The 60,948-nt window shown below is 44.7% G+C and overlaps 1 protein-coding gene across 1 annotated transcript; it reads left to right on the forward strand.

The window, feature by feature from the left end:
- Positions 1-11,111: 11,111 nt before the first annotated feature.
- LOC132897901 (legumain-like) lies at positions 11,112-57,388 on the forward strand. The gene is made up of 14 exons (XM_060939165.1): positions 11,112-11,165; positions 13,554-13,633; positions 20,048-20,145; positions 36,444-36,525; positions 39,294-39,379; positions 39,672-39,747; positions 40,014-40,076; positions 45,782-45,848; positions 50,750-50,868; positions 51,274-51,387; positions 51,595-51,804; positions 56,388-56,543; positions 57,077-57,144; positions 57,238-57,388. The coding sequence occupies exons 2-14, from the start codon at positions 13,559-13,561 to the stop codon at positions 57,281-57,283; spliced, it is 1,260 nt and encodes a 419-aa protein (XP_060795148.1). The 5' UTR covers positions 11,112-11,165; positions 13,554-13,558; the 3' UTR covers positions 57,284-57,388.
- The last annotated feature ends 3,560 nt before the right edge of the window (positions 57,389-60,948 follow it).

Consider the following 60,948-nt stretch of genomic DNA (forward strand, 5'->3'; position numbering starts at 1 on the left):
CTACGGGCCAAATAGCAGTATAGAGTATCCAGCCTTCTTGGAGTCCCTGGGAGAGGTACTGAGGGGTGCTCAGACTGGGGACTCCATTGTGCTACTGGGGGACTTCAATGCTCACGTGGGCGATGACAGTGACACCTGGAGGGGCGTGGTTGGGAGGAACGGCCTCCCCGATCTGAACCCGAGTGGTGTTTTGTTATTGGACTTCTGTGCTAGTCACAGTTTGTCCATAACGAACACCATGTTCGAGCATAGGGGTGTCCACAAGTGCACGTGGCACCAGGACACCTTAGGTCGGAGGTCGATGATCGACTTTGTAGTCGTGTCATCTGATCTCCGACCCTATGTCTTGGACACTCGGGTGAAGAGAGGGGCTGAGTTGTCAACTGATCACCACCTGGTGGTGAGTTGGATCTGCTGGCGGAGGAGGAAGCTGGACAGACCTGGCAGGCCCAAACGTATGGTGAGGGTCTACTGGGAACGTCTGGCCGAGCACTCTGTTGGGGAGGTCTTTAACTCCCACCTCCGGGAGAGCTTTTCCCAGCTTCCGAGGGAGGCGGGGGACATTGAGTCTGAGTGGACCATGTTCTCTACCTCCATTGTGGATGCAGCTGTTCGGAGCTGTGGCCGCAAGGTCTCCGGTGCCTGTCGTGGCGGCAATCCCCGAACCCGGTGGTGGACACCGGAAGTAAGGGATGCCGTCAAGCTGAAGAAGGAGTCCTATCGGGCCATGTTGACCTCCAGGACTCCTGAGGCAGCTGACGGGTATCGGCAGGCCAGGCGTGCTGCAGCTCGGGCAGTTGCGGAGGCAAAAACTCGGAACTGGGAGGAGTTCGGGGAGGCCATGGAGAAGGACTATCGGTCGGCCTCGAAGAAATTCTGGCAAACCGTCCGGCGCCTCAGGAGGGGGAAGCAGTACTCTGCCAACACTGTTTACAGTGCGGGTGGGGAGCTGTTGACCTCGACTGGGGACATTGTCGGGCGGTGGAAGGAATACTTTGAGGATCTCCTCAATCCCACCGTCATGTCTTCCACTGAGGAGACTGAGGCTGATGACTCAGAGGTGGACTCGTCCATTACCCAAGCCGAAGTCACTGAGGTGGTTTGCAAGCTCCTCGGTGGCAAGGCACCGGGGGTGGATGAGATCCGCCCTGAGTATCTCAAGTCTCTGGATGTTGTGGGGCTGTCTTGGTTGACACGCCTCTGCAACATCGCGTGGCGGTCGGGGACAGTGCCTCTGGAGTGGCAGACTGGGGTGGTGGTCCCTCTTTTTAAGAAAGGGGACCGGAGAGTGTGCTCCAATTATAGGGGAATCACACTTCTCAGCCTCCCAGGGAAAGTTTACTCCAGGGTACTGGAGAGGAGAATTCGACCAATAGTCGAACCTCGGATCCAGGAGGAACAATGCGGTTTTCGTCCTGGTCGCGGAACACTGGACCAGCTCTATACCCTTCATAGGGTGCTCGAGGGTTCATGGGAGTTTGCCCAACCAGTCCACATGTGCTTTGTGGATCTGGAGAAGGCATTCGACCGTGTCCCCCGTGGTATTCTGTGGGGGGTGCTTCGGGAGTATGGGGTTCGGGGCTCTTTGCTAAGGGCTGTCCGGTCCCTGTACGAACGGAGCAGGAGTCTGGTTCGCATTGCCGGCAGTAAGTCAGACCTGTTCCCAGTGCATGTTGGACTCCGTCAGGGCTGCCCTTTGTCACCGGTTCTGTTCATAATTTTTATGGACAGAATTTCTAGGCGCAGCCAGGGGCCAGAAGGAATCCTGTTTGGGAACCACAGGATTTCATCTCTGCTTTTTGCGGATGATGTTGTCCTGTTGGCTTCTTCAAACCAGGACCTTCAGCATGCACTGGGGCGGTTTGCAGTCGAGTGTGAAGCGGCTGGGATGAGAATCAGCACCTCCAAGTCCGAGGCCATGGTTCTCGACCGGAAAAGGGTGGCTTGCCCTCTCCAGGTTGGTGGAGAAGTCCTGCCTCAAGTGGAGGAGTTTAAGTATCTCGGGATCTTGTTCACGAGTGAGGGAAGGATGGAGCGTGAGATCGACAGGCGGATCGGTGCAGCCTCCGCAGTGATGCGGTCGCTTTACCGGTCCGTCGTGGTGAAGAAGGAGCTGAGCCAAAAGGCGAAGCTCTCAATTTACCGGTCGATCTACGTTCCGACTCTCACCTATGGTCATGAGCTTTGGGTAATGACAGAAAGAACAAGATCGCGGATACAAGCGGCTGAAATGAGTTTCCTTCGCAGGGTGGCTGGGCGCTCCCTTAGAGATAGGGTGAGAAGCACAGTCACTCGGGAGGAGCTCGGAGTAGAGCCGCTGCTCCTCCACATCGAGAGGAACCAGCTGAGGTGGCTCGGGCATCTTTTTCGGATGCCTCCTGGACGCCTCCCTGGGGAGGTGTTCCAGGCATGTCCCCCCGGGAGGAGGCCCCGGGGAAGACCCAGGACACGCTGGAGGGACTATGTCTCTCGGCTGGCCTGGGAATGCCTCGGTGTTCTTCCCGAGGAGCTGGCCGAGGTGTCTGGGGAAAGGGAAGTTTGGGCTTCCATGCTTAGACTGCTGCCTCCGCGACCCGGTCCTGGATAAGCGGAAGAAGACGAGACGAGACGAGACACTTCCAGCCTGCCAGTACAACCAACCACCATTAGTAGGAGAGGTACCACACCATTCCAAAATGTTTGCAGTTCAACAGTTTGGGTACCACACCATGCCAACATGTTTGCAGTTCAGTGGTTTGGCACTGGATCCATCCAGCCCACAAAATCAAACAAAACGGCTCAAGAAAGCAAAAAAACTCCAAACTGGTTTTCAGGTTCAAAGTCACTCACTGAAATATTTCCAGTCCTCAAAAAATCAAAACACAGGTTCCAAACAGGTTTTCATATTCCAAAAGGCCACTCATAGATCAGAATAACCTCCACAGGCAAAAGCCCAGGAACAGATATAAGCAGAAGCAAGGTCAGCTGCTCATAATACACCTATAATAGCAGACAGGGACATAAATGAGGGGCGGAGCAGACACCCAAAAGCACACGGTACTTAAAAACAAACACCAGCACTACAGCAGCCACCCGCGACAACCAAAATTACTAAGAGTTATACTTTTTATATTATTATGTCTGTAAACATGTGACTACCATCTTATTACAGCTCCAACATAGTTTTAAAAAGAGAAAGTGTTAATACTCACTGTAGAGCTCTTTGAAGTGTGGGTGGAGCACAGAGGACGGCAGGACAATGCTTCAGGTGCTAATAGGCTAATAGGCTTTTTATTGCCAGACTTTTCAGTATAACAGCCAGTTTTATTCTATTAGCGAAACACACACACACACACACACACACACACACACACACACACACACACACACTGTGTTCTTGTCCCAGGATGAGCTCTCCTCTGCTCTCCCTCTGCCTCCTTAAATAGGGCGCGGTTACTGGGAAGACACACAAAACACAGGTTAATTACCATCAGGTGTAGTGATTCTGCCACTCACCTTCCCTGGCTCCGCCCTCCTGTCACAGACCGGCGCTTGACCACGCCCCCGCTGCCACATACCCCCACCGCCCGACTCAGGCCGGGCGCCTGTCCAGCCCACAGCCGACTCCCCCCCCCCCCTTGACGGGAGAGGAAGTCCGCCACGACCATCTGCGCCCCCGGCCTGTGGACCACCTTGAAATTGAAAGGTTGGAGTGCCAGATACCAACGGGTGATCCGTGCGTTGGCATCTTTCATGCGGTGGAGCCACTGGAGGGGCGCGTGGTCCGAACAGAGGGTGAAAGGGCGCCCCAGCAGGTAGTAACGGAGGGCGAGGACCGCCCACTTGATCGCCAGGCATTCCTTCTCAATAGTGCTGTAGCGCCCCTCACGCACCGACAGCTTTCTACTAATGTACAGGATGGGGTGGTCCTCCACCTCCTGGGATAACACCGCCCCCAGCCCTCTGTCCGACGCGTCGGTCTGCAACACAAAAGGGAGAGAGAAGTCAGGGGAGTGTAAAAGTGGCCCCCCACACAGTGCAGCCTTTACCTCAGAGAAAGCCCGCTGACACTGCTCCATCCACTGGACCGGATCTGGCGCCCCCTTTTTAGTGAGATCAGTCAGCGGGCTGGTGACGTCCGAATAATTAGGTATAAACCTACGATAGTAGCCAGCCAGCCCCAGGAACTGTCTCACCCCCTTTTTGGTCTTGGGCCTCGGGCAGGCCGCAATCGCTGCTGTCTTATTAATTTGGGGACGCACCTGCCCATTGCCCAAGTGGAAGCCCAGATACCGTACTTCCACCCGCCCAATCGCACACTTCTTCGGGTTGGCAGTGAGACCCGCCCACCTCAGCGACCTAAGGACGGCCCTCAGGTGTTGCAGGTGCCGCTGCCAGTCGTTACTATAAATGATAATGTCGTCCAGATATGCGGCCGCATAGGTGGCGTGTGGCCGGAGGACCCTGTCCATCAGCCACTGAAATGTAGCAGGCGCCCCAAACAGCCCAAACGGAAGTGTGACGAATTGGTGTAAGCCGAACGGTGTGGAAAAGGCCGTTTTCTCCCGGGATAATGGAGTCAAGGGGATCTGCCAATATCCCTTCATCAAATCCAGTGTCGAGTAAAAGCGAGCCGTGCCTAGTCGATCGAGCAGCTCGTCAATACGAGGCATTGGGTACGCATCGAATTTAGACACCGCGTTGACTTTTCTATAGTCCACACAGAACCGGACCGACCCGTCGGCCTTGGGTACCAAGACCACCGGGCTGCTCCAGTCACTGTGGGACTCCTCGACGATGCCCATTTCGAGCATGGTCTGAAGTTCTTCCCGAACCACCTTTTTTTTTGTGTTCGGGTAGCCTGTAAGGGCGGCTACGCACTACCACCCCCGGGGCTGTCTCTATGTGGTGTTCTATGAGGTTAGTGCGACCGGGCAGGGGCGAGAACACATCCGAAAACTCGGCCTGCAACTGGGCGACCTCCGTGAGTTGGGTCGGGGAAAGGTGGTCTCCACAGGGGACCGGAGAGGTACGTGATGCCAATGTCCCTTTTTGAACCTCCGGCCCCAGCTCCGCCTTCTCCGGAACTACCGACACCAACGCCACGGGGACCTCCTCATTCCAGAGTTTAAACAGATTGAGGTGGTAGATCTGTAGCGCCCCCTCCCTGTCCGTTTGCCTTACCTCATAGTCAACATCCCCGACTCGCCATGCGACCTCAAAGGGTCCTTGCCACTTGGCGATTAATTTGGAGCTCGATGTGGGCAACAGTACGAGTACCTTATCTCCCGGTGTGAACTCTCTAAGGCGCGTGCCCTTGTTGTACAGGCGGGCTTGCCGTTCCTGGGCCTGCCACAAATTCTCCTGAGTTAGGTGGGTGAGCGTGTGGAGTTTTGCGCGCAGGTCCATAACGTACTGAATTTCGTTTTTACTCTGTGAAGGTCCCTCCTCCCAATTTTCCTGCAACACATCTAAAATGCCGCGTGGCTTAAGCCCGTATAACAATTCAAACAGGGAGAACCCCGTGGAGGCTTGGGGGACCTCTCACACTGCAAATAACAAGGGTTCGAGCCATTTATCCCAGTTATGTGCGTCCTCACTTACGAATTTTTAAATGATATTCTTGAGGGTGCGATTGAACCGTTCAACTAAACCGTCCATTTGTGGGTGATAAATGCTGGTGCGGATCGGCTTAATACCTAATAGCCCATACAGTTCGCTCAGTGTTCGTGACATAAACGAGGTGCCTTGGTCAGTCAGGATCTCTTTCAGGATTCCAACCCGGGAGATGACGTGGAAGAGGGCCTCCGCAATAATGCGTGCTGAGATATTGTGAAGAGGCACCGCTTCCGGGTATCGCGTTGCATAGTCCACCAGAACCAATATAAAGCGGTACCCTCGTGTTGACCGATCTAATGGCCCGACGAGATCCATCCCAATTCTTTCGAATGGGGTCTCGATTAATGGTAGGGGGCGCAAAGGCGCTTTTGGAATGGCCGCTGGATTTATTAACTGGCATTCGCGGCACGCCATACACCACTTACGGACGTCGCCGCGAATCCCCGGCCAATAGAATCGGGTCATTATCCGGGCTAGTGTCTTATCCTGCTCTAGGTGTCCAGCCATGGGATTAAAGTGAGCCGCCTGAAATACCAATTCCCGGCGGCTCTTTGGAATTAACAGCTGTGTGACTTGCTCTTTTGTCTGAGTGTCCTGCGTCACTCGGTATAATCTATCCTTCATAATAGAAAAATAGGGGAAGGACGGGGTGGCGTTCGGCTGGAGCGTTTGATCATCGATTACTCTCACTTGGTCAAACGCATGTCGCAGAGTCTCGTCTCGCGATTGTTCTAATGGGAAATCCGCGAGGGATTCCCCAACAGAAAGAGGAGGAGCCGACGGCTCCTCACTCTGTCGTGGAGATGACGTAGACGGCTCTGCGACAGCAGCTCCAGCCAAAGCGACACCGGGCCCTCCCCCTGTCAAATGGCAGGTCCCACTCTTTACTAGGCGAGTCATTAAACCCCGAAATCCCGGCCAATCAGTCCCCAAAATTAAAGAGTGGGTAAGGCGAGGATTAACCGCCGCCTTCACTATAGATTTTTCCCCTCTGAAATATATGTGGACCGACACCAAAGGGTAGCTGTGAACATCCCCATGCACACACAACACCTTCACCCCCTGTGCTCCCCCAATGCCTCGTCTTGCACCAGGCTTTGGCGGATCGAGGTCTGATTGCAACCAGAATCCACCAACGCCTGATATGTAGCCCCTTGTACACTCACCGGTATGCGATACGCTCCGGCCCGATCAAGGGCAGCTTCTGGTGCGTCGGGGATCCGTACCACCACGCCCACCTCCATTGCTGTGCACTGTTGTTGCAGGTGGCCCGGCTACCTGCAGCGCCAGCAAACCGGGCCGGGCTTTCCCTCTGCACCGGTGCTCTGGGGCTCACTCACCTGAGGGGGGGGAGAGACAGAAACAGAAGGGAGAAACGGGAGGGCACCACGGGTGCGGCGGGCCGGCTGGGGTGGAGCCAGCCCCCACCTCCGTGGTGGGGGAATGGGGCGAGGACGGGACACAGAAGGCAGGGGAGAAAGAGAGAGAGAGAAGAGGAGAGAAGAGAAGACGTCGTCGGTTGTCCTGCCGCCGGAACAGCCGCCAAATGATCCTCCGCCAGTCCTACTGCCTGATCCAGTGACCCCGGGCAGTGGCACTGGACCCACTCCGCGGTTCCGGCTGGTAAGCAGGCGATGAACTTCTCCAGCACCACCTGATCAATGATTCCCTCGGCGTCGCGATCGTCGGCCCTCAGCCACCGCCAGCAGGCGTCCCGGAGCTGCTGGCTGAACGCGAACGGCCGGCCGACTTCCTCCAACCGCAGTGCGCGGAAGCGCTGGCGCTGTTGTTCTGGCGTGCGCCCCACGCGCTGGAGGACGGCCCAGCGAAGGTCCACGTAGGCCAGCCGGCGGTCGGCGGGGAGCTGTAGCGCGGCCAGCTGCGCCTCTCCCGTCAGGAGGGGGAGGAGGCGCGCCGCGCACTGCTCCATCGGCCACCTCGAGGCTTCGGCGACCTGCTCGAACAATGTGAGAAACGCCTCGGGGTCATCCTGCGGGCCCATCTTGGTCACGGTGAGGGGTGAGGGGCCCGTGGCCGGGGCGCTGGTGGACCCCGCCAACGCGAGGAGATGCCGGAACGCCTCGCGATCTTCCTGCTGGGCCAGCACCAGGGCTTCGAAGCGCCGCTCTTGCTCCTTCCGGAGCGTGACGAGCGCCTGGTGCTGGCTTTGCTGAGCCGTGGTGAGGGCGTGGACCAGGTCCGCGAACGGAGAGGATTCCATGGGGCTGCGAGGTTGGTGCTCCACCTTGTCCCGGGTTTCGGCACCACTGTAGGGCTCTTTGAAGTGTGGGTGGAGCACAGAGGACGGCAGGACAACGCTTCAGGTGCTAATAGGCTTTTTATTGCCAGACTTTTCAGTATAACAGCCAGTTTTATTCTATTAGCGAAACGCACGCACACACACACACACACACACACTGTGTTCTTGTCCCGGGATGAGCTCTCCTCTGCTCTCCCTCTGCCTCCTTAAATAGGGCACGGTTACTGGGAAGACACACAAAACACAGGTTAATTACCATCAGGTGTAGTGATTCTGCCACTCACCTTCCCTGGCTCTGCCCTCCTGTCACAGACCGGCGCTTGACCACGCCCCCGCTGCCACACTCACATTCACTCAGCAACTGCTGAGCTGTATTCGTCCGTTCTTGCGCTGACTGGTTGTTAGCATAATTAGCATGCTTGGAGGAAAAGTGCCGTTTGATGTTATTCCTTTAAAACTGCAACGGTTTCTTTGCAAATAAGGCATACAGCCTTTGATCCGACTTCAGCAAAAAAATATTTAGTTGTCCATTCTTTATTGAACACCCTGCACTCACTGTCCACTTTCCTTTTTTTAGGACCACTCATTGTAAAGTTTTATCCTGTGTTCTCGAGATCATCAGTGGCACGGGCGCCAGAATGACTTCCATGGCACGCGCTGCACCACTCTGCAAATGTAATCTCGCGTGAATACGACTGACTGGAAAGACGGATCTTTAGAACACCTGTGTACGTGATAACACTGACGCTTATAGTAGGGGTGGGCGATATATCGAGATTTGCGATATATCGATATGTTTTATGAACACGAAAAAGATTTTGGCATATCGTATATATCGAGATAATGCTCTAAATTAATATGATTTCGCCACTGTGCTTAATTTCCTTCACTGTGCTATGGTGCTGCCCGCCCCGCCTCCTTCTTGTGTTTGTACCCCCTCCCATCGCGTGTAGGCGGTGTGTTAACTCATTCAACATGGCGGCGCCCACAGAAAGCCCGGAGGCGGCAGAACTCGTACCAAAAAAAAGGACAAATGGCTCCATTATATGGAGATATTTTGGTTTTAAACCGTCGGACGAACAACAGAAAGAGGTCTACTGCCGGGAATGCAAGAAATTGATGGCAACCAAAGCATCGAGCACCACGAACCTGTTCAACCATTTACAGGTACGCCACAAACTTTTGTACGAGGAGTGTGCCAGGCTGAGAGTTAATGCGGTGAGATGAGTTTGAGTTTTGTTTTTAAGGAAAAGGAAGGCAATATGTATTATTTCTATAAGTCAAATTAATATTTATGAAATGAGGGTTGGTTTTTTTATGTTTAAGACGCACTTTATAAGAACTGCCTACCCTCAGGTTTTATGTTTGTAATTAAAATAAGGCAATATACTACTTCCTTGGTTTGATAATTCATGTTAAAAATGGTGCACAAGCACTTTGTTACTAGTACCTGTCTACCTCTAGGCACTTGGCTGCCTACCTGTTTGCACTTCAATAAAAAAAAAACACCTTGCTGAATTTGGTGTGTCTGTTTTTGGGGGGTTGTTTTTCCTGCATAGATATCGAGATATATATCGTATATCGAGATATAGCAAAAATATATCGAGATATTTTTTTTTCTCCATATCGCCCAGCCCTAGCTTATAGTTTATAGATCTGCTCAATCGTGTTTATATGATTGTCTTCCGCGGGCCAGATTAAAAACGCCAACGGGCCAGATGTGGCCCGCGGGCCGTAGTTTGCCCACCTCTGGTATAAATACATGCTCCAGTATAACACACACATTACTATTGTACCAAACATACAGTTCATTCCGTTTAATTTTGTAATTATGATAAATCTGAAAACACTACAGAGAGCTGCCATTAAAACAGAACAAAAACAAATCAAACAGCAGAAACAACAAAACCCATCAAAAACCCGACAGTATGTCGACAGCCTTCTTCTTTTCTATTTTTAGGTCTGACTGCTGCTTTAGCTGAAAAAAAAAGTTTTCTGGTGTCTCTGAAGGTCTGCGTTCTTTTCAGTAAAGAACGAACTCAGAGCTTTAGAGTTAAAGCGAGATGGCCTTTCGATTTTATAAACTCGGTCAAATATAGTTCCGTCTGAAATGTGGTGATTGTGATATCTGTTTATTTCTGTAATATCTCACAAAATATCAGGCCATTCTGTGGCTGGGAAGTTATTTAATTTGAGGGGATTAAAGCAAATAATGTGCATGAAATCGCTTGCTTGGCGCAGTCAAGCAGACAGAGGAAGTCCGTGTGCGCAGGTTTACCTTCTTCTTCTTCTTCTTTTGGGTTTTACAGCAGCTGGCATCCACAGTGTTGCATTACTGCCATCTACAGGTTTCCCTTTGAGCGTGCACTGACAGTTCCATCATTCTGTCGCTAAACGAACAGCTGATCACACCGAGGTGCTCGCTGAGCGCCCATATTTATTAGTCTGGTCCTGCGTTTCCTTTCCTTCGTATATAACATAACGTCTTTTCTTCTCGCTTTCTTTCCGTTACTGTAGTCACTCTTTCACGTTTCATTCGCACACTCACATCCTCCATTTTTCTCTCCTGTTTCAAATGTGTATCCCACAATGCCTTGCGCGAACAGGGAAAGCCCACCACGTGATGCATGACGTAGTATCTTGTATTGGGTCATGGTGAAGCAGGAAAAAATAGCTGAGAATTTAGAGCCATGTGGAGATAAATTCATTAATTGTTCTATTAAAAAAAAAGAATAAAATTGGAAGTCTGTGATTTGAATTAAGTAGCACCTGGCGACTTGTCCAGGGTGTACCCCGCCTTTTGCCCGTAGTCAGCTGGGATAGGCTCCAGCTTGCCTGCGACCCTGTAGAACAGGATAAAGCGGCTACAGATAATGAGATGAGATGAGATGAGGAGCAGCCTGTTCCCTTTCACTGTGTCACATTACAGCAAAACATCAGATTTGAGTCAAACTACAACTACTGATGCACTTGTAAAACTAACACTAAACCGAGATTAAAAAAAAAACTAAAAAAATTAAGTAAAAATAAAAACTTATGCTGTTTTCAGAGCTATAATATAACTATAATAGTATCTTGAATTGGGTCATGGTGAAGCAGGTTGAAAAACCTGAACAGCAGTACAGCTTTAATCTTTTGTGGACTGTTTTTCCTGGAATGTCAAAGGAGGAAACAGACTGTTTTCTCATAAAATCTTGAGGAAAAATGAAATGAAACTGAAAGTATTCTAGTTATAAAAAGACGAGACCTGTACTGGACAATCACTCAAACTCCTACTGACCTGAATCAGTCACCGGAGAGACTTGAGGTAAGAATCAATACATTTCTACTTTGTAACTCCAATAATTGGATTAAAAAGTTTTTTTTTAATAGAATGCTGTAATTTAATGAAAGAAATGATACTGTTTAGTGTAAAGGATTCACAGTGTATGATATAAAGTATAAAAGTGTGTGTGTCACATAAAACTACTTCATGATGTGGTGGTGTGATAAAGATTTTCTAACACAGCGGTCCCCAAACTCCTCAGTACCGTATGTGTAACGTAAGTGACAGCTGAATACAGAAGAAATATTCCTTGCCTAGTTTTAAGTCTAGAGGGAAGCGTGAGCTTATACACCATTTCTTCACACAGTAGAATTACTGCTCCATTCCCAAAGTGGATTATTATTCCACTTTGATCTGTTACGTGTGATTTATTGCAGTAAATGTCACCAGGAATAAAGTTTGTTGTTGAGGTTGATGCTTATTTATTTTATGTCACTTGGATTCTCATAAGTTACATTTACTGAAGTGTGTCCATGGTATTTTATTCTTTTTTGACCCAGTGGAAGAATAGAAGTCAAGAAAAAGAAGAAAAAAATACCCCAAACTTATTTTTGACTATCATTTATAAATCTGACGCTCAATAAAAAGTGAAAATGAAAGTAAACTGTGTCATTTGTGTCAGAGTTTTGGTCCACTACAAAATCAGAGAAGGCAGATATTTATCTACATGCACTGAAAATGATGTTTAATTTTAAAGCTGCTATCAGGGTTGAGCTAAATTCAGCGCTCTAAGAGGAATAACACACACCAGACCATCATGGGATAAGATGAATAACACACTGCAGTACACGCTGTGATAGGAAAATAATCATATAACTGTGTTAGTTTTGAGCCACATCATATTCCAGACGAGTTTCCTATAACACCACACCCCGCTGTGTCTCATGCCTTACACTGTAAACCCGAATAAGTTGAGTTTACTTAAAAAAATTGAGGAAAGTGGTTGCCTTAAAAAAAATAAGTAATTATTAATGATTGAATTGAGTACCTTAAACTTACAATCTTCTGGTAAGTTTAAGGTACTCAATTCAATCATTAATAATTACTTATTTTTTTTAAGGCAACCACTTTCCTCAATTTTTTTAAGTAAACTCAACTTATTCGGGTTTACAGTATTGTTAAAATAAGATGCACCCTTTCTGGCAGGGCCGGCTCTAGGTCTTTGGCTGCCCTAGGCGAGATTGAGTCCCCCCCCCCCCCCCCCAAGAAAAAACCCCTCTAATAACATCTAAATAACACTTTAATCTAATCACTCTATTCTATTACTATTAAACAATGTACGGTGCATGGACAATAAACAAGAAGTCATTTTTATCTTTTTCATTATTGTTATTATTGTTATCATTATTAACATAAAGTGTCACAAAGTAAAATGACCACACAAATTCAATACATATCTCCATATAATGGGCAAAAACTCTTCCGCACCCTGTTCAAAGTGTAGTGCATGGACAATAAACAAGAAATTATTTTTAGTTTCTTTTTTGCTATTAAAAGTTAAGTCATCTCTGAAGAATTAACAAATTAAATGAATAAAAAATTCTACAATTCTAAATTGTGCAAACTTAAGCACCCTGTTAGGACATCAATGGGCTGTATTTTCAAACAAAAGTGCTATTATGGGTACTTTGTTATTGAAGTCTATTGCTGTTTGCATCTCGTTAGCTAGGCAGACATTGATTCAGGCGTCTAAAATATTAATTTGCCACTATAATGGTTGATATGAGAGATTAGATCAGATTTACCTCTATACTTGGCTCTATTTGTTTCTTCCTGTAGCCTTCGTTTGCGCCCTTGCGCACCTGAGAGTTTGGATTTCTTATTTTAAGCACTTGTAGTCTGGGCTACTTTTTGCAGTGGACAGCCATTCTCATTCCCCGATGAACACCGCTCCCCCCGCCCCCCTTATAACCTATCATTGTGCATTTTTAGTAGGCATAAGGAAATCACCGACCATACTGCGTAGGCTACACTTGTTTTTCAACCTTTTTGAGCCAGGGCGCACTTTTTTCAATGAAAAAACCCACCCCACCCCGCTTTTTTTTTTTGACAAATCGCACCCTGACTACATGCTTTGCTGTACAATTAAATTAGGCTAAGACATTATAATGCTGACTCGTTTTCAGAATAGTGGAAGTCATAATTTTTCTCCCCCCGTTTCTGCGCCCCTGGATGGACGCAGCGCCCTTAGCATTTGCCTATATTGCCTATGCCACGGGCCGGCTCTGCTTTCCAGCCAATCAGAATCCAGAATGAAACAGTGATGTGATATACCAAAGATGATTCATTTATTTAATTTAGTATATAATCCACAGTTTTTTTTAGCAAACTAATTTGTTGAGTGACCCCTGATATTTTTCTGCTTTGTAGTCGATATGGGCGGTACCAATGGCAAACAGTGGGTTCTCCTGGCAGCGGGTTCTAAAGGCTGGGAGAACTACAGACACCAGGTGAGAACATTAACATCAGTAGCCTGATTTTTACTGTTAGACACTGCTAACAAGCAATTTAATATTATTGAATATAAGAATATTTCAGTACACATGATTGTGCAGTATATTGAATATACTGTAGTATACCATATTTATACCATTTTATAATTTTTTTTCTTCTTTCCCTTTATTTAACCAGGTTAAAAAAATCTAATTGAGATTAAACTCTCTTTTCCAAGAGTGACCTGGAGCATAAACAATATTACAATAAAAATTATAACCACACAACAGACAAAAATACACCTGGTATAACATTACAGACGATTACAGACAAAACAGTATTCAGTTAAATGGCATAAAAGCTCAAGGTTAAAAATCCAATCAAAAACATAAAACAAAAATTTAAAAGCAAGTGCATTGTACAAGAGAGGTAATTTCTCTATCTTTTAGAATGGATTTAAATTCACCCAGGGTTTTCAGCTTTGACAGTTTCAAGTCCCTTTGTAAATTGTTCCAGGACGACGGAGCATCAGATTTAAAAGCCTTTTTTCCTAAATCCATTCTCACTCCAGGGACCAACATCTGTAACGTTATGAGAGTGCAGGCCATGTCGATTTTGTTTTAGACACAAGTATAAAGAAATATAAGGAGGAGCTAGCCCAAGAACAGATTTATAAACAAACATCAACCGGTGTGAAAGTCTGCAAGCAGACAGATATGGACAATTTGCTATGTTATATAGCAGGGGTTTTCAAAGTGTGGGAGAGTGAGCCCCCCCCCCCTCGGAGAGCAAATAAACAACAGCGCCCTCCCCCCCCCACACACACAATTTTTGTTGTTGCTATACTTAATGTTCCATTCGTATTTAAAAAAAATGGTTGTTGTACACATTTTTATTTATTTCTTTTTCACATTTTAAACATCTATGCTTTTTAAAACATCTTGTTTTACACATTTTAAACATCTCATAGCATCGTTAGCTAGCACCTCTTGGCAGACAGCACACTGTGGCAGTGGAGCATCTTCAGATCCAGTCCATGAAAATCCAAACTTTAAATAATCGTGGTCATACTTCCTTCTTTTTTCAGTCCCCCCAGGATTCCGCGGGCCTTTTTTGTGATTGTTGTGGGCTAAAATGTCTGATGTTGCGGGGGGGGGGGGGGGGGGGGGGGGGGGGGGGGTGGTTCCCAAAAAAATTGCGATGAAAGTTGCGGTGTTTTTTAGGTTTTTGTTGCGATTACATTGCGGGAGGAAGTGAAAGTTGCGAGAAATTGTTGCGATTTTCTCTTTTTGTGATTAAAATTGAGTGACATCTTAAATATTAAGTTATTACTGAAAAACTATTGATTAAAAAACAAAGGCACTGAGAAATGGTCCTATAAACAACTTTACCAATATAAAAGATTAGCAGGACTACAAAAATGCAGAAAAATAGGCTTTACTTATCCAAATGCACCTGTTGGTTCAAAAGTTACAGTGCATAGAACCTCACAGCACAACATGAAGTTACCTTAAAATATAATATAAATGCTGCAGCTTTCATGTAAGAAAAAAAAAACTATTAATACTAGTGCTGTGTGCAGGCAGGGTGGTCCGTGTATCATCCGATCATTCAAGTATTCCATTCAATCTGGAAAACGAAAAACAAAAAAAACCACTCAATATTTCGTTTTCCTGTTTTTCTGTATGACCAAAAAATGAGGGATTGGTGTTTGTTTTCCTTTTTCCAACTCAAAACAGAACAAATAATAAACAGGGAAACCAAAACGAAATAATAACTCTAATTTACGATTATTGATTTTCTCTATTCCCCACGCTCCATTAGCCTTCCCATGATCCTCAGCGACATCCATCATCATCTCTGCGTCTATGAAACAGAAAAATTGCATGTGCATGTATATATCAAGTAATTCATCCTATTCATTTAATATATTAAGCTGATGATCTCTTAATTATTATTATCTCAATATAATAGTAATCTGTACTCGAGTTGAGGGGGGATGGGGGGGATGCCATCCCCCCGGAATAAAAAATGGTCAAAATCATCCCCCCTCTAAAACGGGCATCCCCCCTCCCTTCCCTTGAGCAATTTTATCAATAAATGTGGACATTACTTCTATTTAACATTGGAATTAGAAATGCCATTCCATGCAGCTCTGCTGAAACTGAGCATACAGTAAGCTACCGGAGAGAGGGCGCGCGCAAGCGAAGCGTTTGAGGAGGTGACATTCAGTTGGGGTTCCGTTATTTTTTATTTCATTCTGCGTCAGTGACAGCAGCGGACTGCAGCATCATGGCCAAGCGGAGTGGACAGCAAGACCTAAGCAAGTTCGGATTTAAGATCGCAAGAAAAAAAACATTTCAGGAGGTACAGTAAGTCAAGAGTTAGGAATATCAGTCCCACTTTCTGTGAGCCCGCTATCACGCTGTAAAGTTCCCGATATGGAGCCGAATTTGTGGGCGGCGGATAACAACACAGCTATCATAATGAATGTTAGTTTGGAGTCTAGCCAGCTATCGATAGCTTACTCAGGTTCATGCTGAATTTGATTTCTTGTATAAGGCCATTAATTTAATCAGCCTGGACGTTCGTTTGTTATTCTTCAGGCAACAAATTCTATTGACTTGATATGAAAAGATTCAGTTGTTCATTTACATTGCCTGCTGAGGTTTTAATAAATTATTTACCAAACGATTTAAAAGGAGCCTACCATGACTATGAAGTTACACTTCAAATTTCACTAGTCATGGTAGGCTCCTTTTAAATCGTTTGGTAAATAATTTATTAAAACCTCAGCAGGCAATGTAAATGAACAACTGAATCTTTTCATATCAAGTCAATAGAATTTTTATTCAAAGCTGAACATTGGGAACATTGAGTTAAATACAGAGGTAGGTAGGGAACCAATAAGCTAAAACAAGCAACAGTAAATTGTAAATCTTCAGCTCTTCATTCTCCTGCTTGCTCCTGTATTGTCTCCCACTCCGGGTCCTCCAGCTCCTGTCGCACTGTGTTGCAGTTGCTGCTGACTGTCATCTGGAATAAAGAGCAGTGGATAAGATAATTTAATTAAATATAATTATAATGTTATTTCTGATTTATTTATTATCTGAATGAGGATTTGAGCTTTGAAAAATGACCGGATTCTTTCTGTAACGTTGATTCCCGCTGTTATCTAGGTCACGTGACACCTTAACGTTGACGGTTACCAAGGAGCTGCCTTGGATACTTTGCTTCGATACATAGCAGCACTTTGATGCATACTGGATACAAGCTAGCAAAATGAGTTAAAAGCAGGCATCTTTGGAAAGTTCCTTTGGAAAGGGGAAAAGGCCCATTGAGGAGACAGAAGAGCCTGTGACGAAGAAAAAGAAAGCTGCATTTTAGCAGACACTGTCGAGTCCTACACCAATCCTGCTCTGCATTACATGTTGTGACCGGCTCTCTAATGAGGCAATGAAGCCTTCAAAACTGCTAGTGTCGTTAATTTTAGCCTTCCTGTCTTGAATAACACTTTTTGTTGCCTGAAGAATAACAAACGAATGTCCAGGCTGATTAAATTAATGGCCTTATACAAGAAATCAAAGCTAACATGAACCTGAGTAAGCTATCGATAGCTGGCTAGACTCCAAACTAACATTCATTATGATAGCTGTGTTGTTATCCGCCGCCCACAAATTAGGCTCCATATCGGGAACTTTACAGCGTGATAGCGGGCTCACAGAAAGTGGGACTGATATTCGTAACTCTTGACTTACTGTACCCCTGAAATGTTTTTTCTTGCGATCTTAAATCCGAACTTGCTTAGGTCTTGCTGTCCACTCCGCTTGGCCATGATGCTGCAATCCGCTGCTGTCACTGACGCAGAATGAAATAAAAAATATCGGAACCCCAACTGAATGTCACCTCCTCAAACGCTTCGCTTGCGCGCGCCCTCTCTCCGGTAGCTTACTGTATGCATGGAATGGCATTTCTAATTCCAATGTTAAATAGAAGTAATGTCCACATTTATTGATAAAATTGCTCAAGGGAAGGGAGGGGGGATGCCCGTTTTAGAGGGGGGATGATTTTGACCATTTTTTATTCCGGGGGGATGGCATCCCCCCCATCCCCCCTCAACTCGAGTACAGATTACTATTATATTGAGATAATAATAATTAAGAGATCATCAGCTTAATATATTAAATGAATAGGATGAATTACTTGATATATACATGCACATGCAATTTTTCTGTTTCATAGACGCAGAGATGATGATGGACTGTCGCTGAGGATCATGGGAAGGCTAATGGAGCGTGGGGAATAGAGAAAATCAATAATCGTAAATTAGAGTTATTATTTCGTTTTGGTTTCCCTGTTTATTATTTGTTCTGTTTTGAGTTGGAAAAAGGAAAACAAACACCAATCCCTCATTTTTTGGTCATACAGAAAAACGAAATATTGAGTGGTTTTTTTGTTTTTCGTTTTCCAGATTGAATGGAATACTTGAATGATCGGATGATACACGGACCTGAAGACTAAATTAAACAATAATTATAAACTAATAAAATAAATGGCTCAGGCTTCATAGAAGAAAAAAAAACAATTTGAACAGAATCTCACATGCTGAAGCTGCCTAAACAATGGAAAATAAAATACCATTTTGGCAAAAATGTTGGCATCCATTACTTTCTTGTATTAAGTAAAAAAAAAATAAAGTGCACACAGTCCTTCACTGTAAACATACACTTTCAGTAACAGAATTTAAGCCTACAGAAACACTGACTCGCACATCATGCAATGTTGCCAGATACTGCTGACGTTTTCCAGTCCAAAATAAGTTCAAAATCTGCCAAAATGCACTTAAAACCAATCTGGCAACACTGAGCGCATGCTGCTTCTCTTGAACGTAAACACGGAAGTAAGGCGGAAGGTAGTTTGTCGACGTCACTTCAAGGCGACGCCAACGATTGGTCAAATTTGCGGGAAAGTTGCGGTGATTGGATATAATTGTAACACCGCCCTGAATTCGCGAGGATTGGTTGAATTTGCGCTGAAGTTGCAAATCGCAACATCCTGGAGGCTCTGGGTTTTTTTTTGCTTGGCCCAGACTCTGTCTCCTCACTCACTGTAGCTTTAGGTACTAAAAATCGATCCATTTTGTCTCTGGTAAAGGCTCCTCACGTTGCGCCCCCCCGAAGAACTCTGGCGCCCCCAAGGGGGGGCGCGCCCCACACTTTGAAAAGCCCTGTTATACAGAGTACAATGATGTACAAGACGCCGCAGCCAGTGATAAAACATAAGACACAGTGATAAATAGTGTCCACCTTCTTTAAGTACTGGTCAGGTGCATTCATAAAGAGTAGATCCCTGTAGTCCAATAAGGGCAAAAAACTTGCTGAAAACAGATGTCTCCCAGCCTGGTGTGAAAAGCAGGATTTATTTCTAAAAAGGAAACCCAATTTAAGTTTCAATTTTAATACAAGTTTATCGATGCGTAACTTGAATATCAGGGACTCATCAATCATAATAATACCCACATATATATATGATGTGACCCTTTCAATTTCAAAACTGTTAAAATTTTAGGAAGGCGAGATGGCAGCCATTTCCCCTTTGAAAATAAAGTGAATTTAGATTTATCTGTATTTAAAACTAGCTTAAGTCGAGTCAGATGAAACTGAACAACATCAAAGGCAGACTGTAGAGTCTAGAATCTGAACTACAGAAGAGGATGAGCAGTAGATGACTGTGTCATCGGCATAAAAGTGGTATGCAGCATTAGACAGGTTATCACAGAGATTATTGATATAAATGGTAAACAGTAGTGGTATGGGCGGCACAGTGTGTAGTGGTTAGCGCTGTCGCCTCACAGCAAGAAGCTCCGGGTTCGAGCCCCATGGCCGGCGAGGGCCTTTCTGTGTGGAGTTTGCATGTTCTCCCCGTGTCCGCGTGGGTTTCCTCCGGGTGCTCCGGTTTCCCCCACAGTCCAAAGACATGCAGGTTAGGTTAACTGGTGACTCTAAATTGACCGTAGGTGTGAATGTGAGTGTGAATGGTTGTCTGTGTATATGTGTCAGCCCTGTGATGACCTGGCGACTTGTCCAGGGTGTACCCCGCCTTTCGCCCGTAGTCAGATGGGATAGGCTCCAGCTTGCCTGCTACCCTGTAGAACAGGATAAAGTGGCTAGAGATAATGAGACGAGAACAACAGTGGTCCTACAATGGAACCCTGGGGGACACCATTTAGAACAGGGAGGAAGAAAACCCAGCGGACTGAACATATCGTGTTCTAGCTGACAAGTAGTTTGCAAACCAATTTACAGCCTACCCACATCGGCCAATCTTATGAAGAACATCTTCAATTTTTACAAATGGTTTTACATTTGAAGCTCAAGAAAGTAATTTTTAAAGTACATCCACTAAATCTAAATTTACTTTTTCTGTTACAGGCCAATGTGTGTCACGCTTATCAGGTTGCACACCGGAATGGGATTCCAGATGAACAGATTGTGGTGATGATGTACGATGATATCGCTACTAATAAGGAGTAAGTATTACAGAGTTCATCTTATTTTATTGCTCTTTGGGAGATAGAAGTATGAACATTTCATACACTTCATAGCAGAGCTCCATACGCAAAGCACACAGAGCAGAGCCTCATACTTAAGAGAATATGGTAATGCATCAACCTGATTTTTGATGGCTTTGACTGTATGATGAACGTGTACCACCACAGGGAACCTGAACGTAAGTGCAAGACATCGTATCTCATAAACACTCGACCATGGGACAATGAAATTTGTATCTTTATTTCCATAATATAGATGTTTTTTTTTATCCCGCGCTTATTTTTCATTTGCTTTTTAAAAAATGACGTGGGATTATTTACTAACACTTCTTCTTTTGATTGCTCCCAATTAGGGGTCGCCACAGCAGATCTTTTGTCTTCATTGCTCCCTGTCTTCTGCATCCTTCTCTACCACACCTGCCACTTTCATGTCCTCTCTCACCACATCCATGTATCTCCTCTTTGGCCTTCCTTGTTTTCGTTTGCGTGGCAGCTCCGTCCTCAACATTCTCCTTCCAACATGCTCTGCATCTCTTCTCAGGATGTGCCCATACCATCTCAGTCTCATCTCTCTTAGCTTCATTCCCAAGCTCTCCACATGTGCTGTCCCTCTGATGTGCTCGTTCCTTATCCTGTCCAACCTCGTCACTCCCATCACAAACCTTAACATCCTCAACTCCGCCACCTCCAACTTTGCCTCCAGTCTCTTCGTTAAGGGTACGGTCTCCAATCCATACATCACAGCTGGTCTCACTACGGTCTTATACATCTTACCTTTCACTTCTGCTGGGACTTTCCGATCACAAATGACTCCTGAAATCCTTCTCCAACTGCTCCACCCTGCCTGCACTCTCTTTCTCACCTCACTATCACAGCCCCCATTTTCCTGCACAGTTGACCCCAGGGACTTGAATTCACCAGCTTTCTTTACGTCTACTCCTTGCATCTTCACTACATTCTCATCCCCATTCTCACTGATGCACATGTATTCTGTTTTGCTCCTGCTCACCTTCATTCCTCTGCGTTCCAATGCATCCCTCCATCTCTCCAAACCCAACTCAGTCTCCTTTCTACTTTCACCACATATCACAACATCATCCGCAAACATCATGTTCCATGGTGACTCTTGCCTCACTTCGTCCGTCAAGCTATCCATCACTATGGCAAACAAAAAAGGACTCAAAGCAGATCCTTGATGGAGTCCCACCTTCACCTTGAAACATTCAGTTGTTCCGACTGCACACCTCACTGCTGTTTCACTGCTCTCATACATGTCTTGCACAACTGTCATATACTTCTCATTCACTCCACTCTTTCTCATACAATACCATAACTCATCTCTCGGCACTCTATCGTATGCCTTCTCCAGGTCTACAAACACACAATGTAGCTTTCTCTGGCCTTCCCTGTACTTCTCCATTAACATTCTTAAAGCAAAAATTGCATCCGACGTGCTCTTCCTTGGCATAAACCCATACTGCTGTTCACAGATTGCTACCTCTCTTCTCAATCTCGCCTCCAATACCCTTTCCCATAGCTTCATGGTGTGGCTCATCAATTTCATTCCTCTGTAATTACTGCAGCTGTGCACATCTCCCTTATTCTTGTATATTGGGACGAGCACACACTTTCTCCATTCATTTGGCATTTTCTCATTCTCTAGGATCTTATTAAACAATCTCATTAGGAACTCCACAGCCGTCTCACCCAAACATCTCTAAACCTCAATCGGGATACCATCTGGTCCGACTGCTTTCCCAGTCTTCATTCTTTTCATGGCTGCCCTCACTTCATCCTTACTAACCAACTCTGCTTCCTGATTTGCTGTCTCCAATGAATCTGACCTTTTCTCTCTTGGATTCTCCTCATTTAATAAATCCTCAAAGTACTCTTTCCACCTTCTTAATACACTCTCTTTGTTTGTCAGCACATTTCCATTTCCATCTTTCATCACTCTTACCTGCTGCACATCCCTCGCTTCCCTGTTTCTCTGCCTAGCTAGTCTGTACAGGTCTTTCTGTCCTTCTTTGCTCTCCAGTCTTTCGTACAACTCCTAGTATGCATCTGCTTTTGCCTTCGCTACCGCTCTTTTTGCCTTCTGTCTCGTCTCTCTGTATAACCGCCCGCTTTCCTCGTCTCTCTGATCGTCCCAATTCTTCTTTGCTAGCCTCTTCTCTTTTATAACTTCCTGCACTTCTTTGTTCCACCACCATGTCTCCTTGCCTTCCTTCCTCCTTCCCGATGACCACCCTAGCACCTTCCTTGCTGCCTCTCTTACTAGTACAGCAGTAGTATTCCAATCTTCTGGCAGACTTCCATGACCACTCAATACTCATCTCATTTCTTCCCTAAACTCCTTCTCATGTTCAAACTCTTAATTTCCACCACTTAATCTTCAGCTCCACTATTTCACGCTTCCTCTTTTTCACTTTCAAGCTCATCCTGCACACGACCACTCGATGTTGTCTAGCTACACTCTCCCCTGCCGTCACTTTACAGTCTCCAGTCTCCTTCAGGTTACCCCTTCTGCAGAGTATGTAGTCCACCTGTGTAGATCTTCCTCCACTCTTAAACGTCACCCTGTGCTGCTCTTTCTTCTCGAAGTATGTATTGACTATTGCCAAATTCATCCTCTTTGAAAAATCAATCACCATTTGTCCTTCCACATTTCTCTCTCTTACACCATATCTGCCCATCACGTCCTCATCTCCTCTGTTTCCCTTGCCAACATGTCCATTGAAATCTGCTCCTATCAGTATGCACTCCTCCCTCGGTATACTTTCTACCACTTCATCCATCTTTTCCCAGAAAGACTCTTTCTCTTCATTCTCACATCCAACCTGTGGGGCGTACGCACACACAACATTGATGACCACTCCTTGAATCTCCAACTTCATGCCTATCACTCTATCTGACACTCTCTTCACATCAACCACACTGTTGACCAACTCTCCCCTCAAAACAATACCAACACCATTTCTCTTTCCATCCACTCCATAATAAAACAACTTGCATCCATCTCCAATGTTCTTGGCCTTGCTTCCTTTCCACCTCGTCTCCTGCACACACAAAATGTTCAACTTCCTTCTTTCCATCGTACCTGCTAACTCTCTTGCTTTGCCAGTCAATGTTCCCACATTCAGTGTTCCTACCCTCAATTCTAAGCTCCTTCCCTTCCATCTTTCACGCTCTCTCCTAACACGCCTCCCCCCTCTTTCCTCCTTCTCCATTTTGGTGCAACAGTAGCACACTTTCCACTGGCACCCTGTTGACCAACAGTACCAGAGGCGGTCGTTGTTAACCCGGGCCCCGACCGATCCGGTATGGTATTTCTCTTTTCATTCCGCATGTTAGATTTGGCACAGTTTTACGCCGGATGCCCTTCCTGACGCAACCCTCTCCAATTTATCCGGGCTTGGGACTGGCACCAAGAGTATGCTTATGCACCCCCAGTGGCTGGATTAGGATTATTTATGAACACATTTTACAGAAACTCATTTTAACTCATTTTATATAAAACTGTTGCGAATATTTTTTGTAAAATGGATTATTTACTAACACATTTTACAGAAAATATTTGCAACAGTTCCATATAAAACGAGTTAAAACAGTTTTATGAGTCCACTTGCTTGTTGGACATTTAACACTTTGTGTTGTGTAAGGGAGATAGACAGACGTAATCGCAGGAAGAGTTTTATTGAAAACACGACAGCAAACAGATCCAAAACAGAGACAAAGGCAGAGTTGAATAATTGGCAGTGAGGCACAGACAGGATATCAGAGGGATACCATACTCACAGTCCAAAAACACAAACAGGGTCAAAACCAGAAAAGTGACACAAAATACAAGGCTTTCACAAAGTCTGTGTGTTACTCAGAGTCCTTATATAAATGTCTGTGCTGTGATTGAGCTCTAATCAGGAACAGGTGCATGGGGATTAGTCCTAATGGTGCTATGTGTGGATGTGAGAGGTGAAACCAGACAGCTGTGTGACGTACGGAGTGTGATATTGGATGGTAACTCTACAGTAGTGGTGTAAAGTGAAAGCGCTGGTTCACTGTTGTCCCCCAGGCACCCAGCAGAGTCTCACCATAATAAATGTGCTGGTGTTGTTTCTGGTGCATGGCATGCGGCATCAAAGAAAGGAATAAATATGTATCATAACTGCGATGTGAATCTTATTATTGGTCTCACTGTCACAAAACAATGCAGTGATTTATTGAGGTGAAAAACACGACACGACACAATTCACTGGTTCGTTCATGGTGCTGTAATATTATTATTCTATTCAGGGAGATTTTGTGCTCTTGGAAATATTTTGCTCATAAACTCATCAGGAACTCCACTTTTAGGCAGCGACTAATATATATATATATATTCATCTCATCTCATTATCTCTAGCCGCTTTATCCTGTTCTACAGGGTCGCAGGCAAGCTGGATCCTATCCCAGCTGACTACGGGCAAAAGTTGGGGTACACCCTGGACAAATCGCCAGGTCATCACAGGGCTGACACATAGACACAGACAGCCATTCACACTCACACCTACGGTCAATTTAGAGTCACCAGTTAACCTAACCTGCATGTCTTTGGACTGTGAGGGAAACCAGAGCACCCGGAGGAAACCCATGTGGACACGGGGAGAACATGCAAACTCCACACAGAAAGGCTCTTGCCAGCCACGGGGTTCAAACCCAGACCTTCTTGCTGTGAGGCGACAGCGCTAACCACTACACCACTGTGCCGCATATATATATATAAAATTTCAGTTGACATAAAAATTTGTGAACGCACTTTAGACAACAATCTCATACTACAACCCCAATTCCAACAAAGTTGGAGCACTGCATAAACCAGGGGTCACCAAACTTTTTTCTCTGGGGGCCACATTGTCATTCCTGACTGTGATGGGGGGCCGGGGTCGGCTCAGCTATATAACATAGAATTGTATGACCCAGACAAATATGACCACCAGCAGGCCTCATTGTGTAGTAGAGATTACGAGCCTGGCACGGCCATCCCCACTACTATATCCACACTTGATTCCTGGCACATATTTGTTTATCTTTACTAGTGGTTTGCAAAAGTAGTAATCGAGTCTTCACACTTTGTTTTAATTTGAAATACCACAGATATTCCCTTTATTTATTTTCTAATAAAAATAACATCAAAGCTGTCAAGGTAAGAAACGTCTGCCTAGTTGAGGTGATTGACACTGGCAAAGGTGAGTGGAAAATTATAAATTGTAGGTAGGCCTGTTGATATTATTAATAATATTAATAATAATTGTGTGCAGCACTTAATAAAGGTCAAATAAATAGGCCTATAAAATAAATACATTTAAAAAAACAGTGAAATTGTTATAAGCAATAGATCAATAGATCACAGCAGTTGTGCTGTGTCCTGCACGTCATTGCTCTCATCCATGGCCAAAGCAAAAAACTCGAATTCTGACGCTTTCTCATTCAGCTGGTCATACACGTTGTCCCCCAAATCTTCGGTTCGCCTGGTCATAGCAGGTGTGGAGAGACTCACCGTGTTGAGTGCATCCTTCTTGTCGGGACACACCTCCTCGGCCACAGCAAGCATGCAGACTTTAACAAAGTCCCCATCAGTAAATGGCTTTCCATGGGTAGCTAGTAGGTGAGCTACCTTATAGCTAGCTCGGATAGCAGCCTGGTTGATCTGGGTTTGGTGAAGGAATACATTCTGTTGTGCAGCCAGTCCGCATTTCATCCTCCGAATCCTGTCTTCTCTTGTTTGCCCTCGCAAACTAACATACTCTTTGTGGCGGGTTTCGTAGTGACGACGCAGATTATATTCTTTGAAAACCGACACACTTTCTTTACATACAAGACAAACTGCACGGTCCTTACACTGAACGAAAAAATAATCGGTGGTCCACTGTTCTTTAAAAACTCTGCACTCTCTGTCAGCTTTTTGCTTACCGCTAGCCATTTAGCTGTCCTGAACACTGACAGTTCTCTGCGCATGCGCTGCCTGTCACTGCTTGATCACAAGCATATGACGAAAATTCGGAAAATATGAATAGTTCATTTTATAACTAAATATCAATTTTAATTGAAAAAATCAACAAAATACAAGATGCAGACATGTTTTTATTTGCCAAAAAGCAATTTAAAAAATAGGCCATGACCACTATTGGGGATTGCCTCATAGGGCCGGTTCAAGTGGTGGGGGGCAGAGGGGCTGGGGGGCCGGTCAAAGGGGGGTGGCGGGCCGGAGTCGGCCCGCGGGCCATAGTTTGATGACCCCTGGCATAAACTGTAAATAAAAACAGAATGCAATAATTTGCAAATCATGGAAACTCTATATTTCATTGAAAATAGTCCAAAAACAACATATCAAATGATGAAAATGAGAAATTTTATTGTTTTTTGAAAAATATTTGCCCATTTTGAATTTGATGCTAGCAACATGTTTCAGAAGAGTTGGGACAGGAGCAACAAAAGACTGAAAAAGTCGTGTAATGCTCAAAAAAACAATTTGGTTAATTGTCAACAGGTCAGTAAGGTGATTGTGTATAAAAAGAGCATCCCAGAGAGGCGGAGTCTCTCAGAAGTAAAGATGGGGCGGGGTTCACTGCTCTGTGGAAGACTGCATGGGCAAACAGTGCAACAATTTAAGAATAGCGTTCCTCAATGTAAAACTGCAAAGAATTTGGGAATCACATCATCTATGGTCCATAATATCATTAAAATAATCAGAGAATCTGAAGAAATCTCTGTATGCAAGATACAAGGCTGAAAACTGACATTGGATGCCTGTGATCTTCAGGCCCTCAGGAGACACTGCATTAAAAGCAGACACGTGTCTGTAGTGGAAATCACTGTATGGGCTCAGGAACACTTCAGAAAACTATCGTGTAACAGTTCCTGATGTGGGTGGAGCACAGAAGCACGGCAAGCGAGAGTTGATGTTCACATACACAATTTACTTTGTTATTTTGGCTTTTCAGCTTCATTCATTCATTCATTCATTCATTCATTCATTCAGTCACACACATGCTTGGGGTTGGGGAGCTCCTCTTCTCTGCTCTCCCCCTCCTTTTATGCTCAATCCCTCTCATCTCATCTCATTATCTCTAGCCACTTTATCCTTCTACAGGGTCGCAGGCAAGCTGGAGCCTATCCCAGCTGACTACGGGCGAAAGGCGGGGTACACCCTGGACAAGTCGCCAGGTCATCACAGGGCTGACACATAGACACAGACAACCATTCACACTCACATTCACACCTACAGTCAATTTAGAGTCACCAGTTAGCCTAACCTGCATGTCTTTGGACTGTGGGGGAAACCGGAGCACCCGGAGGAAACCCACGCGGACACGGGGAGAACATGCAAACTCCACACAGAAAGGCCCTCGCCGGCCCCGGGGCTCGAACCCAGGACCTTCTTGCTGTGAGGCGACAGCGCTAACCACTACACCACCGTGCCGCCCCTGCTCAATCCCTGTGACAAACAAACAAAACACACCCACACACATTAATGACATGAGGTGTAATGACTTAGCCACTTACCTTCCCCGACCCCGCCCTCCATTCACAAACTGCCGCTTGGCCATGCCCCTGTTGACACGTTCCCCCACTGCCTGACTCAGGCCGGGGCGCCAACCGGCCTGAAGCAGACTCCCCCACCGATGGGACAGGCAGTCCGCCACCACCATCTGCACCCCTGGCCTGTGGACCACCTCGAACTTAAATGGCTGGAGGGCGAGATACCAACAGGTGATCCACGCATTGGCATCCTTCATGCGGTGGAGCCACTGGAGGGACACGTGGTCTGAACAGAGAGTGAAAGGGTGCCCCAGCAGGTAGTATCAGAGGGCAAGGACTGCCCACTTGATGGCAAGGCACTCTTTCTCAATTGTGCTGTACCTGCTTTCATGCATTGAGAGTTTCTGGCTGATGTACAGCACGGGGTGCTCCTCGGCCTCCACCTTCTGGGACAAAATGGCTCCGGTCCTCTGTCTATTGCGTCAGTCTGTAAAATAAAGGGGAGAGAGAAGTCAAGGGAGTGCAAAAGTGGCCCCTCACACAGTGCAGCTTTTACCTTAGAGAATGCCTGCTGGCACTTCTCCATCCACTGGACCGGATCTGGAGCCCCCTTTTTAGTGAGATCGGTTAAAGGGCTGGTGTTGTCCGAATAATTAGGTATAAACCTACAATAATAGCCAGCCAGCCCCAGGAATTGTCTCACCCCCTTTTTGGTCTTGGGCCTTGGGCAGGCCGCAGTCGCTGTAGTCTTGTTAATTTGGGGACGCACCAGCCCATGACCCAAGCAGAACCCCAGATACCGTACTTCCACCCGCCCAATTGCACACTTTTTCGGGTTAGCTGTGAGGCCCACATGCCTCAGCGACTTTAGAACAGTCCTCAGATGTTCTAGGTGGTGCGGCCAATCATGGCTGTAGATTATTATATCGTCAAGATATGCGGCCGCATAGGCAGTGTGAGGGCGGGGGACCCTGTCCATGAGCCACTGGAATGTAGCGGGTGCCCCAAACAACCCAAAAAGGAGTGTGACAAATTGGTGTAATCCAAACAGTGTGGAAAAGGCCATTTTTTCTCGGGATAGAGGAGTCAAGGGGATCTGCCAATATCCCTTTGTTAGATCCAGTGTCGAATAAAAGTGAGCTGTGCCTAACCGATTGAGCAACTCATCAATGCGAGGCATTGGGTATGCGTCAAATTTAGACACCGCGTTGACCTTTCTATTGTCTACACAGAACCAAACCGACCCGTCGGTCTTGGAAACCAGGACCACTGGGCTGCTCCAGTCACTGTGGGACTCCTTGATTATGCTCATCTCAAGCATGGCCTTGAGTTCATCCTGGACCACTTTTTTTTTGTGTTCGGGTAGGCGGTAAGGGCGGGTACGCACCACCACCCCTGGGGGTGTCTCAATGTGGCGTTCTATGAGGTGGGTGCGGCTGGGTAGGGGTGAGAACATGTCAGAAAATTCCTCCTGCAACTTGGCTACCTCCGTGAGTTGGGTCGGTGAGAGGTAGTCTCCACAGGGGACCGGAGTGCTTTGAGATGTTACCTTTTTTACCTCCAGCCCCAGCTCCGCCTTCTTTGGAACTATCGACACCAAAGCCACGGGGACCCCCGTATTCCAGCATTTTAAAAGGTTAAGGTGGCAGATTTGTAATGCCCCACCCCTATCCGCTCACCTCACCTCATAGTTGACGTCCCCGACTCGCCGTGTGACCTCGAAGGGTCCTTGCCAGTTGGCAATTAATTTAGAACTCGACGTGGGCAATAATACGAGTACTTTGTCTCCCGGCGTGAACTCTCTAAGGCACGTGCCCCTGTTATACAGCCGGCTTAGATGTTCTTGTGCCTGCCGTAAATTCTGGGTTAAGTGCGAGAGCATGTGGAATTTTGCACGCAGGTCAAGAACGTACTGAATTTCATACTTGCTTGGTGAAGGTCCCTCCTCCCAGTTTTCTCATAGCACATCCAAAATGCCACGTGGCTTATGCCCATATAATAATTCGAATGGAGAAAACCCCGTGGAGGCTTGCAGGACCTCTCGTACTGCAAATAACAGGGGCTCAAGTCACTTATCCCAATTACATGCGTCCTCACTTACAAATTTCTGAATTATGTTCTTGAGTGTTTGGTTAAATCGCTCCATTAAGCCATCCATTTGTGGGTGATAGACACTGGTGCGGATAAACTTAATCCCCCGTAACCCATACAGTTCACGCAGTGTGCGTGACATAAACAAAGTGCCTTGGTCTGTCAGGATTTCTTTTGGAATCCTGACCCGGGAGATAAAGCGGAAGAGCGCTTCTGCAATACTGCATGCTGAGATATTGCGGAGAGGCACTGCTTCTGGATATTGTGTTGCATAGTCTACCAGAACTAAAACAAAGTGATATCCCCGTGCTGACCAATCTAATGGCCTGACGAGATCCATCCCAATTCTTTCAAAAGGGGTCTCGATTTGAGGGAGAGGGCGCAAAGGCGCTTTTGGAGTGGCCGCAGGATTTACTAATTAGCATTCATGGAACGCCGCACACCACTGACGGACGTTCCCGTGAATCCCTGGCCAATAGAACCGGGCCATTATTCAGGCTAGTGTTTTATCTTGCCCCAAGGGTCCAGCCATGGGATTAAAGTGAGCTGCATGGAATGTGAGTTCCCTACGGCTCTTAGGGATCAACAATTGAGTTATCTGTTCTCCAGTTTGAGTGTCCTGTGTCACTCAGTACAACCTATCCTTAAAAACAGCGAAATAAGGGAAGACTGGCATCGCATTTGGCTGGAGAGTTTGACCATCGATTACTCTCACTTGGTCAAATGCATGCCGCAGAGTCTTGTCTCATGACTGCTCTAATGGGAAATCCCCAAGGGAATCCCCAAGAGAGGGAGGAGGGGCAGGGTGCTCCTTACTCCTCGTATCGCTCTGACACAGTGCTGATGTAGACGGCTCTGCAACAGCTTCCCCAGTCAATGCCACACCAGGAGCTTCCCGTGACATATTTATGCAGGACCCACCTCTCATTACGTGTTCCATCAATTCTTTAAACCCTGGCCAATCAGTTCCCAAAATTAAGGAGTGGGTGAGAAGAGGGTTAACTGCCGCCTTAATTCTATGCGTTTGGCCCCAGAATAGAATATGGATGGACACTAGAGGGTAATTGTGAACATCCCTGTGCACACATAACACCTTCACTGCTTTTGCTCTCCCCAATGCCTCACCTTGCACCAGGCATTGGTGAATTGAGGTCTGATTACAACCGGAATCCACCAACGCGTGATATGTATCCCCTTGAACACTTACTGGAATGCAATATGTTCTGGCCCAATCGGGGGCATTCTCTCATGCGTCGGGGATCCGAATCACAGCTCTCATCTCCCTGGCGGAGCTCCGACTCTGGAGATGCTCTGACTCCCCGCCGCGCCAGCACCCCGGCCCAGGCTTTCCCTCTGCACCGGCATTATGGGAGTCACTCATCTGGGGAGGAGTTAACACAGACATGGAAGAGGGAGCTGGGAGGACACCACGGGTGTGACAGGCCGGCTGGGATGGAGCCGGCCATCGCCTCCATGGTAGGGGAACAGGGTGGGGAGGGGAAAGAGAGACAGAGGGGGAGAAGAGAGAGAGAGGGGAGAAGCGAGGAGAGACGCATCGTCTGCCTGCCATCACAGCCGCCTCCAGATGGTCCTCCGCCAGCTCAATGGCTCGTCCTAGTGACGCCGGGCGATGACACTGGACCCATTCCACTGTTCCTTCCGGAAGTCGAGAGATGAACTGTTCCAGTGCCACCAGATTGAGGATCTCATCTGCGTCGCGGTCTTCCACCCTCAGCCACCACCGGCAGGCGTCCTGGAGTTGCTGGCCGAATGCAAATGGTCGGCCGACCTCCTTCAATGCCAGCGTCCGGAAGCACTGGCGATGTTGTTCCGGGGAGCGGCCAACCTGCTGCAGGATGGCTTTCCTCAGGTCAGCATACACCAGTCGATTGTCAGCAGGGAGCTGCTGCGCTGCAAGCTGTACCTCACCAGTCAGGAGTGGGAGGAGGTGAGCCGCGCGCTACTCCAGCAGCCACCCCCACACCTTGGCTGCTTGTTCGAAGAGGGCGAGGAATGCTTCTGGATCGTCCTGCGGGCCCATCTTTGTGAGGGTGCCGGCTGCGGTGGTCGACGCCCCTGCTGACGCAAGCAGATGCCGGAATGCCTGGCGATCTTCCTGCTGGGCCAGCATCAAGGCTTCGAAGCGTTGCTCTTCTTCCTTTCGGAGGTTGATCAGCGCTTGATGCTGGTCCTGCTGGGCAGTAGCAAGGGCAAGGATGAGCTCTTCGAATGGGGAGGACTCCATGGGGTGGTTCCCTTCTAGGTGTCCTGGGTTTCAGCACCACTGTAACAGTTCCTGATGTGGGTGGAGCACAGAAGCATGGCAGACAAGAGTTGATGTTCACATACACACTTTTTATTTTGTTATTTTGGCTTTTAAGCTTCAATCATTCATTCAGTCACACACATACTTGGGGTCGGGGAGCTCCTCTTCTCTGCTCTCCCCCTCCTTTTATGCTCAATCCCTGTGACAAACAAACAAAACACACCCACAGACATTAATGACACCAGGTGTAATGACTTAGCCACTTACCTTCCGCAACCCTGCCCTTCATTCACAAACTGCTGCTTGGCCACGCCCCCATTGCCACACATCGTCTGCGAAAACACTTCATTACGGCATCCACAAATGCAAGTTAAAACCAGATATAAACAATATCCAGAAACACCACCCCCTTCTCTGGGCCCAAGCTCTTTTACGATGGACTGAGGCAAAGTGGAAAATTGTCCTGAGCTCTGATGAATCAAAAGTAGAAATTCGTCTCGTCTCATCTCGTCTTCTTCCGCTTTATCCGGGACCGGGTCGCGGAGGCAGTAGTCTAAGCAGGGAAGCCCAAACTTCCCTTTCCCCAGACACCTCGGCCAGCTCCTCGGGAAGAACACCGAGGCGTTCCCAGGCCAGCCGAGAGACATAGTCCCTCCAGCGTGTCCTGGGTCTTCCCCGGGGCCTCCTCCCGGGGGGACATGCCTGGAACACCTCCCCAGGGAGGCGTCCAGGAGGCATCCGAAAAAGATGCCCGAGCCACCTCAGCTGATTCCTCTCGATGTGGAGCAGCAGCGGCTCTACTCCGAGCTCCTCCCGACTGACTGTGCTTCTCACCGTATCTCTAAGGGACCGCCCAGCCACCCTGCGAAGGAAACTCATTTCGGCCGCTTGTATCCGCGATCTTGTTCTTTAGGTCATTACCCAAAGCTCATGACCATAGGTGAGAGTCGGAACGTAGATTGACCGGTAAATTGAGAGCTTCGCCTTTTGGCTCAGCTCCTTCTTCACCACGACGGACCGGTAAAGCGACCGCATCACTGCGGAGGCTGCACCGATCCGCCTGTCGATCTCACGCTCCATCCTTCCCTCACTCGTGAACAAGATCCCGAGATACTTAAACTCCTCCACTTGAGGCAGAATTTCTCCATCAACCTGGAGAGGGCAAGCCACCCTTTTCCGGTCGAGAACCATGGCCTCGGACTTGGAGGTGCTGATTCTCATCCCAGCCGCTTCACACTCGACTGCAAACTGCTCCAGTGCATGCTGAAGGTCCTGGTTTGAAGAAGCCAACAGGACAACATCATCTGCAAAAAGCAGAGATGAAATCCTGTGGTTCCCAAACAGGATTCCTTCTGGCCCCTGGCTGCACCTAGAAATTCTGTCCATAAAAATTATGAACAGAACCGGTGACAAAGGGCAGCCCTGCCGGAGTCCAACATGCACTGGGAACAGGTCTGACTTACTGCCGGCAATGCGAACCAGACTCCTGCTCCATTCGTACAGGGACCGGACAGCCCTTAGCAAAGAGCCCCGAAACCCATACTCCCGAAGCACCTCCCACAGAATACCATGGGGGACACGGTCGAATGCCTTCTCCAGATCCACAAAGCACATGTGGACTGGTTGGGCAAACTCCAATGAACCCTTGAGCACCCTATGAAGGGTATAGAGCTGGTCCAGTGTTCCGCGACCAGGACGAAAACCGCATTGTTCCTCCTGGATCCGAGGTTCGACTATTGGTCGAATTCTCCTCTCCAGTACCCTGGAGTAAACCTTCCCTGGGAGGCTGAGAAGTGTGATTCCCCTATAATTGGAGCACACTCTCTGGTCCCCTTTCTTAAAAAGAGGGACCACCACCCCAGTCTGCCACTCCAGAGGCACTGTCCCCGACCGCCATGCGATGTTGCAGAGGCGTGTCAACCAAGACAGCCCCACAACATCCAGAGACTTGAGATACTCAGGGCGGATCTCATCCACCCCTGGTGCCTTGCCACCGAGGAGCTTGCAAACCACCTCAGTGACTTTGGCTTGGGTAATGGACGAGTCCACCTCTGAGTCATCAGCCTCAGTCTCCTCAGTGGAAGACATGACGGTGGGATTGAGGAGATCCTCAAAGTATTCCTTCCACCACCCGACAATGTCCCCAGTCGAGGTCAACAGCTCCCCACCCACACTGTAAACAGTGTTGGCAGAGTACTGCTTCCCCCTCCTGAGGTGCCGGACGGTTGCCAGAATTTCTTCGAGGCCGACCGATAGTCCTTCTCCATGGCCTCCCCGAATTCCTCCCAGTTCTGAGTTTTTGCCTCCGCAACTGCCCAAGCTGCAGCACGCCTGGCCTGCCGATACCCATCAGCTGCCTCGGGAGTGCTGGAGGTCAACATGGCCCGATAGGACTCCTTCTTCAGCTTGACGGCATCCCTTACTTCTGGTGTCCACCACCGGGTTCGGGGATTGCCGCCACGACAGGCACCGGAGACCTTGTGGCCACAGCTCCGAACAGCTGCGTCCACAATGGAGGTAGAGAACATGGTCCACTCAGACTCAGTGTCCCCCACCTCCCTCGGAAGCTGGGAAAAGCTCTCCCGGAGGTGGGAGTTAAAGACCTCCCCAACAGAGTGCTCTTTCAAAATTACAGCAATTGGTCTCCTAAGGTCCCAAACATTTACAGAGTGTTGTTAAAAATAGAGGTGGTGCAACACAGTGGTAAACACACCCCTGTCCCAACTTTTCTGAAATGTGTTGCTGACATCAAATTCAAAATAAGCATATATTTTTCAAGAAACAATAAAAATTCTCAGTTTCAACATTTGATATGTTGTCTTTGTACTAATTTCAGTGAAATACAGAGTTTCCGTGATTTGCAAATTATCACACTCTGTTTTTATTTACAGCTTATGCAGCGTCCCAACTTTTTTGGAATTGGAGTTGTAGAAGGACACCCCATAGAGTGCATACCTGCACCAGTCCACATATTATTAACATCAAAATCTTGAGCCTAGGATAACGCTAAAGCTGTACACCAAGTTTCATCCAAATCCGTTCATCATTTTTTGAGTTATATTGAGGACAAACAAACAAACAAACAAACAGAGGCAAAAAACATCACCTCCTCCAACACAGGTGCAAAAGTTGTTTATCTATCTGGACAGTGGTGTATGCTAAATGCTAGGGATGTGCATCTCCGTCACTGAGGTCGACATGATGCACATCACGATACATTACCAATGATCTGATATGTTCAAGATACATATAGATATAATGACTCACATGATATGATACTTTTCCCCTCTACTGTGATGCGGTGCAATTCAACACGATTTGATGTAATTCAATGCAACACGATGCAATGCAAAAGAATACGATACGATGCAATTCAATATAGTACAATTTTGTTTTATTTCTTTGGTTCATCTAAACATTTATCAGTTAAGCAATTTAAGGATGCTCAGGATTCACACTGAAGCTTGGTGCAGTGTGCTGCAATGTGCTTTACACTTTCAGCAGGGAGGTTAACTGAGCAATGAGCAGAAAGCAGTGGTGCAGTTTCTGTATGAACATGAACAAAAAGAGCCTTTCACAAACACGTCTTTTATCACTGCTTTCAAATGTTAAAAAAAAGTAAACTAAACAGGGGCTTTTACTTTGAAGTACCATTGGAGCCATGCTTCCAACTCAGGAGAATGAGAGTAGACAGGAGGAATTTATTGGTCACATTCTGAAACAATAACAGCACAGGACCTCTATTAATAATTATATATTAATAAATTGAATTTTACCAATGCAAAGATATTAGAAGCAATGCATTGTGATTTCATCCCAAATTGTATTTGATGCACATGTTTCTAATCAGGGCAATCACATCGTGACCTTTTGAATCAATGCACCAGTGTGAATCGATAAATCTGACCATCCCTACTTGACATCGTGAATCTAAATATGATGAAGATATAAAACTATTATTGTAACATGGCAGATTCAAACAAGGGATGAAGAACAATGTGTGGAAGCTTTAATAAAAACACACAGGCAAACACAGCTCAAAACAAGTTAAGAAAACAACATACAGTGGTCATGGCACAAGCAGTAATAAAGAAGTGTTTGAAAAGGTTCATCTGTTTGCATCTCTTTGCAGGAGCAGTATTATTCACATACTCTGTGTATCTGTATGTACATTATACCTGGAGGAATAAAAATGACATCCACTATGGTTGAAACATCAGAGGCAAAACATCCTCGTCCTTCAGGCTTCTAGTTGAACTGCAAATTGTTGAGTGATTTCATGTACAGTGGTGTTAAGCACTTTGTCGAGCTCAATCTCTCTTTCAAAACTTTCCTGACCTCAGCTGGCAGGGAGGGGAAATGTTCAGAATCCTCATTATAATTGTATCATATTTTTGTGCAGAAATCCCTTTCCTGGAAATATCATCAACGTACCAAATGGCCCAAATGTTTACCCTGGAGTTCTAAAGGACTACACTGGAGCGGTAATGTGTTCTGTAACATGTAATAAATAAACATTCTCAATGGACTTCTTCTTATTTTTTTTTTCACAAATCCCATTTCCAGAAAAATTGGGATATTTCCCAAAATGCAACACAAACAAAAATCTGTGCTTTGTTAAATCACCTGGACTGTTATTTCACTGACAAAAGTACAAAGAAAAGATTTTCAATAGTTTTATTATCCAGCTTAATTGTATTTTGTGAATATCAATGAAGTTAGAATTTGATGTCTGCAACACACTCAAAAAAAGTTGGACAGACGCATTATTACCATTGTGTTACATCACCTTTCCTTTTAATAACACTTTTTAATTGTGTGAGAATACAAATTGTTGCAGTTTTGCAATTGGAGTTTTTGTCCATTCTTGCTTGATACAAGACTTCAGCTGCTCAACAGTCTGTGGTCTCCGTTGTCTGATTCTCCTCTTCATGATGCTCCATACATTCTCGGTAGGAGACAGATCTGGACTGGCAGCAGGCCAGTCAAGCACAAGCACTCTGTGTCTACAAAACCACGCTGTTGTAGCCTGTGCAGAATGAGGTGTGGCATTGTCCTGCTCAAATGAGTATGGATTTCCGGGGAAGAGACATTGCCTTGATGAATATGTCTCTCTAAAATCCCACTATATCAATGGCACCTCCCCCATGCTGTGGGCACTGATGCCCCCATACCATCACAGGTGCTGCTTTTACACCTTTCTCTGATAACAAACTGGATGGTCATGTTCACCTTTGGCACTGAGGACTCGATGTCTGGTTTTCCCAAAAATGAGCTGAAGTGTCACTCATCCAACCACAGTACATGTTTCCACTGTCTTTCGGTCCATCTGAGATGAGTTCCGGCCCAGAGAAATCAGCAGCGTTTCTGTATAGAATTGATGAATGGCTTCTTCCTTGTGTAATACAGTATCAGGTTGTGTTTCTGGATGCAGCAGTGGACTGTGTTAAGTGACGACGGTTTTCCAAAGTCCTCCCGAGCCCATGTGGCTATATTTGTCACATTAGCATGACGGTTTCTCAAGCAGTGCTACCTGAGGACTTGAAGGTCACACCCATTCAACTATGGGGGGGGGCTGCCATGCTGTAGCCATAGTAACCAATTCCCTGCTTCACTTTATGAACCATCTTCTCCCTTTCACTGTACAGCATTGAAAACACCAATCCCTGTACTCAATGCCAAGTTCTATCTCTGCCCATTCTTCTGACTCCCTATAATGGTATTGGATACAGAGATGATACCGGATGCCAAATACAGTGACGTCACGACTGTGCTTAAAACCCACGGTGAAATCGAAATTCCTTCTCTCTGGCGGTGGGTTTCCACGTGTGAAAGAGACGTCGTTCCATCTGTGCTACAGGAGAACAAAGGACAAAGAACGAGCTATTGATACCGGACCTTTAGCCAAAGTTCAATGTATTTGATCTTCGCATAGTTGCAATAATAACTGAACTGGTTAGTCACTGCAGCCCACGCAGTAATTTAAAGAGAAAAAGCGACTGGATCCCTTTTCCCTTTCACAACGTCGACGAACAACAAACAAGATTCCTTCCAGATCATCGGACAACCGATGGGACACCGAAGATCTTCAGCCGATGAGCTGGAAAAGCAAAAGGAACAGAACTGTTTTTTCCCTGAACCTGCACTCCATGCTGTCTTCGGATAACAGACGGCACACTTTCAGTCGCCAAGCAAGAGCGATCTCAAGTAAGGCTGGCATCTGGGCAATTGTTAGTCTTAGTTGTGGCTAGTTAATGTGAAGAGTGTTGTTTATTTGAATTCATTAATGGTTTAAATGTACGCATTTTGATTCACATGAAAGTCGGTCTTAGACCGCGTATTGTTTGATTTGCTTTGTTTACTATCCGTATTTAGTTAGATCGTGCATGCATTCTTTCTCTCTCTCTCTCTTTTTAACTCCCTCCATCGCACTACACCCCTCAACATTGGGATTTCAGAAGTAGCTGAGGGTTGAGTAGAAGTTTGAGTTTAAGGCCTAGCACAAAGGCTCGCGCATTCCATTCACATACCACACCCATCTCAGCCACGCGCGCACTGCCTCTACAAACTTCTCAGTCTTACTTTGCAACTTATAGGCATCTGTCAGGGTGCAGGCACTTATGGATGCAGGCATAGGGGAGAGCGGGAGAGGCAAACTGTTGACTAAGCCAAATCAGAAGACAAGAATAATGGTCAGAGAAATGGGCAGGGGTCGGTCGATTGGTGAACAGAATAATGAAGGCAAGACGAGAAGGCAGCATCGGGGTGACCGTGAATACAGTCAAGAACACGAGATGACAGGCAGAAAGTAAACGGCTCAGTATGACAGGAGAGAAAACCCTGAATGATACTTCACGTCTGGTGAGAGTGAGAGAGGGGTTTAAATAGCTGAGCTGATTAAAGAGGAAATGAGTGACAGGTGAAATTAATAGACAGGGGACAGAGGGCACTGTGATTCGTGGGAAGTGTAGTTTGAAGTGGCCATGTTTGGAGGCTGTTTCGAGCTTGTGCTCTCAACGCTGTTACTGACAGCATCAAATTCTTTGTTTATATTTATAAAATACAATTGAGTTGGTCAGTAAAACTATTGAAAAGCTTTTCTTTATACTTTTGTTAGTTAAATAACAGTTCACGTGAATTAACAAATCAGATTTTTGGTTTTATTGCATTTTAGGGAATATCCCAACTCTTCTGGAAATGGGTTTTTTATTCATTTTAAAGTGAATTAATCTTTTACATTCTTCATTATCAGGATGTATCAGCTGAAAACTTTCTGGCTGTACTGCATGGAGATTCATCTGCTGTCAAGAAAAAAGGGCCAAAAAAAGTAATACAAAGGTAGAAACCATTTCCTTTAACTTTCTTCACCAAATTCCACATCTAATTCGCATGAACTTTTAGTCCATATTCTATTCTAAGGTGTTCACTCAGGAACAGTAATGAGTTTTTCTCCATACTTGACTCATCTTACACCACAACACTGTTGAATTCTAGATTTGGATTGGTCCAATAGGTGTTTAATTCTCTGTAACAGCAGCTCTAACATTAGTGCAGCTGCAAATCACAGGGTTATATTAGCTTGTTTTATGGACCTTCCACAACATGATAATAACATTGTGTTCTCTTTCAGTGGTGAAAATGATTCTATCTTCATCTACTTAACAGACCATGGAGGTTTGGGTGTCTTCAAATTTCCTCATTCCACAGTAAGTTTAATAAATGTCCTGCTTCTTCTGTTATTCATATCCTTGTAACTGGAAAAATGCATTGTAATAATAGAAGTAATGGTTAGTGAAATAAAAGGTTGCCAAAAACACCAATTAAGCCCCAGTTTCCCAACATCCGCTATCTAAATAAAGTGTGAAGGAACTGGCACCAAGATCTTGGTGTGAAGGTTGTTAGTTTCTTTGGTCCCATTAAATGTATAACACTGAAGTCATGACATGTAATAATCAGTTGTTTTCTGTTACAGCTTTATGCACATGACCTCATTGGCACAGTGAATAGGATGTCAAAGAATGGCAAATTTTCAAAGGTGCATTTTATGTTTTAATACATTCCTGCATTCAAGTCCTTTCTCTCTTCCATTTTCTATCTCCCTTTCTTAAATAAAATGGCATATGATTGTCACTGATAGCTCCAGCAATCAGAGTTTGTGGTGGCCTCCAAACATGGCCACCACAGACTACAATTCCCAAACACCACAGTGCCCTCCCTCTCACGAGTTCTAATCATTGCCAGAGCTGTTCCACATTACACCCCATCAGCCATCATGACTTAAAGACCTCAGTCACAAACAACCAGTGTGAAGTATCATTCTGTGTATGTGTACCTGATTATACCAAACTGTATTTGACTATAGTGACTTTGACCCTGCTTTCTGTTTATATTTGTACTCTGGACTTTTGCTATTCTTCCAACACGCTGTTTGCTAATTGACCAAGCCATTCCCTGTCCCTGACACTGCCTTTAGTTTCACAATTTGGATTTGATTGCCAGTTTGCGATGCACCTACTCTCCCGTGCAACTGCATCTGTAAGTGCCTGCACCATGACAGGATACTTTGCCACCATGGATGCAGCAGAGGAGGCAAAGCAAACTGCTCTTTCTGTTCAGGGATGATTGTTGGGAGAACACCAGCAAATGTTGAGTGATTTAAACATCCATATTTCACAACTCACTGCTGCTGTCTCGCAGGCCCTCCTGATACATCCAGCACCCACTGTGAGTTCATCTATAATGGTTCCTCGACCAGATAAGTTCTCCAGTGAGGTATTGGAGTGCAAGGGTTTTCTCATGCAATGTGTGTTGTTCTTCATGGCCCAAATGGGGACTACTGATCAGCAGAAGATCACCCAATTTCTCAATCTGCTCACCAGCAGGGTATTGCAGTGGATCACTGCTGCATGGGAGTGAGGTGGCGTGCCTACAAACTCCTATGAATGTTTCATCAAACTGTTCAAGGGAGTATTCAATTATCAGCCAGAGGGCATTGAAGTAGGAGAAAAATTGCTGACTTTGCAAGGGAAAAGGAGAGTGGCCAAGTATGCCTTTGAATTCCATATGCTGGCAGCAGGCAACGGATGGAAAGAACCAATGCTAAAGGCCATGCTCCATCAAGGTATGGACCCACTCATCCTTGCTGAGCTTGCATGCCTGATGAGCAGCACACCTTGGACTATCTAATTGACCTGGCCATTAAACTGGACAATCTCCTCTGCAACAGGCCCTCTTTGCAGTATGCTCCTGTTAATGTCCAGCCAGCCCAGTTTCCTATGCCCATGGATGTTTCTCACACTCGCATGCCCTGCTCTGCGAGAGAGAGGAGATGCTGGGAGGGACTATGCTTCTACTGTGGTGAACCTGGTAATCTGTTAATCCATTGTCCTTTCTGACCACCCAACACCAGAAAACATGACAACTTCAGGAAGGAACATAGCTCCACAGTGAGTCACAAAGCCTCTTCTCATCAGCAATTCCTGAAGCTCAAATTATTGTTAAACCTCTCAGAGTCTTCCCATGTTCTTTCTGCCCTACTAGACTCTGGGGCAGAGGGCAACTTCATTGACCATGAGGTCATTAAGAGGCTCAAGTTGCCCACAAAAGAACTCCAATGACTGGTGAGTCTTAAGGCAATTGATGGTGGACCTATTGGAGAGGGGCTTGTCACTACATGCACTGCACCTCTGGAGATTCAGGTTGGGGCCCCTCATAAGAAACTCATTTCACTGTTTGTCACCTGCACCTCCAACCAAGTCATTGTTCTGGGGTTCCCCTGGCTACAGCTCCACGATCCTCTCATCTCCTGGCAGCACAGAGAGATATTAAAGAGGTCTCCCTCCTGCCAACAGTACTGCCTGCAACTGCCCCAAATCATCCTGGCTTCCACCTCTGTGGAGATTCACTCACCTGGGGGCATTGAACATGTTCCAGCTTGCTACCATGAGCTTAAGGAGGTATTCAGTAAAGGAAAGGCTAGTGGATTACCTCCTCACAGACCCTATGACTGCACCATTGACCACCTCCATGCTGTTGCATATACCCGCTCTCAGTCCCAGAACAAACTGCCATGGGGGAACATGTTCAAGAAGCACTGCAACAGGGATATATCCATCCTTCAATGTCCCCAGCATCTGCAGGCTTCTTTTTTGTGGAGAAGAAAGGAGGGGAGTCTCAGACCCTGTATAGATTACTGAGGACTGAACCAGGTCACAGTATATGTAGTATCCATATCCATGACCACTAGTAGCTTCTGCCTTAGAACAGCTACAATCTGCCCACATGTTCACCAAACTTGACCTCAGGAGTGCCTACAACCTAGTACATATCTGGGAAGGGGATGAATGGAAAACTGCGTTCAGTACCACCTCAAGGAACTTTGAGTACTGTGTCATGCCATATGGGCTTTCTTACATGCCCAGTGTGTTCCAATGCCTCATCAATGACATCCTCCAAAACATGCTGGGATGCTACATGATCACATACATTGATAATGTTCTCATCTACTCTCCAGACAAAGTCAGTCATAAAGAACATATAAGGTCAATACTCACCCAGCTCCTTGAGAACCAGTTATACATCAAAGCAGAAAAGTGTGAATTTCACATTACCCAAATTGTGTTCCTGGGGTACATCATCAGTGCAGAGGGGGTTAGCATGGACTCCAACAGGGTCTCTGCAGTAACCACCTGGTCCACACCAACTACAGTCAAGGAGCCCCAATGTTTCATGGGGTTCACCAACTTTTATTGACAGTTCATCCAAGGGTTCAGCACTATCGCCACTCCACTCATGCTTTGCTCAAAACAGGAGTCCAAGCATCTTCAGTGGAACCAGGGGTCAGAAGATACCTTTATCCAGCTCAACTCCACCTTTAGCACAGCACCAATCCTTAAACACCCAGATCCTATGGAACCCTTCACCATTGAAGTCGATGCCTCAGAAATTGGACTGGGAGGTGTATTGTCTCAGTGCTTCAGAGAGAAACCAAAACTGCATCCCATGGCATTCTTCTAAAAAAAAACTCACACCAGCCAAGTAGAACTATGATATAGGTAATAGGGAGCTCCTCACCATTAAATTGGCCCTAGAGGAGTGGAGGCACTGGCTTGAGGGGGCCACACATCTGTTCATTATTCTCACAGATCACAAGAATCTTGAATACCTCAAGATAGTTAAGTGGTTGAACCCATGTCAGGCATGTTGGGCATTTTTCTTCACCGGTTTCCAGTTCACCATCTCATACCATCCTGGCTCTAGAACACTAAAGCAGATTCACTGTCCAGAATCCATGCCTCCACAACCCTCAGTCAAGAGTCCACACCTATCCTACCACCCAAATGCTTTGTTAATGCTATCTCATAGGAAATTGACAAGGAACTGACACAAGCCCAACCTTGCAACCCTCTAGAAGCCTGTCCACCTGGTCTCATGTTCATCCCGCCACAGTTCTGGGGTCACCTCATTACCTGGGTGCACTTGTTTCCTGCCACGGGACACCCCAATAGGAAATGCACTTATCAACTCATCAGGACAAAGTATTGGTGGGAGAATATGATGTCTGACATAAATCAGATCATCTCCTCCTGTTCCATCTATGCTCAAGCCAAGATGCCCTGGACTCTGCCTGCAGGTAAACTCATATCACTGCCCACACCCCAAAGACCTTGGTCCCATCTGGACATAGACTTCATCACCGATCTACCCAAATCACAAAAACATACAGTAATAATAGTAGTTATTGATCAATTCTCCAAAGCCCTGAAACTCATTCCCTTGCCCAATCTACCCACAGTCTTTGAAACCACTGAACTCATTTTCTCCCATGTCTTCAGGTACTACAGGATCCCCAAAGATATAGTGATTGATCAGTGACCCCAATTCACATCCAAAGTATGGGCAAAATTCATGGACAAACTAGGAATGTTGATGAGTCTAACTTCAGGGCATCATTTGCAGTCCAATGGCCAAGTGGAATGCACCAATCAGGAAATGGGGTGCTTCCTGAGGGTGTTCTGTCTAGAAAACCCCAAGGACTGGTTGCAATTTTTCCCCTGGGCAGAGTATGCCCAAAACTCCATAAAACACTCAGCCACCATTGTTCCCTTGGGATGACTCACCCACACACATTCTGGCAGTAGACTCATGGTTTCAAAGGAGTGAGCAGATATAGGAGAGCATCTATCAGTGACTAAAGCAAGTGTCCAGGAGATATAATCTCTATGCTGACAAGCAAAGAGGGGAGACACCCATGTATGTACCAGGAGACAGTGTCTGGGTGTCCACCAAGGACCTACAGGACTCCAATGCATGCCAGAAACTTAATGCCACGTACGGTGGCCCCTTCAAGGTCCTCTGCCAAATCAACGAGGTCTGTTACAGACTGGAAGTCCCACAACACTGCTGCCTTTTACCCACATGCCACATATCGTGTCTTAAGCCTGCCATTACGGGACCCCTCACCACTAATACACCTTCCATGGAATGCCCCTTGCCTTTAGAACTGGAAGGACAACCAGTGTACCAGGTACATGAAATTCTCAATTCCTGTTGCAGCCAGGGCAACCTGGAATATCTGGTGGACTGGGAGGGGTACGGTCTGGAGGAATGCAGCTGGGTACCTGCCAAAGACATCTTGGACCTGCTCTTAACCCAAGAATTCCATGCCAGACATCCCAAGACACCAGTGCCTAGAAAAAAAGGACATCCTAGAAAGGAAAGTGCTCCTCCCAGAGTGAGTGCCTCGGGGGGTGTCTGTCACTGATAGCACCAGCAATCAGAGTTCATGGCAGACTCCAAACATGGCCACCAGAGACTACAATTCCCAAGCACCACAATGCCCTCCCTCTCCTGAGTTCTAATCATCACCGCAGCTGTTCCACATTACACCTCATCAGCCATCACAACTTAAAGACCTCAGTCACAAACAACCAGTGTGAAGTATTGTTCTGTGTATGTGTACCTGATGATACCAAGCTGTTAGCCCCTTGTATTTGACTATAGTGATTTTGACCCTGCTTTCTGTTTATATTTGGACTCTGGACTTTTGCTATTCCTCCAACACACTGTTTGCTAATCAACTGAGCCATTGCCCATCCCTGACACTACCTTTAGTTTCACAGTTTGGATTTGATTGCCAGTTTGTGACACACCTGCTCTTCCCTGTAACTGCATCCATAAGTGCCTGCACCCTGATAGTCATAGATCAAGATTATATCACAGAGCTGCTGAATTCTTGAAATACCAGCACTTTGTAACAGTCAGAGTTAAAGCTGTAACTCAGTTTTCTGACATCTTCAGGACAAAGGAATTTACACTTTGTGGTTTCTCAGTAACACAACAAGCTGCATTTCATTTTTCTCTCAATAACTATGAGAAATAAGAGAGGCTGGTAAGGGACTGACTGTTTATAGTTGCTATAACAAATGAGGACAGGAACAAATTTGTTTCACGGACATTCAACAACATTAAATGCAATGATAAATGAATAAAAAATTGATGTTTATTAATGAATTGTAACCATTGACAAATTGCTGTGCAATAAACCACTTGGGTTTGCTGTTATAGGAGAACAATTGCCTTTGGGGTATGTCACAAGCCTCCACGTTCTGTTATTGTCATTAATCTTTCATATGTCCCCCCCCATCTCCTTCATTATAAAATGTTTAGATTGTTTGTGTGGTTTTGCATTTCCTGACCTTACAATCAGAATTTTTTGTATAATCTGGTCAATGTTTGCAGATGGTCATCTATTTGGAAGCATGTCATTCTGGATCAATGCTGAACAAGCTGCCAAACAACAGCAACGGTTAGTGTAATTTCTATTCATTGAAAAGAGAGAGTTCTGGGGTAGGTTTCCCGATAATGTTACATTTTAAGGCTAAAGACCAAGTTTAAAGACACTCTTCAGCAAAGAACATTGTCTCTGTACGTGGTTTTCCTGAACTCATTCATAAGAAGGACTCTTAAGAGCAACTTTGCGAAGAACTTCTTTGCAATGCGTGTCCTCAATATAGGTGTTAGAAGTTGTTAAAGCATTCATACAGTGGTTGCTGAAGGCATTAATAGTTGCTAAATCCAATCGATGAGATCACATGGTGTTAGGTTTTTTTTGTCATTAAATCTTCCTTATATAATGTGGTAATTAATAATTTAAATTATTTTACATTTTTGGATAATAAAATTTTTTATTCCAAGCATGTTTTTAATTAAATGAACAAATGTTCACATGAAAGAATAAGCAAATAATAAACTAAATAATTAAGTAAATGTTTTCTCTGTGCCTACTCATTTCACTGTTACCCAAACATGTAGTCAGGATTATTTCAACTATTATCCAAAATGCCAAGTTGGCCATGTCCTCCCTTATATATACAGTGCCTTGCAACAGTATTCAGCCCCCTTGGTGTTTGTCCTGTTTTGTTGCATTACAAGTTGGAATTAAAATGGATTTTTAGAGGGTTAGCACCATTTGATTTATACAACATGCCGACCACTTTAAAGGTGCACTTTTTTTTTTTTTATTGTGACACAAACAATAATTAAGATGAAAAACAGAAATCTGGAGTGTGCATAAGTATCCCCTCCCCCCAAAGTCAATACTTTATAGAGCCACCTTTTGCTACAATTACAGCTGCAAGTCTCTTTGGGTATGTCTCTATTAGCTTAGCACATCTAGCCACTGGGATTTTTGCCCATTCCTCAAGGTAAAACTGCTCCAACTCCTTCAAGTTAGATGGGCTGTGTTGGTGAACAACAATCTTCAAGTTATGCCACAGATTCTCAATTGGATTGAGGTCTGGGTTTTGATTAGGCCACTCCAAGACATTTAAATGTTTCCCTTTAAATCACTCCAGTGTAGCTTTAGCAGTATGTTTAGGGTCATTGTCCTGCTGGACTGTGAACCTTCGTCCCAGTCTCAAACCTTTGGCTGATTCAAACAGGTTTTCCTCCAGAATTGCCCTGTATTTAGTGCCATCCATCTTTCCTTCAGTCCTGACCAGCTTTTCTGTCCCTGCAGATGAAAAACATCCCCACAGCATGATGCTGCCACCACCATGCTTCACTGTAGGAATGGTGTTCTCAGGGTGTTGGGTTTGTGCCACACATGGCATTTCCCATGATGGCCAAAAAGTTCAATTTTAGTCTCATTTGACCAGATAATCTTCTTCCATATATTTAGGGAGTCTGCCACATGCTGCTGGGCAAACTCCAAATGTGATTTTTTTAAGCAATGACTTTTTTCTGGCCACGCTTCCATAAAGCCCCGCCCACTCTGTGGAGTGTACGGCTTAAAGTGGTCCTGTGGACAGATACTCCCATCTCTGCTGTGGATCTCTGCAGCTCCTTCAGTGTTATCTTTGGTGTCTTTGTTGCATCTCTGATTAATGCCCTCCTTTCGTGGACTGTGAGTTTTGGTGGGCGGGGCCTTCTCGTCAGGTTTGTCGTGGTGTAATATTCTTTCCATTTTGCTATAATGGATTTAATGGAGCTCCGTGGGATATTCAAAGTTTGGGATATTTTTTATAACCCAACCCTGATCTATGCTTCTCCACAACTTTGTCTCTGACCTGTTTGGAGGCTCCTTGGTTTTCATGTTGCTTGCTTAGTAGTGTTGCAGAGTCAGGGTCCTTCCAGAACAGGTTGATTTATGGAGACATCATGTGACAGATCATGTGACACTTTGATTGCACACAGGTGGATCTTAATCAACTAATTATGTGACTTATGAAGTGAATTGATTGGAGCAGCTCTTATTTAGGGATTTCGTACAAAATGGGGTGAATACTTATGCACACTCCAGATTTCTGTTTTCTCATCTCATTATCTCTAGCCGCTTTATCCTGTTCTACAGGGTCGCAGGCAAGCTGGAGCCTATCCCAGCTGACTACGGGCGAAAGGCGGGGTTCACCCTGGACAAATCGCCAGGTCATCACAGGGCTGACACATAGACACAGACAACCATTCACACTCACATTCACACCTACGCTCAATTTAGAGTCACCAGTTAACCTAACCTGCATGTCTTTGGACTGTGAAGGAAACCGGAGCACCCGGAGGAAACCCACGCAGACACAGGGAGAACATGCAAACTCCACACAGAAAGGCCCTCGCCGGCCACGGGGCTCGAACCCAGACCTTCTTGCTGTGAGGCGACAGCGCTAACCACTACACCACCGTACCGCCCCCAGATTTCTGTTTTTTTCATCTAAATTATTGTTTGTGTCACAATAAAAAAAACAATGCACACCTTTAAAATGGTAGGCATGTTGTGTAAATCAAATGGTGCTAACCCTCCAAAAATCCATTTTAATTCCAGCTTATAATTCAACAAAACAGGACAAACACCAAGGGGGATGAATACTTTTGCAAGACACATATATATGTGTTTGGCATGCATCAGTGACCGTTTGAGGCAGAATCTCCCAGCGATCCGTGAGGCAGAATCTCTTCCGTGGCAGAGCTTGTCATTCCTAGATCATACTTCAAGCTCCTTCGGTACAGATGGATCAAAACCTAATTCTCTCTTGCGCTCTCTCTCTCTCTCACTCTGGCTGCCTGTTGCCCGCCCACACACACACACACACACACACACACAGAGACAATGTTACAGGTGCAGAAATTTGTCTCATTTATGACACTAGATGAGATAATCATTTGCCTAATGAAGTTAAATTTGATTAAAATGTGGTGACATCAATGTGACATTATGATATCCATATGTAGTTCCATGACATATTGAAATATATTCAAAATGTTTTTGTATATTTATTTAATAATTAACTCGATGTACTTGCAATGTACAAGAAAAATAATTGAACACCAGCAGCAGATTCAACACCAGTCTCTGCCCGTTAATTGTGACAGTCCCTTGGAGGCGCATCACTTTCTGTGTACTACTTTGGCTGTGACGTTGTTGGGGAAAATCACATTAGCTTAGTGATGGAACTTAGGAGGCAGTTAAAGATGCTCTTAGCATTAAGAGGCTTTTTGGAAACCCAGCCCTAAGGTTAGGTGTGTTACTGTACAAACCCCAAATCAGAAAAAGTTGGGATGGTATGTTGAATTTGAAATTAAAACTGAAAACAATGATTTGTGAATACTCTTTGACCTACATTGCACTTGGAACAATACAATAGCAGAATATTTGATGTTTTACCTCATGAATTTTATTTTTTATTTTTTCAAAATAAACACATTTCAATTTTGATTCTTGCAGCACATTTCAAATAAAGGTGTTACAGTAAATCATTTACCACTTCATACTGTTCCCGTTCCTTCTCACAACACTTAAAAGATGTTTATGGACTGAAGACTCCAAGTGATGAAGTGTTTCAGGTGTTATTTTTGTCCCGTTTTTCCTGTAAACAGGGCTTAAGGTGTGGAACAGTTCGGGGTCGTCACTGTCATATTTTTCATTTCTAAATTCTCCACACATTCTCTATTGGGGACAGAGGGGACACGCCCTCTTCTTCCACAGCCACACCTTTGTAATGTGAGCAGAATGTGGTTTTGCGTTGTCTTGTTGAAATCTCCCTGGAAAAGACGTCGTCTTGAAGGCAGCAGATGTTGCTCCAAAATCTCAGTGTACTTGTCTGCATTAATGCTCCATCACAAAAGTGTAAGCTACCTTTACCAAGGGCACTGACCCAACCCCATACCATGACACGCCCTATCTTTCAGACTTGTTCCTGGTAACAGACTGGATGGTCCTTTTCATCTTTGGTCCAGAGCACACGGTGTCTATTTTTTCAAAAAAAAAAAAGACCTGGAACACTGATTCATCTGACCACAATACACATTTCCACTGTGTGATGGTCCATTCCAGACACCTCTGAGCCATCATCTTAATTCATCTTAATTATTGTTTGTCACAACAAAACAACAATTTTCACCTTTAAAGTGGTAGACATGTTATGTAAATCAAATGGTGCTAACCCTCCAAAAATCCATTTTAATTCCAGCTTAGAATTCGACAGAGAATTCGATGGCGCTTCTGGACACAGTTAACATAAGGCTTCCTTTTTACACAGTAAAGTTTTAACTGGTGTTTGTGGATGTAACTCCATATTGTAGCTTGATAAAGGTTTGTCAAAGTAATCCTGAGCCCATGCGGTTCCATCAGCTGTAGATGAATGATGGTTCTTGATGCCGTCTGAGGGATCTGAGATCACGGGGGTTCAGATTAGGCTTGAGCCCTTTACACACCCAAATTCCTCCAGATTCCTTGAATGGTTTAATGATATTATGCAACATAGAGGGTGAAATATCCAAATCCCTTCCTATCTTTCTTTGAGGAACATTGTTTTTAAACATTTCAATCATTTTCTCACACATTTGGTGACAAACTGGAGATCCTCAGCCCATCTTTACTCCTCAAAGACTTGGCCTTTCCTGGAGACTGATTTTGTTCCAAATCATGATAACAGTCACCTGTTTCACATCACATCATTATTTAATTGTTTTACCTCATTACTATCCCTAAATTTCCTCCTTCCCAACTTTTTTTGGAATGTGTTGCAGGTCTGAAATGCAGGAATGGATGTAGATTAACAAATGAAATGAAGTTGACCAACAAAACATGAAATATCTTGGGTTCATTCTGTCTGTAATGAAATACAAGTCAAAACACATTTACAAATCACTGTTTTCTGTTTTTATTTGCATTTTTAGTTGTATGTCTGAAAGATCTTCAACATTTTGTTTCAGTGTATGCAGTTGCTTCGTGCAAGCCTGAGGAATCGACTTATGCCTGGTTCTTTGACAAGAAAAGAAATGCCTTTCTTTCTGATGTCTTCACCTATTACTGGCTACACCATACTGAGACAGTGTGTTATTTGGTTATTTCATTTTTTTTTTTTTTGATGAATTACAATTTGTGACAATTTCAGGATCCCAATAATCAAGCTGACCCAGGGTGAACTTACTCAGGAGCAAATTATTTATTTTGCTTTTGGCGAAATGCTATAGTATGGTAGCAAAATTGAGAGGAAAGAAAACATACATAAACAGAACAGAAACTTGACGACCTTTCAGCTCCTTCACTGCTGAGAGAGAGAGAGAGAGAGAGAGAGAGAGAGAGAAAGAGAGCCATGAACAGCTTGTTAATATAACCAGCACCTTCCTGAAAACTCCCACTAAACCACACCCCACCTAATTTAATATTTTATCTTCAGAAATATAAAATACTTTAAAGCTGACAGTGCTCCTTTTTTCTGCTTTTCACTCTGAAGGTAAAACTTAATGTGACTTCCCTTGGAGATCAGTTTTCCTACCTGAAGAAAAACGTCAGTGAGGCTATGAGAAAGAAAGGAAAGACTGAGACACCATGTAACTATGGGGAGATGGTATGTACAATTAGAAATAAATATCGTATTTTAAAACATTCTTCGTTTCATGATGGCAGGCAGCCAATTAAAGAATGAAGTGAAGCATTAAAAAATAAAAATAATTACCAGATCATTTCCAGGCAATGGAAAACTAACAAACTTTTTTTTTTACTTGAAAATTTAAGTCTTGTTTTTTTTTTTCCTTTCTCCACTCTATTAATTCAGGCTATGCTCAAATTAATGCTGAGTGAATTTCTTGGACAATCCCCTGACTCTGTGAGGGAGGCCAATGTGTCTCAGCCACTGAACATCCAGGAGTTGGATGTGGTAGACAGCACAGAAGTTCCTCTGATAATCCAAGAAAACAGGTTTAAAAATGAACGGGACCTGAGAAGAAAAGAGGCCCACAGAAAACAACTTGTTGAGCTTATAAGAGTGAGTAAGCCAATTCCAATGTACTGCATGAATTACAGTCCTTAATTCTGAAAAGAAATTGTGTATACCAGTTCCTGTGGGCCAGATTATGATTTACGAGGTGCAAAATCTCAATTCACAATATTCATACTTCCTGTATCCATATCCTGATTCCTCATCGCCATTACCTAGTACTAATTAATTTAGAACATTCTAACGCAATCATTGGCATGTCATTCTTTATAAAATAGAGGTTATTCTCAGGCAGCAGATTTTATCATTTAATATAAAACAATAATTTGCATAATAATAGATTATAAGTGCCACAATAGGAGAAGGAGGCAGACTCGGGTACATGCACAGAATCTAAACTTTATAATGTTTATAAGACAAAACAAACATAAAGTAGCATGAGCAAGAGCTGAAACATGATGATAAACACAAACTAAGAACTTGGGCAGAACTGAGATGAAACATGAACACAACAACCAGATACCAAAACTCACGCAATGCCAAGCAAAGAGCAAGTGCCAGAGAGTCTTTGGACTGTGGAAGGAAACCCACACAGGCACAGGGAGAACATGCAAACTCCACACGGAAAGGCTCCAGCTAGCAGTGAGGTTCAAACCCAAAACCTTCTTGCTGTATGGTGACAGCGCTAACCCCTGCACCACCATGCCACCCTGGTTTCAGCACCACTGTAACAAAACGATTAAAAACACAAGCATGCTGTTATCAGGGAATAATCCATGCTGGGATGGTGTTTTTAATGACCACTGATTTGAGACAGGATACAAGTGCATAAACTCATAATTTCTTTATTACTTCCTTTACACAAGAATAATCCATAAGGGAGAAATGGAGGGGGAAAAAGCAAGAGTTTCAGAAGAGTGGAAATCAGGAATTGGGAAACAGATGTATCCATTAAGGATAGCACATGCAAAGACACAGGATGGTCAACATTGACAAATTAATCAGGATCCAAAAGGAAAACGTGAACAGAACATCCATCCATCATCTGAAACCACTTATCCTGTCCTACAGGGTCACAGGCAAGCTGGAGCCTATCCCAGCTGACTATGGGTGAGAGGCAAGGTACACCCTCTACAAGTTGCCAGGTCATCGCAGGGCTGACACACAGAGACAAACAACCATTCACACTCACGGTCAATTTAGAGCCACCAATTAGCCTAACCTGCATGTCTTTGGACTGTGGGGAAAACCAGAGCACCCCATGAGGAAACCCATGCGGACATGGGGAGAACATGCAAACTCCACACAGAAAGGCCCTCGCTGGCTGCTGGGCTCGAACCCAGGACCTTCTTGCTGTGAGGCAACAGTGCTAACCACTACACCACTGTGCTGCCCCCTGCCAAGGAAACACCCCAGTTTAATTGAACTCTACCAATTCTACCATGAAGAGTCCTGAAATATCCAACCAGAATTCTGCCGGAAGCTTGTTCATGGTAAACAAAAATGTTTGGTCAAGGTGAAGCTTAAGAAGAGACATTTTACCCAAATATTAGGTGTGCTGTATGTATATTGTTGACCCTGTGTTGATTTCAGAAAAGCTAAAGATAATTAAAACTTGTGCACCAAATTCTAGTGGGTTTTTTTAAATTAAAGCTGTGTGCTGTACAATCATTCTGCCACAGAAAAAGAACAGTTCAAAGAAATTACTGAAAGCCCAAATATTGCCATGACATTCAGATCCAAGAGGACATTCAGTTCACTGTATGTAAACTTCTGACCACAACTGTATATACACATATATTACAGTTACATATAGCTTGGTGAAATATAGATCTATATGTATTAGATATATACATGTATATGCATGTACACTGATATACACTGGTACATCATAACATGCACAGTTGCGCACCATGCGGTTGCTAACCTGCACGGACAGTAGGGACACTGGAGTCTAGACCCACTGTTTACCCGTGTTTACTGCACATGGATCTACACATGACTAGGCCTACGAATAATAAATCTGATTCATCAAGTGTTCATCGCCACCAGAATGACCACATGGGAATTATTGGAGCAAAAAAGAAACCCACTGATTTCATAAATGACATTTGATCTGACATTTGGACAGTTGGTCGATTCCCCTATTTTTGCCCACTCCATATTTTCTTTCAATAATTACACTGAATAAGTGTACGTATTAAAGATTATATTTCTGCATTTATTGAGGTACATGTAAATATGTTCCCTGTATTTTTCAGCGGCCGGCTTAGAATAAAAATCCACAAACCAGTCTGTGTTTCCGATTCTCTCTGGCTGGTGGTGCGCTATCGGTGCTGAATGGGACTGTAGTGAACTGAGTGAACTGGCAGTTTCTCATCTTGGAGGCTCGAAGAGATAACCATCTACTCTGCAATATCCTTAATAATCTTCTGCCCCTTCATCCGACATATAAGAATCCCAATCACGATCAGAATTCTCTCCAAAACATGATTCCATATCGAGACTGGTCTCACCACTGCTGCTCACGGGAACGAAATTGATACCTGAATTGTTACACATGTGACGTCATGCACCCCTTCGGGATCTTCTGGATCAGTCTCGGCAGATTCCGTGAAAATCGGCTGATCTTACTGATTTTCCATCAATTTATGGCCTTTTGGTAGCCTGGCGAGCCAGACTAAATGTGAATATTTAGTCTGGTCTCGGTCGTAGACATTTCCGAAGGGTGGGGGTGGAACAACCCACTGTCTTTCAAACTGTCTCTGTGCGTATAGGCCAACGCTCTGACCAATCAGCGCAACAGTGACTGTGACGTAGTCAGAGTGACAGAAAGCAGTGGGGGAGGCCTTGAAATAAATAATTTTTCAAAATGCGTATTAATTAATAAACAGGTTCTAGATATTAAGAAGTTTGGAGATAATGACCACAAGTTTGGAGTCTGTACCACATACTTAACATACACTCATTTTTTTCCCAAGTGTTTTTCAAGGGTTTGCTTAAACTGTTTTTGAGAGTTTTTATTTAGTGGTGTTTGGTGAAATAATTTCCCTTAAATTTAAATAACAGGAAAATAAGAAACAATCAAAAAGTAATGTTTCAAAGCTGTTTATTAATTCTTCGTACTGCACAAACTAGCCCCATCCTTTTGGCTACGAGCGGAGCCAGCTGGTAGATCAGACTTTTGCCATAGCCGGTTGGCAAAACAGCGAAAACGTCCTTCTTGAAAAGGAATGAGCGGAGAGCCTCTTCCTGCTCATGTTTCAACGAAAACTCCAAGTCTAATTCTTCTAAAACTGATTCCAAAGCGGAGTCAAACGAGCGCTGTTCACTAGCCGTAGCCATCTTTCCTGTTGCGCTTTCTCCAGCGTCGCGCAGCCTTGTCGTCACTCCTGCAAAAGCCTGCCCAAAGAATCCAAACAAAACCCTTGCGTTGTGATTGGCGGGCACGATTTGATGCCCGGGGTGTTTTGTTGATATGGTGCGAGGCTAGACCCACTCATAGGCAAAAATATTTTTGGCCGCTAGGCGGGTGGGTCTAGTTTACTAGGCTAGCCTTTTGGATCAGCTATGGTTCGAAAACACATGGTCAATCAACATAAAGATTGTTGCTTTGTAAAGGTGGGGATTAGGGACATTAAATTCACTTTAAGGCTGAAAGAGCACAGATCATACTGATGCTGGAGGTGGGGCCTCAGTGATGATCTCTGTGGAGTCAGGAGGAGGTGGAGCCTCAGGAGGAGGCAGAGACTTGATGTACTCTGTGGAATCAGGAGGAGGCAGAGCACTGATGATATCCTCTGTGGGACCAGGAGGAGGTGGAGCCTCAGAATGAGGTGGAGCATTAATTATGTCCTCTGTGGAGTCAGGAGGAGGTGGAGCCTCAGGAGGAGGCAGAGACTTGATGTACTCTGTGGAATCAGGAGGAGGTGGAGCATTAATTATATCCTCTGTGGAGTCAGGAGGAGGTGGAGCTTTGATGCTGTTTTGTCCTCAGTGGAGTCAGGAGGTGGTGTAGAATCAATGTCTTCTGCAGATTCAGGACCATGTGGAATGATGATCTCTGGCAAAAAAAGGGGACAGAGCGTAGACATCATCCACTAAGGCAGGTGGCAGAGTGAAAATGTCTTTGGTGAAGCTAGGAGGCAGAGGGACGTCCTTGGAAAAGTCAGGAAACAGAGTGAAGAAGTCCTTGGCAAAGCCAGAAGGCAGGAGGAGATTCTTGGAGTAGCCTGGAGGTGGAGCTGCATCCTCGGCAGAGAACTGATCCCACGGGAAGCAAGAAAAATGCAATGTGAATGCAGCAGAAGGTTTTTACTTCCATTGGATGCAGCCGAGGATGATCAAGCATGAAGCTCATGGGACAAAGATCCTGTTCATTAACATGAATGTGCAGTTGCTTAATATGGTATCCGCTTGGTTAGGGCCAGGATTGATTATATTAAACCACAGGTTTATCAGTAGAAAGGGTTAAAAAAAAAAGGTGAGTAACATTGCAGTTTCTGCCATTTTGTGATAAATTACAGATTCTCATGCAACACAGAGTATGTGAAAAGGCATTTGTATTTTTCAAATAGTCATTTTAGTTGTTTTTATTGACTAAAAGTGTATGTTTGTGATCAATTTTGTAGAAGAGGAAGACACTGGATGAAGCTCTGCAGACGATTGCTGAGCGCACAAGAACCTCAGGAGTTCTGAGTGATAAACGTGAGGTGACTCGCACGTACGAAGTCAAAGTCGTGGCTGAGCATTTCAGGACAACTCTCTTTAACTGGGAAGACGAGCCGGTACGTTTGTTTGTCTGCTTAGTTAAAAAGCCTGAAATGGGGTACTAAAGAAAATTTGAGACAATAATATGCAAATTGTGATTTACTTTTTGCTTTGTTTGATGGACTCATTGCACAAACGATTGCGCCTCGGTTTCTGATTCTTTCACTGCACTCAGATGTTCATCAGATATGGAAGAATATGGCTAGGGCATGTTAGTCATGTAACCAGCATGCAAACGTGTTCACACCTTTACGAATTAAATCATAATTTGGTGTATTGTCTGTGATGTACTGTAAGTTTACTAATCATCATCTCCTGAGATCACTCTGGACTGGGAAGCTGTGGACGTTGTTTAAAGAGGTTTTAAATCTCGAAACACTCATCAGTTGTTTCTGAAAACATTCTTTTGTAAATACTTTACAACACACACTCATCACGATGTGGAAAATAATGTTAGTGAGGGGAACCTTAATGTAACGTTTTACAAAAACTTTATACTGGATATTGTATATGGTTATGCAGATCATGCTGACTCTCTCTCTCTCTGCAGTTTGTTGTCACTCAGTCACACCTGCAGGTTTTAGTGAATCTGTGTGAGTGTGGTTTGCATGTTGAAAGGTAGGTGAGCCGTTTTTCACTATTTAATCTGGAATTAAACCTCTCCAGTCATTTCTATTCTAATTTCATTTCTAATTTCTTTGTCTCCATCAGCATCAAGGCAGCCATTAACGATGTGAGCCGTGACATACGTTTCTGAAGACAATCCACACATTCCTCTTTACAATCATTTAATTTTAATCCTTTTTTCAGTACTTCGAGGATGTCTTTTAGATGGCTTTTGGTGGAATTCTTATGAAAATGTATCCAACTGTTTATGCTTACGAACTAAAATGCATGTGTGATTAAAAAAATTCAGATCAGGTTTTAATTTTTTTTCACTGTGACCAAAATCACATAATCACAAACACTGTCAAATACTATAATAAAGGACTTGAAAATCAGAATGTGTTGCACATTTATAAGATAAGATAAACTTTACTGATCCCCTGTCAGTGAAATTCACTCGTTACAGTAGCTCCAAAGTAAAAAAAAAAAAAGAGAGAGTAAAAGAGTATATCACTGAAATCAGAAAAACAGTGTGTAATAGAAATGCTGGATAATTAGACATTACACATTATACATACTATTTACTACATACACACAGTACCCTTCACAATTATTGGCACCCCTTGTAAAGATGAGTTAAAAAGGGTGAGAACAAATCCACCTTTTGGTGAAGTTTCTTCGTCTCACACTGAAAAAATCCAACCTTTAATTGAAATAAATTTATTCAGATAAAAACAAATCTCTCATCAAGAAATAATTATTTTCAACAAAAACACATGCCGGGCGGCACGGTGGTGTAGTGGTTAGCGCTGTCGCCTCACAGCAAGAAGGTCCTGGGTTCAAGCCCCTGGGGCCGGCGAGGGCCTTTCTGTGTGGAGTTTGCATGTTCTCCCCGTGTCCGCGTGGGTTTCCTCCGGGTGCTCCGGTTTCCCCCACAGTCCAAAGACATGCAGGTTAGGTTAACTGGTGACTCTAAATTGAGCGTAGGTGTGAATGTGAGTGTGAATGGTTGTCTGTGTCTATGTGTCAGCCCTGTGATGACCTGGCGACTTGTCCAGGGTGTACCCCGCCTTTCGCCCGTAGTCAGCTGGGATAGGCTCCAGCTTGCCTGCGACCCTGTAGAAGGATAAAGCGGCTAGAGATAATGAGATGAGATGAGAAAAACACATGCCACTATTATTGGCACCCCTGGAAATGATCATGAACACAATGCAACTGAAGCATGTTTCCCATTTAAATTGTCCATCCCTTTTCCTCCTCTTTAGCTCTGTGGAGATCGCTGGTCTCTTCCCCGGGACTAGTTGTGTGTGACGCAGTGCCAACAGTTGCGACTGGGTGTAAACCATAGAGCTGAAATTGAATGGATTTCCCAAGGCAGTTGTACACATTCCAAAAATAAGCAAAATGCAAACTGCTAATCTCACCAATTGCACATCCCTAACTGCACACAGAGATTAGTGTCAGAAATAATTAAAATAGCACAACAAAATACACAAAGTACACAGAATACAGTAAAAACACTGAAGGAAGGTCAGCGCTGCTCGAACAGGCTGCCATTCACACGGTGCTGGAGGTGAAATGGAGATTTGTGTGGGGGTTTTTAAATAAACATTTGTAATAATTAAAAAAACTCAACATTTTCTACATTTTTGTACGTACAGTTTTTGTAGAAATTTGCAGATTAAAAAAAAAGCAAAGTATATAATATGGAGTTTGATTGTTTTGTAGTTTTTGTCTCTAAAATCAAATCTGATCATGTGGCATATTTTGCCAACCAAAATTTCTGTCCAAAGTGAAACAGTTTTACAGGAAGTCCACACTAACTAATAATCACTAACGAATAGTCACTAACTAATGCCCAGGTCAGACGGCAGGCTGCAACTAGTTTTCAGCTACTTGTGTCCAGGGGCGCAGATAGGATTTTTGAACTGGGGGGGACTGAGCTGTCAGCAAATGATTCCATTTTGTATATGAGTGATTCCACGCTTATGGGTACTGAAATGGGGACATGAACTTATTCACCTAAAACCATTTCTTTTTTTACCATCAGGTCACAAAACATGTAATCTTTAATGAATGATATGTTAAAAGATAACTTTAATTTTCTGAGATGTAATAAAAACATATTTATATGCCAAAGTCAAGCCTATGAGTTCCAAAATGATGTCTGTTACATTACTTCTGTTACGATTGTCCATCTCGCGTCTGTTACAAATTAATTACAATCTACCTATATACCATGTTAATCTTATTGAAAGAATGTGTATGTTTATTCTACTACACGTGTTTATTAATTATATTTGCTAAAACATCACCTTCCTATGTTTCAAAAAGTAATTCTACATTGTTAAAATTGAGAATATATATGTCCACAACACTTCTGTTACGTTCTGATTTTGGCATATAAATATGTTTTTATTACATCTCAGAAAATTAAAGTTATCTTTTAACATATCATTCATTAAAGATTGCATGTTTTGTGACCTGATGGTAAAAAAAAGAAATGGTTTTAGGTGAATTTTTAAAAATAAGTTCATGTCCCCATTTCAGTACCCATAAGCGTGGAATCACTCATATATATATATATATATATATATATATATATATATATATATATATATATATATATATATATATATATATGTGTGTGTGTGTGTGTATATATATATATATATATATATATATATATATATATATATATACACACACTACCATTCAAAAGTTTTGGGTCACTTTGAAATGTCCTTATTTTTGAAAGAAAAGCACTGTTCTTTTCAATGAAGATCATTTTAAACTAATCAGAAATCCACTCTATACATTGCTAATGTGGTAAATGACTATTCTAGCTGCAAATGTCTGGTTTTTGGTGCAATATCTCCATAGGTGTATAGAGGCCCATTTCCAGCAACTCTCACTCCAGTGTTCTAATGGTACAATGTGTTTGCTCATTGCCTCAGAAGGCTAATGGATGATTAGAAAACCCTTGTACAATCATGTTAGCACAGCTGAAAACAGTTGAGCTCTTTAGAGAAGCTATAAAACTGACCTTCCTTTGAGCAGATTGAGTTTCTGGAGCATCACATTTGTGGGGTCGATTAAATACTCAAAATGGCCAGAAAAATCTCATCTCATCTCATTATCTCTAGCCGCTTTATCCTTCTACAGGGTCGCAGGCAAGCTGGAGCCTATCCCAGCTGACTACGGGCGAAAGGCGGGGTACACCCCGGACAAGTCGCCAGGTCATCACAGGGCTGACACATAGACACAGACAACCATTCACACTCACATTCACACCTACGCTCAATTTAGAGTCACCAGTTAACCTAACCTGCATGTCTTTGGACTGTGGGGGAAACCGGAGCACCCGGAGGAAACCCACGCGGACACGGGGAGAACATGCAAACTCCACACAGAAAGGCCCTCGCCGGCCCCGGGGCTCGAACCCAGGACCTTCTTGCTGTGAGGCGACAGCGCTAACCACTACACCACCGTGCCGCCGGCCAGAAAAATGTCTTGACTATATTTTCTATTCATTTTACAACTTATGGTGGTAAATAAAAGTGTGACTTTTCATGGAAAACACAAAATTGTCTGGGTGACCCCAAACTTTTGAACGGTAGTGTGTATACATGTTATTTCACCTCCCTCACTGCCATCACCAGGAACTACCTGCAGGCCAGGACAATGATAACATTTTAACATAGCCTATGGAAATCCAAAGTTTACACATTATCGTCACGCACAGAAATTGCAAAACTAGTTTTAAAACCGCTAAGTTCCAACTGTTAAACATATCGAGAGGCTGGGCTACGTGTG

Source organism: Neoarius graeffei, chromosome 14 (genome assembly GCF_027579695.1).
Source record: "Neoarius graeffei isolate fNeoGra1 chromosome 14, fNeoGra1.pri, whole genome shotgun sequence".
NCBI lineage: Eukaryota > Metazoa > Chordata > Actinopteri > Siluriformes > Ariidae > Neoarius > Neoarius graeffei.

Excerpts from the sequence above, each read along its gene's own strand:
- LOC132897901 (XM_060939165.1), top strand. The coding sequence starts at position 13,559 with ATGGGCGGTACCAATGGCAAACAGTGGGTTCTCCTGGCAGCGGGTTCT. Across the intron at positions 20,146-36,443 it reads GATATCGCTACTAATAAGGA|AAATCCCTTTCCTGGAAATA; the intron begins GTAAGTATTACA and ends ATTTTTGTGCAG. Across the intron at positions 56,544-57,076 it reads TTAACTGGGAAGACGAGCCG|TTTGTTGTCACTCAGTCACA; the intron begins GTACGTTTGTTT and ends CTCTCTCTGCAG.